General features: G+C 39.6%; 4 protein-coding genes across 16 annotated transcripts; 3 read left to right on the top strand and 1 right to left on the bottom strand.

The window, feature by feature from the left end:
- Window positions 1–14,837: 14,837 nt before the first annotated feature.
- On the top strand, window positions 14,838–23,051 carry bdh2 (3-hydroxybutyrate dehydrogenase, type 2). The gene is made up of 10 exons (XM_017413206.2): window positions 14,838–14,906; window positions 16,489–16,585; window positions 17,400–17,478; window positions 18,825–18,921; window positions 20,583–20,691; window positions 21,018–21,078; window positions 21,247–21,360; window positions 22,384–22,442; window positions 22,591–22,683; window positions 22,761–23,051. The coding sequence occupies exons 2-10, from the start codon at window positions 16,514–16,516 to the stop codon at window positions 22,812–22,814; spliced, it is 738 nt and encodes a 245-aa protein (XP_017268695.1). The 5' UTR covers window positions 14,838–14,906; window positions 16,489–16,513; the 3' UTR covers window positions 22,815–23,051.
- Window positions 23,052–24,449: 1,398 nt separating this feature from the next.
- si:dkey-162b23.4 (sodium/hydrogen exchanger 9B2) lies at window positions 24,450–34,720 on the top strand. 13 transcript variants are annotated; one of them, XM_025003949.2, is made up of 14 exons: window positions 24,450–24,694; window positions 26,043–26,054; window positions 26,231–26,480; window positions 26,978–27,179; window positions 27,387–27,557; window positions 28,355–28,497; window positions 28,977–29,104; window positions 29,222–29,397; window positions 29,811–29,917; window positions 30,292–30,441; window positions 30,668–30,776; window positions 31,163–31,299; window positions 33,249–33,471; window positions 33,743–34,720. In XM_025003949.2, the coding sequence occupies exons 3-14, from the start codon at window positions 26,343–26,345 to the stop codon at window positions 33,802–33,804; spliced, it is 1,746 nt and encodes a 581-aa protein (XP_024859717.1). In that variant the 5' UTR covers window positions 24,450–24,694; window positions 26,043–26,054; window positions 26,231–26,342; the 3' UTR covers window positions 33,805–34,720. The 13 variants fall into 13 exon arrangements, with proteins under 13 accessions (XP_024859717.1, XP_024859708.1, XP_017264454.1 ...); XM_025003940.2 differs by having other exon boundaries at window positions 26,043–26,091; XM_017408965.3 differs by having other exon boundaries at window positions 26,043–26,091; window positions 26,191–26,480.
- A 2-nt stretch (window positions 34,721–34,722) lies between these two features.
- On the bottom strand, window positions 34,723–42,041 carry cisd2 (CDGSH iron sulfur domain 2). Its single transcript, XM_017409027.3, has 3 exons — window positions 41,857–42,041; window positions 37,150–37,364; window positions 34,723–36,909 (listed from the first exon to the last, which is right to left on the bottom strand). Exons 1-3 carry the CDS (start codon window positions 41,957–41,959, stop codon window positions 36,820–36,822), a joined length of 408 nt encoding a protein of 135 aa, XP_017264516.1. The 5' UTR covers window positions 41,960–42,041; the 3' UTR covers window positions 34,723–36,819.
- A 975-nt stretch (window positions 42,042–43,016) lies between these two features.
- Window positions 43,017–65,599, top strand: suclg1 (succinate-CoA ligase GDP/ADP-forming subunit alph). Its single transcript, XM_017405668.3, has 9 exons — window positions 43,017–43,164; window positions 45,351–45,451; window positions 47,895–48,011; window positions 49,142–49,354; window positions 49,800–49,857; window positions 50,887–50,970; window positions 54,150–54,301; window positions 57,607–57,795; window positions 65,195–65,599. The coding sequence occupies exons 1-9, from the start codon at window positions 43,131–43,133 to the stop codon at window positions 65,219–65,221; spliced, it is 975 nt and encodes a 324-aa protein (XP_017261157.1). The 5' UTR covers window positions 43,017–43,130; the 3' UTR covers window positions 65,222–65,599.
- The last annotated feature ends 5,295 nt before the right edge of the window (window positions 65,600–70,894 follow it).

Below are 70,894 nucleotides of genomic sequence, written 5' to 3'. Positions count from 1 at the left end.
TTTATGTTCATATCGTTGCCATGCAGACGCACTTGACCTTTTCGACCTTATTCGTTTCGCTTCCCCGGACCAGGCCGAGTTATTCTCTCTCTTTGTCATCTTCATTATTAACAGAGGTGAAGGTGCTCATTGTGCTTGACATAGCAGGTGGAAGTCAGAAGGAGGGTGGATGGTGTGACACAGCTGAAGGAGGCGAAGATGAGAAGGAAATGTGGGTGGTGAGGTGTTAAGACTGAATGACACACCAAGGTTTGTGTGGTTATTTCAAGTGTTGAAGGACAGAAAGCAAGGTCTCAAATCAAACCCATGAGCTGGATATGAATCAGAGGAGGCTGGGATGCCAGAGATCCTGCAGAATGTGAGCAGAATGAAAGCAGGACTGCAGCGTTTATTCATTCAGAGTCCGTCCTCAGGACCAGCTGTCAGTCAGCAGCACAGAGATGAGATGGGGAAAGTGAAGGTCTTCACCAAGAGACAGACATTAGAAATGTTGTGGTTGAAAGTAGGTCTCATGGGGGCCCATATCAAGAAGAAATCTTCAAAGTGAGCATAGATTTAATGATTGTTTTAAAATTTTAAAAGAGGAAGCTTTCAGGAAAAAGAAAGCTTATGATGATACCGGCAGTCTGAACCCACTTAATGTGTTACAAAGCACCGCGTTTCAAGCAACTGAGCAAGAAAACACAAAAGGAATGAAATAATTTATCATAGATATAATTTATTCAGGTGAATATTTTATAGTTACGTACAGTACTGTTTATGATTTTATTAATACTTATTTTAATGCTTTCTTTATTATGGAATACATAAAGTAATTCATGCAGAAATACATTTCTGTTAAAATGGGTTCAGAGTATCTAATTTAAAAAGAAATACACCCTCACTGATACAACTACACAAACAACAGGTATATAAAAACAATGACAAAAAAAAAAGATATATTTCTTAACTTGTCTTATACTTATAAAACCAACAATGTAATTGATGTCAAATATAACTCATTCAGTAATTCACTGTAAACAGATATCCATGAACAGAAGAGAGGGAGACATAGAATAAATATCAAAGTTGTATGATATACTGTATAGTTTTGGAACAGTGCTCACCATTCAAATAAATAGCACTAACCTGCTATCCAGATCTGAATGAGTGCTCTTTAGACAACACTATCTCAAAAAGTGTAAAAGCCACAATATAGATATTTACACATCATGAATCTTGACAACCAGACAAGCATTCGGATGCATATTATGTCTGTGTAACTTACCAACTGAATGAGTGGCAATGATTAGAAAATATGTACAAAATGGGAAATGAGCAGCTTGAGCCAGATCGTTTACACCCATGAACTGGCTACTCAACCCTGTTTTCAGAGCAATCACAAATATATGTTTTGCAAACTTATTCCCTTTAACTAAAATATCTTAACTAACTAACTTTTTGAATTTGCATACTTAGCTATTTAAATATTTGAAATTCATTCCCATTACCATCTCTGATTTGTGATTTTTTTTGTCTCTTTATGCCACAGTGAAGAAATTATTTATTTTAAAAAGGAAATTAGGGTCATGTGATTGGGCAGTAGGTGTGCGCAGGCAGAAAGAATCACATCTAGTTACCTTGGAGTAATAAAACACATGCCTCAGGAGTTGATCCTGAATTACATCATTCATTTTGTTGCTCAGCAAGCTCACACTAAATGTCCAAGAAAGAGATTTACCCTTTTTCTTTAAGACTTACCATTCTAAATTATACTCCTCCTGTAGTAAAGCCCAACCAAGCTCTGAACTAACTGTGCTGTGTTTGTTACCTGATATAAATCTTATTTCAAAGATTTTAATGTACTCTTGAGTACAGAAATCATAGCCATCAAGCCTTCCATGTTGTATTACCATTTTCGAGAAATGTAGAAATGAGCCATGAGAAGCCGCAGGGAGATGCTCAGAGGCATCTCAGCTCTGAATAATGAAGCAGGACCCCAAACCCCCTACTGGTCATGAAAGGCAGTCATCGATCTTTTTGCTCCTTTAAACTTTAAACCAGAGCTGCATCGTCCCGCGGAGGTTTATTACAAGCTACAAAACTAGTACTCACCACCGGCACATTGTAAGCTGAAGTTCAAGGGACGTCTTTTCTCCTCTGCTGCTGGAATATTAATATTTGCAAAGCTAATATCAGTCTTCTCCCTTCGTGCATTCAAAAACATGCGGGAAGCTGTTGTCTTTACTCTTAAGACTTTCTTTTGTTTTAAATCTCTTTTCTTTGAATAAAGTGTAAACTTACTGAATCTCCAGGAGTTGGTCATACTAAAGGATTTGAATGAAATGCAACCGCTGACAAAATAAACCACAGATAACCGGTAAATCACTAAAGTAAACAGCTCAGGACTAATGAGTTGATCGATTCACTCTTTTTACTGAGGACAGTCACGTGTTTCTCGTTTTCATATAATTTACATCATTTTTCCACACAGGATTTAGGAAGAAAGCCCTTTCACGTCATTCTAATTCAGTTTAAGCAACAATGTTTTCTGACTAATTATATATCATCAAAAAGCCCAACCTTAGAAAAAAACCTTTTTAAAAAGCATAAACATTTGACGATTTCATTTCATCTTGGAAATGCTTTATGAGTAAGTTCGCATTTAACAAAGAAAGGCTTCTCATTCATTAAAAATAATAAAACTACAAAACATAAAAGCAAGAAGTTTTAGAGTGAAACAGGAATCTTAAATGACATCTGGCTGCAGATGTTTCCATTTGAAAAATGGCTGTCCCTTTTTCAAACCAGCATCTCCTGTTTTGTCTCCTAATTTACCTACATAATTTGATATTTCTTTAACATTCAGTATTTTAATCCGGGGATGACTATTTAATATATATAATGTAATTTAATATATATTAATTACTCACCACTTCTAAAGTATATTTTTAACTTAAACCAAGAGCTTTGTTATAGCATACTTAATTGAATTATTTCCACATCCTAAAATATTTATCTAAAAATATTTTTTAGTTAGGTTCCAAAACTGAGTCCCTTGATTTTTATGAATGTCTGATATGCCCCCTGATGTATAATCCCATTTGATTGCACCTCTTAACCTTTTCCCCTGCAGTATCCTGATTTATTATGTTATTGTTACACTGAAACATCTTCAGGTGGCTGTGTGAGTGCAGTCTGTTATGACTGAAGGGGATCCTATCACAGCAAATCACAATTAAGACCACTTAAAGTCATGTTAATTAGGATGTTTCATCCAAGGGCCTTTCGAGAATAGCTCTGACCTATTCAAATCCACAACCCTAACAAGTTGTGTTGTGTCATTGCCTCCCTAGGCACTTCTGGGACGAGGTGTACAATCCATTATCACATGTTACTGTGTGCACTTGTGCCATTTTCTCACAAAGTTATTTGGAAATAAGATCAGCCTTTCGTGAATTATCGCCCATGTAAAGCACAATTTTCTTCTCAGAGAAATGCTCAAACTGCACAGGTGAAAGTAAATTCACTGTGTCTTCTGTTGCAATTCCTCAGCACAAGGTTGCAAACAAGAACCCAGTCGGATAAGACAGAACATTAATACTCCCCGTGTTTTCTTTATCTACACTTTCACAACTGAAGCGCTCGTTTCTGCCACAAGTTCGACTGCAGCCAGCTTTTGGCTTGCGGCATTTCTCCAAACTTCAGACGTTTCTCCGGCCCACAGTCTGAACACTCAGACGACACTACAACCATCTGGCATGAGACTGAAAGCAATTACTATGCTTATAGCCAAGAACAAAGAGCCTCGTTGTAAATTTGAACAACACGGTGTGTTGTGATAAGAGCAAAGGGACTTGGGCGTTATCCAGAAGTTAGATGAAGCTGCTTTTGTTTGTGTGAAGTGTCAGAATACTTTCTGCAGCTACAGCTCAGGGATTTGAATGAAATGCAACTGCTGACACCAAAACAAAGACAACACAAACCAGTGTACATCTCAGCACTAATGAGCTGATTGATGCACTCTTTTACTGAGGACAGTCAAGTGTTTCTTGTTTTCATTTAATCACAAGGAAGTCTTTTGATATCATATCTGCAGTGTTTTGTGACCTTTTTCAGTCTACTAATTACACATCATTAAAAAGCCCAACATAAGATTGAAAAACCTCTTTTAAAAGATTAAATATTTGACTTTTTTCCATCTTGGAAATACTGATATATACTTTGAAATCATAAGTCAGTATTTATCAAACATACTTCTCAATCATTAACAGTTTTAACTACGTTTACTGCCAAAAGTCTACCATATAATTTGTCATAAATAAGCAAATTCAGCAGAGTCAGGTTTTGTTGCCAACAATTACTAGTCGTCTGTTTACATTTGAACACTGACGAGTTCACCTCGAACAGTCTGCAAATATCTAACCAGTAAAATAATCCCTGGATGTAAACAGAGTCAGAGGGAGAACAATGGAATCGGGCTTGCCAGAGGGAAATAAAAAGTAAAGATCTTCTCTCTTCCTCTGAAAGGAAACGACGACTAAAAGCTGTGCAGAGAAGAGACAACAGAAACCGAATCATTTGGGGGAGGAAATCAAGCAGTGGAGAGGATTAAAGCAAAAGCTGGAGCTAAGATCAGATGTAAATGGACTGTGCCGAGATATTCCGAACTCTAACAGGATAATTTCCATAACGGGTCCATAAATGATCACCAAATTTAGTTATAAACAAATGCGAGAATTATATTTGCTTCTTTCTCAGGCAATTTTTACAAAAACCCCGGTGACTCTGAGTTACATTAAACCCAAACAATCATTTAATAATGTAGAAATTGTGTTAGAAGCAAAAAATTAAAGCAAAAACATTGAAAAATTGTGTATTTTGACAGCTATTATAGCTTTAAATAATAGATATATATATATTATTCATATATATATATATATATATTACACGCTTACAGAAAGCATAAATCCATGTACTACTGTATATTATCTCAACTATCGTCATTTTGCATACAATGTATTCTGGGTGAGATTGTGTTATCTGCACAGTAAAACATAACACCTGACAAAGTTCTCAGGCAGACTTTTTGCTGTTTCTGGATGAATGTCTGCATGTTTTAAAATGCCGGTCTCACACCTGTGACTTAGAACTTTGACTTGGATGCTATGTTATTAGAACAGCTTGTTCTCAAACGTGCACTTGTCTGATTTCTTCAGCTCACACTGAGAAAAATGTGGAAATGGCAAAGTTCTGTTGCCAAGACAGTGTCTCCTGAGTAGGTTAGCAAAAACGCTGTGGGTTCATTTTATAGCTTTTAAAATTACAGCTTTAATTTTAGTAATATATCTTTTTTTTTTTCTTTGTGCCATCCGAGAAAACTAAAACATTTCACCCATATCTTTGGCAGATAACAAATTCTTATTAAGATTCCTTCATTAGGTTTTCATGTCACAAATTAAATATATGATTCTATTAATGTGGAAGCTCTGTCAGTTTATAAGCGTGGCACATTACAACTACAGCGCTATAAATTTAATAGTTCGTGCAGCTCCGACAGCTTAAATATATTATCAGTATAAAAGTAAAACATAATGATCCATTTTGTTCCCTTTTTACTGCATAATGCATTGTCTGATAAAGTGTGACAAAGCACACAAACACTTAATGATTTCTCACATTTGGAGCTACTTGAGCTTTGACAGGAACTTATAAATCATTGAAAGTATTCTTGGTGATTATGATCGCTCTGATAAATAGACTGTGGAAAAAGAACTAGCCATCCTTCAGGTATGGGCAGCCAGATCTTTCATTCTCACTTTAAATGTATATTTGCCATTCTTCGACGCTTGAAATGGAAATTGCTTTATGCTGAAGGATGCTCAGTGTTAAGGCCGAGCCTCATCCATGGCTGTTTGAAACTGATTCTTGTGTTCTGGGCTCTTCCTCAAAACCCTTGAGACTCTGCTGGAAACACATCAACGTCAACAAATCATCTCTCACAGGAAATGAAATTGGAATTTACTGATAAAAGCAACAAGGCTTATTTTTATGTGGCGATTCAATTAATTTAGCAAGTTTGCTGGTAACCTTTTAGCTGCTTGTTAAATTCACTCATAAAAACCAGCCTACTGACAAATAAAGATTTCATGGTCCGCCCAACATAATGTGCTCCAGTAGTGACACTAAATCCTCTCCAACATTTTCTTGACACATTGTAGTAGGGGATAAATCTCTATTTTCGTGTTAGAGCTGACATGTTTGCATCAGATTTGTCTCCAAACACACTATAACATGGTTTGTTCACCTCCATCAGAGTGTGATTTAACCTTTGACCTTTGCACTTTTCCCCTGGCATAGTGGTCGTAATAACTTATCTGAAAGTAGCCCCAATGTTTCGATTTGTTGTTGCACCAACTTTCTTTCAACTATGTGTTGAGGATCACCCTCAGCTACTACCACACCAAGTTTTCCCTAAGTATCTGTAAATTTAACTGAGTTAGTCATTTTTGTGTTAGCTAATGTCTATTAGGCGTGGTGGCCATCTTGAATTGGCCACTCCCAAAAAGTAAAACATGTTTTAATGAAACATTCAAAAATTGCTTTCTGAATGTTTCATTATAATTCATCTAGTGGCTCGAGAGATATTTTGCTAACAGACAGACAGACAGACGTTTAAGCCAGCAGTTAATAAAAGTTAATAAAGTTTTAAACAAAAAATATTTCACAGTGTGTTGCATTCTGAGCATGTACTGGATATATGCTCAGCTACTACTACACCAAATTTAACTCAGTATCTCTAAAGTTAACAGTTAGTTTTGTGTTGGCCCAAAGTTGATTAGTTGTGGTGACCATTCCAATTCCAGATCGTTTGCTAACAGACAGGCAGAATTGACTGTAATAGTTAATGAAAAAGTTTTAAAAACAGATCTCACAGGATCAGTAAGTCCTCAGAGTATGTGTTTGGTATCAGCCTGAGACACTACCACTCCAGATCTTAGCTCAGTGTTTGTATAATTGGCTGAGTTATGGCCATTTTTGCATTGGCTAATGTTGAATATCTGTGGCAGAGGTTGACAAGTTAATCAGTTGTAGATCATTATCTAATAATTATTTCTTTAAAATTTTATTAAAATATGTTCTGTGGTTCATGACATATTTTTCTAGAACTAGAAACAAACAGAGACAGACAAATGCAAAAACATCACCTTAGCCTTTGGTGGTGTACTGTAGTTCCAAATATAAAAAACTCCTCCTTCTGAAATTTCTTGTAAACTTAGAAAAAAGGTTTTGTTTTTCCAACTTGTCAAGAATTAGCATAAATGCCCCGGAATAACCCTCCTCTTTGTTTTCATCCTGCAACAGAACACTGCTGGTCTGAAGACAACCAGTCAGATGGCAGAGTGATTTTAAGACCTAGCCACAACAGGGAATATATACAAAATCTGGTGCTATATTTCTGTTTGGTCATCAAAGAACCAATTACAACAAAGATTTCTCGAGTCGCATTTTTCTTTCCCAGGCTGTGCTTTCAATATTTCCTCTGTAAACAGAAAATATGGACCAATTGTTTGGCTGTAGTGGAGAATATATATATATATATATATATTTTTTTTTTTACAGAACATTATGATTTATCTGCTCTTACAGTTCTGCCTCTGGGAGACTTTGTATTTTTAAGAGGAACTGTTCAGCAAATATGAGGCAGTAGGCTTTAAACTACAGTTGCTGCTGCTTTTCTTGACAAGTCATCAAATGTGTTGCCCTTAAAGACTGCAAATGATAGAATGCTAATTATGACATCCATAAAACAAGCAAAATATCCAGTATACAAGTTTGATTCTGTAATATTTTGTAACCCTATTGGCCTTTCTAATATCTCAATATATTGGACCTGGGATTATATGAAGTTGAAAAGGTAAAGAAAAGTTTCACACACACACGCACCCCCCCTCCCACACACACACACGCATATATATACATATTCATATGTTCATGTGTATATATATGTATATATGCCAATAACACAATAATTCAAGAAATTGCAGAAAGTCTGAACTGAACTTGGGAAGAAATCTTCTGTATCAGTATTCTGCTCCATCTTCTTGGAACCAGTTGCAGAAATATATGAACTTAAAGGTGCTGTTGTCACTAAATGTTTTTTTAAGGCTGTTCTTACTGATTTTGAGAAGGAAACATCTGTTTGTAAATGTCTTAACTGAGTAATTTTTAATTAGTTAATTCATGACGGCGTCAACTTTTTCTGTTTTTGCTGTGAATGTTCTGTAATCTCTGTGTGCTGCTACCAGTCTTGGCCAGGATTCTCTTGCAAAAGAGATTTTTAATCTCAGTGGGATTTTCCTGGTGAAATAAAGGTTAAGTAAATAAATAATAAACCAAAAAAGTACAAATCTGTAACTGATCATCCCCACATAAATAAATAAATAAATAAATCATAGACTACAATTTATAGTTTAATGATTTTTTTTATATCAATTGTCACTTTTAGTGTATTGGGCAGAGGCCAATTTATTTTAAACATTTTACTTATGCACATTTTGCCTATACTGTATATACTTTAATGTGGAGTCTTTAGCTCATTTTTTTGTGTATGTATTGCTGTTTAGTTGTCCAAACTGATAACCTCTCCTCAGCAAAATACTAGATTTAACGCTGATTATGTGCTGTTGTGACTCAACGTGTATCAAGTCAATTTGTCCAAACAAATATTGTCAGTCTTGTACAAGGTCATGACAGATTGCCTTGAATTTAATGCATATGCATCCCCAAGGAGGAAAGGTATTTATATTTCTTCTCATGTCTCAGTTTAATCAATAAACCATTACAGGTCTGCAACAAGTCACTTTTAATGCAGCTTTTTATACTACCGCATTGATTCTTCAAAGCGCACCTCAACAATTTAGTCTCACATTCCACAGGAAAGACAAAGATTGATCTAAATAAACTCTACAAAGGCCAAGATGTCCTTGTTGAAGCCTCAATTAGTCAAACCCCATACAGAGTCATTTCCTCATTTCTGCAGCAACGTGTGCCCAGTGTAAGACTTACTCAACACATGTTCAAAGTCATTTGAGGCCTGCTGGTATATGTGTTTGTGAACATAAGAAACACGAGATTTCCACTGGACATTGGAGATCTTATGTCTCTAAGCCTTCTAACCTTTAAGCTTCTTTCTTCAGTTCAGTGTTATTTGGGTTAGTTCTCGGAAAAGTTGTTAATTGTCTTAGGAACACAGCTTCAGGAGAATCAGCATAAGCAGTTTGGTTGGTGTAATTGTGTTGTCCTCCAGGTCACAGTATTCCTAAGTGCTTGACTTCATTTCCTTGGTTCTTGAGGACATTTCCTGTTATTTGAAAGCCTTCTTCCGTTCTGATTGATTGGGATTGTTAGCAGGGATAATCACACTTTGAGGACTGCTGAAGTCAAGTTGGCTTTAATTCATGGACCAACAGAAATAAAACAAAGCCAGAAGGCAGGAACTACAACTCTTGTGTAACATCACTCCTAATAGTATCAAATCCAATAACAAAATTACCGCCATTAAATCTGTATGAGTTCACTGGTTACCTGCAGAGGAACATAACTTGTTAAAGTAATATTTCATGAACAATAATCTGCAGGTCTTTAGGGACTTTTATAATGATTTCAACTGACTTCTTTTTTTTCTCTTTGAAAGCTCATTTTATGGTCTATACACTGAAACTTTACAGCACTTTATAAAAGATTACAAATAAAGAAAAAACATACGTGTGAGGTTGTGTAAAAATGGTGAGGAGGTGCATTGCTGGTCTGGTCCAGCTGGTTGGATTGGACTTTCTGACGTGAATAAATATAAGTGTTTTTTGGTGCACGGAAATGCCAAAACTATCCTATATTAGGCCTTTTTAAAAATTATTTTTTGTATATTGTATAGACCCTAAAACTATCACATAAATACAATAATTTTCATATATCTGGCAACACTAAGTCATGAAAGTGTGATAGTTTTCTTGTTCTTCTAACATCCCTATAATCCAAATTATTTGATTCACAATGTACAACATAAGTCCTCTACTATTTTGTTACCTATGGGAGCAACACACCCTGTGCTAAGTATAAGAGGAATACAATATGTTGGGGATGTTCTTATTTTGTTATTACTGTTTGAGAAAGTATCTAGCATCGTGTAATTTAAATTTTAAAATCGATATCTTGCATTATTCATAACACTCATCCATCTATCAGTTTGCTTCCCACTGTGTTCCTGTGTTCAGGCCCAGGAAACCCAGAGATCCCTTTCCCCAGCCACACTCTCAAGCTTCTCCCAGGTGATCCCAAGGAGTTCCCAGGATAGAGAGGATACATAATCATTGTACGTCTCCTATTTGGATGAGGCCATAAACCTTCAGAGGGAGGCACCCAGGAGGCCACTAATCAGGTGTTGAACAACCTCAGCTGACTCCTTTTGATGCGGAGGATCAGCAGGTCCCTCCAGATGATGGAGTTCCTCATTCTGTCTCGAAGGCCCTGTTTATATAAGATAAGTATCCTTTCAACGTTTATTGAGGCCAGTGAACAAGAAAAAATACATATTTGCATGAATATGGCTGTGCTCATTGATGCCAAACAGAAAACTATCAAACTTTTGCTTTATAACACCATCCAGGTAATGCAGGACAGGAGGGACAGGGCACAAACTCCAGGAGAAGCAAAGTAATGACATGCGATGGTGCACAAATGCAACAAGAGTGACAGCAAAGAAAGTAAAGGTCCCCCACCAACCCAGGTCTTTAACAGTACAATTCTTGGAATCACACCCACTATAAGATACTCTACTGCAGCACACCGAAATATGCAAAACGTCAAGGCATTTTGTCTATAAGGGCTTCATAAAGGAGGAATTAAACTTTATTTTAAACTTTTTAAACATTTTCATACGGAGGGAGTGAAACTGGAGTAACATGATACGCTGTTCCAGTTCCCATCAGAACTGTTGATGCTGCATGGCAGCTCGCCATTGACTTAATGGAACAAACTGATAATATAAAATGACAATAATCCAGCCTAAAAAAAATGTGGATGAACTAGTTTTCCACCATCACTCAGAAACACGATGTTCCTCATTTTGGCAATACTGGAAGAAAGAAGGCATTGGTGTTTTGTGCGTGACCTAAAATACATGTCCGGGTCAAATAATGGACGGTATTCTTCTTCACATTAGAGCTGGGGGCCAAAGTAATACTAAGAAGAGACACTAGACAGATGGTATTTTCCTAAAATGTAATGAAACAAAATCAATAACTCTTGTAATGTTTAATTTACAAACAAAAAAATACATGTAATACAAATATCTGCTGAATTATTTTCAGTTTCACTGACTGGCAAATCCCATCCTGATTCAACAGTTGCAGTTTTCATCAGGACCTTTCCTTTATATTGCCTAATAAATAAAAAGAAGACACAATTTCACTGGGAAGTAAAAAGGATGCTGGATAGAACAAACTGCAGGCAGCCCCTATTTGAGGCAAAGGAAAAAGGCTACAAACATTCATCAAAAGTAATATAAACATCTTATCTTTTATGATTTCTTGTTTGCCTCCTGTTATTTTATGTGTGGAGAGGAGAGAAGCCCTTCCTAGATATCCCTCTCTCCAGGGTCGCTTGGTAGAGGGATGTCTGGGCTTCTCTTCTTGACCTGCCAAAGCCTCAGATAAGCAGTAGAAAATGAATAGATGGATTACTTTATGTGTGTGTGTGTACTTGATTTTTGTTACCTTTTTAGAACCTTTTCTGGTACAAAAACCCTACCTTGAGAGGACAGGTAGTCCTTTTGGGACCAAAGCCCTATCCTACTACAATGGAATGCCATTTTTGAGTTATTTTTAAATTAGTTTTAGGTTTAAGGTGTAAATGGAGCTTAGGTCAGAGTTAAGCATGTACTAGTAATGGTTAGGTTTCGCATAAGAGTCAGTGTAAGGCTACAGAAATAATGGAAGTCAACACAAAGTCCTAATAAGGATAGAAATACAAGTCTGTGTGTGTGTGTGTGTGTGTGTGTGTGTGTGTGTATTTAAAAATCATAGTTTTATTTTCAGGCATTGGCTAAAAGGCCTTAATGCAAAGCATTATTTGATTGATGTATAACAATGTCTTTTTTCTCAGTGTTGGTCCTCTTCAAATAAAATCAAATACAATTTTGATATTATTTAAATTTGCACCAATTTAAACTTTTTAAAAAATTTATCAAATCACAATTCTTTTCATTTAAAATGATGAAAACAAATCTATTGTTTTCAAACTTTACATTACAGGAAATTAAACACAGAGGCAATTTAATTGTGTAATATATACAAAAACCTGAGATTAAAGCATAAGAAAATTATTGTCCACAATAACAAACAACATGAGGTCTTGAGCCTTCTATTTGCTTTATCATTTTGTTTGATTGTCCACTGATTGAAGTTTTAAGTGTGCAGCTGCCTGACAAGATAATCATGGCACTCTCAATTTGCTTTGCTTCATTCAAGAACAAAAGCAAAATTATTCATACATACTTAAGCATTCAACACACCCACGCAGACATAGCTTACAGGGTGTCTGACATCATGGTTCACTAAACACACTGTATGTTTTGGTTCATCTGGAGGTAACTTCCAGCAGGTGGTGAATTTAATCGAACTTCAGTATGCTCATATCTGTGTGGAGCTGAAATAAATTGGAGTGCCATGTGGAGTCACTTTAATTTCTCGTGCGAACAGTTTTTCCATAATAAATCTTATCTGTCAACACACGGTTTATAAAACCGTGTGACTCTTGTGTGTGATGAGAACTTTAAGATGTCAGGGAATAATAGAATACTCTTTTTTTATATCAAACCCCAGCTTTAATAAAAATAGACAAAGCATTCTGTCTTCAGTAACAACTGTGACTACTTTGTTTAGTTGAAAATAAAACTGATTCAATAATATGGCTCAGTGTTTTTTTTAATTAAATCATTCAGCTGGTGAACACTGTATAATTAGTTGAAGGTTGTACAGGTGTCATGGAGAAAAGACACTTTAACAAATTATAATTGTAAGGGCCTGCTGCAGAAGGTGAAAGGTCACATTTTCACCTGTGTGTGAGTGTGCCAATTAAAAAAAAAAAAGGTTAAAAACATAAACAACTGGACTTCTGTTTTGCAGTTGAAGATGTTTCGCTTCACACGCGAGGACTTTAATCAATTTAAAAAAGCAGAGAGTGTGGACAGGATATCCTGTTTTTTTTAGATTTTCTCCCTGACTTGACAAAAGGCCAGTTAGGATGTCCTAACTGGCCTTTTGTCTAGTCAGGGAGAAAATCCAAAAAAACACACGCCACTGAACAGAATAAGAAGAACAAATGCAAAAACAATGTCACCCCTCATGTTGCTGGAGTATCTGAGGAACTCAGAAGGATTTTCTTCAAACACAACATCCGGGTGCATTTCAAAATCAACAGGATCCTCAGACAGAGGGGCCATATACACCACTCTGTTTCTCAGTGAAGTAGTAGATTTTCTGCTGCGGTTCAGTCGTTCATCTACACGACAACAGCGCTCGTTTTTTCTGAAACTGAAGCTTTCTGGACTCAGGTCTCAGAGTGGAGATTTTTGTACACTGCCATTTGCATTTCAAAGGAAGACGCAAACGTGTGAAATCGCACATGCACGCCACAGACAGCTGCACTCAGTAGCGGTTCTGCACATGCACAGCAGTAATAATAGCAGACAGCAGAGGACTGTTTGTGCTGCTCATTCTTTTAACATGTAGCAGCAATCCAACCTCACGTCCGTGAATTCACAGTTTGGATGTTGCTGTTTACATATTCCAGACTGCATGCCCAGCATCAGTGTTGCCAGATCCCCAACATGCACTTTGAGATCTACACATTGCGCAAATACTCTGTGTAAAACTTTGTTAGAGTCAACCTGTCTGTTAGCAAAATATCCCATGAACCACAGGATAGATTTTAATGAAACTCTAAGAAAGTAAATCTTGGCTGTACATTTAAACTCATTAACATTTGGAGTCAACCCAAGTCAAGATGGTCCCCACAGCTAATCACCCTTAGCCACTATAAAAATGACTGTGACTCGGTCAATTTTACAGATATTGAGCTAAATTTGGTTTGCAGCTGAGAGCCATCCTCAACACCTTATCTGAGCGCTTTTATATCTTGCAAGATTTCACTGTATTGCATGAGCTGTGCATAATATAATTGACTAGATTTGACCAAAGTCGCTGCAATGTCATACCTTCTCAGCATGAAATGATTTTAGTTTAAAACTCTGGTATGAAAGGCGGCAGGTGGTATGTGTTCCTCCAAAGAATGCCAAGTATTTAATTTCTCTTTGTTTTGTGGCATTATAGGCTACTGAATGTTTACTCTTTAGTTCTGAGCTTTCATTCATTTTTTTAGACTATGAACCCTCAGTCATATCCAGGCCTGTGTAGAACTTTAACCAGATATAAAAGGTTACTAATCTTCACTGGTGACTTGAGGATTAAGACAGATCACAAAGACCGAATAAGAAGTAAAGACTACCCCACCCCATGTTGCACTATGCGTTATTAATTTGTCTCTTCTTAAACAATGTTAGATATTTCATAAAATTAATCTACAGTATATCAGAAAGTTCATACACTGTGAGTTGCAGTGGTACAAACAAGTTTTTATAATAGTAACAATGTAAAGAAAAACAGAAATTGACCAGATTATATACATTTAATTTACAGAATAGAAAAATAATAGTAATGTGACAAAATGTGGATCACTGGATCCGCGTTCTCTTTTCAGTGAGGACTGTTTCTTTAACAGACCACTTCCTGGTCTCCAGCCAATCCCCGTGCGAGTACGACGTCACGTGTCGGACTTCGCTCACCGTGGTGTGTAAGCTGCAAAGAGAGGTGAGTGTTTGAGTTCGACTTTATCTCTTAACTTTCTTGGCCGCCTTTAACTTGCAAAAATTCGCCGTTCCGTGCTCTTTGACGGCCTTCAACATGTTGTTTAGCTTGTTTTGCCTAAAATAAAGTTGGTGTTTAAGAGCTAACTTTCAGAAATGCATGCAGTCTAAAAATACATGCGAGCAGTTCCACTCTCTGTTAAAAACAACCATGGATCCATTTTTTTTTTAATTTGAGCAACGGTAGAGCCAGTTAAAGTACAACAAGACATGCTGCTCCTAAAATATAAAAATATGTATTTTGTTATGTTGTTTTGGTAAAGTGCCAGCAGAGAGAAGTATAATTTCCCAGCATTCAGCAGTTCAGATTGACTGCTGCACCTCAAGTATGACAATGGTAGCTGTAATTTGTTGTTCACCATTTTGCCAAAGTTTAAAAAAAAAATAAAAAAAAACTACCAAATATGAGCTAGAATAGAGTAGAATAGAATGTTTAGGAAGTGCTAATTTGTGCTTCAGAGTTTGATCACATAAAGGTTAAATGGAAATTCAGATCATTTAAAGTGGAGTTCTGTGGCGGGGTTATAAATAATATCTTACCTGTTGTAGATAGCTCTTTGGACAACCTCATTTGGAAGAAACAGAGTTTGATTCTGGCCTTAGTTGTAGTGGTTTGTTTTAGAAACTGATTGATGTGTTTCATCATTTTTTAGTAATCAGGGCAGCCAATGGCCAATATATGTAATCCATCCATCCACTTTCTTTGTTTTTTTTGTGCGGGGGATCTGGGGTCTATCCTCAGCAGTCATTGTGCAAGAATGTAACATATCTGCTTGACTTACATAAACGTACAGTACTCAAAGATACTTAAAAGAATTTGGACACTTAAATGATATACACAGAGACTAAACTAAATTGTGGGCTACAGTGAGCTGGTCTTCATCTTCCTACTTGGTAACCGGTTAAGTATGTGCAAGTATGACCGTTTGCCGATTTATAAAAAAAAAAAAAAAGTGGTAAATGTTGGCCGATTAAATTAATTACACAAACCTCTACTTTTTATAAACACAGTTTTATAAACCTTTACATGATACATATTAGGTTAGCATTTCATGCTTTTGTTCAACATAGAGACCTATGTTTGGCGGCAGCAGCTGTCTGTAGCACTTCTGGAGCAGCCTGGGGCACGTCCAGCTGGCACGTCATGATGCAGTGGTTTAACAAACGGTGTTCAATTCCTGTGGCTGGAGTTGTTTTAAGGCGTCAGCAATCCAGTTTGGTTTTGGCTCCACTTGCACTAGTCGCTACTTTGTCGATCTGATCAGAATTAAACACATTTCTTCAAACGGAAGGTGTTCAAAAAAAAAACTACCTGTAACTGTTCCCACGTCAAAAGATCTGAACTATCCCTTTAAACCTTTAACTGTGGGGCTGCTTCGCCTTTATTATCTGAATTCTTTAAACTATTGGTAACAAAAAGCTGACTGAATTGATTCCTATTCAGAGAGAGAGAGAGAGAGAGAGAGGAGTTATTGTCAGAATGAGCTTGTTTCTGATCAGTACGCTTGTTTTTCTGTCTGTCTCAGCCACAGGAGCGGTGAAAGGTGCACCATGGGACGACTGGATGGGAAAGTGATCGTGTTATCTGCTGCCGCGCAGGGGATTGGACGTGCTGCTGCTATCGTAAAAGGCTTTAATTAAAACCTTCTTGCTAGCGCGCGTCATTGGGAATCTCATGCTTGCGAACTTCTATGTGCAGAGTGTGCTCTCTTATACATCCCGTGATACGTTTATTTTTAATTCTTAAAAATAAACATATAATAAATGTGTAATTTTTTTTTTTGCAAGCGGTGAGCTTTTTCTTCCTGATGGCAACTCTCCAGAAGCAAAAAAACACCTTCGCTTTAGTGCTCAGTGATTTCAGGGTCGGTGAAAACACGCATTCGGGGCCAGTCTCACCATAAAGATAACAAAACACTCGAGTCTTCTATGCATTCTTGTCAAGGCTGAGTCACCTGTTTTAAATATTAAGCTCTGCTTCAGTAGTTTCAGCTCACTGGATCACATCACATAGTTCAAAAAACTGCAAACGGTACGAGAGGACATGGCTAACTGTATTTACACTTTTAAAAGCGACAAGTGATTGAAATTAAAACGAGCTCAGATTAAAAATTGACCGCCTGCATTTCCTCGAGTGTGACATCTTGACTGGTATTGGTAATCTTTAAAACATTTGCTTCACTCAAGCGGCGTTTCAGATTTGTTAGGGAACCAGACATAACAACCTGTCATTGCGCCTTATCCTTGTTTCCTCCACTGTCAAATGTTTTTTTTTTTTAAGTAAACCTTATTTGTTCGACTTACAGCCAGAGAACAAAATGTTTGTTCTTTCAAAGGTTACATTGGCAGTGTGAGTTGCGTACTTTGAACTTTGGGAGCTCACTCAAGTCCTTTTTCTTTTTTTCTTTCCTTTCTTTTTTTTTTTTTTTACCTGCAGGCTTTTGCGAAGGAAGGCGCCCGGGTCACAGCAACGGACATAAACGGAGAGAAGCTGAAGGAGCTGGATGGCGTCAAAGGTAGCGAGGTTGATCTGTTCGTCGGTCTGCAGCTGCCATCTGCTGGGAAACCAGGGGGATGCAAACTGGACACCTTGACTCTTTACGTCCTAATTATAATGGGCAAACATTTAAAATTCTAGAACAACATTAACAAGATTCGTTTCCGACTTGAACATTTCAGGAGTAAAAAAAAAAAATGGTAATGATACTCGTATAAACAAATCAGGCCTGAGTTATCTTTTCTTTGGGAGACAAAACCTACAGAACTGCTGCTGCTCGTCAGTTCCCTAAATTAATTAAAAGCAGCTATTTAACATTGGGCTACTTGTTATTTTATTACGCATTCCTCTTCTTTTACCGCTGAGGCACCTTGAGTTGTTGTTCAGGGAGAAAACGGCTCGCTGATGGATTTCCCAGCTGAGGTCCAAATAAAGGATCATTTTATTATCCCTTTCTGGACGACCTTCCTAATTTACTCACATCTTTTATACAACAGACAGAACTTGCTGTGCAGGAGCCACATAACTAGTTCCTGCTGTGTACATTAAGCCCAATTCTAAAACCACACTGTAACTTTTTCTTGTCCGTTTTCACACTCATTTCAATGCTTACTGCTTTTTCTGGCATAACCTCGTTTTATTTACAGATTTAGTCTCCGTTCACTCAGTTAATATAATAAATTAGCCAGAATAAATCAAAGGGAATGAACACACCTCCTTCTCTGAGCATCTTTTCAGGGTGAATTGTTTTGTGTTTATGTATGTTTATGATGCTGCATTCGAATCTCTGTAGGTTTAATTTAATGGATTAGTTTAGCCAATTAAAGGGGTCATGTCTTGAATAAATCATTACATCAAATAAAGGATGCTTTAGGGAAGATGGAGCTCTTTTGTTAAATACAAACCACATTATTTCACTTTTTAAGTTGAAATAATTTACCTCACCTCCATAGTTAATCATTTTAAACTGGTTTTCTTGACATTTATGTCTTGTTGAAGGTTTTCTAGTAAACATCATTTTTCTTACAATTACCAATTAGAGCGAGGAGAATATCTGTGGTTTTTCTCAGTAAGTTACAGCTTTTGGTGTTTTAAGTTTACTTTTTTTCACCAGAATACTATATTCCCTCTCTATCAACTTTATTCTTATGTATTTATTTGGCTAGGACTCCTCTTCTGTGCCGTCACAGATTTACCAACATAGTTTTGCAAGATTGTTAAATAGTGAGTAAAAATGTATGTGTGGAAGTGTTCTACGCTTAAAGGTATTTACTTTTATGTAGCAAAGTAATAAAAATAAATGTGCTTTCATTATAAAAGAATAAAAACTAACTAGTGCTTTTCAAAATGTTTTTTCATCCTCAGGAATCAGGACCAAAGTGGTGGATGTGACTAAAAAGGACCAAGTGGAAGCTCTGGCCAAAGAACACGACCATGTTGATGTGCTGTTCAACGTTGCAGGGTACTTATGTTTATTTGATTTTAATCACATAATATATGAGTACGAACATAAAGAACAGTCTAGTTTTTTTTTTTTGAACATGTGTATTCAACCCCAACTCTGCTACAATTCTAAAATCCCCATACCATACAGTTACCGTATTTTCAGCACTATAGGGGGCACTGGGTTATAAGGCGCATTAAGCGAAACAAAACAGCCCTGTCTTTTCAGAGAATACTGCCTCAACGTAAAGGCCCCCACATACTCGGGCGTACTTCACTCCGCAGAGGTCCACCCAAAGATCAATTTTTATGACCGCATATGTGTACTCTGTGTCGCACAAAAAGCTGCCTGGCGAGAAACGGTGTTCACATCAGACTGTTCCGTGTACGACACAAACCTCTCGGGTGAGAATCGGCGCCAGCGCACAGCGTGACCGCCGCTCTCTGTGTAGCGCTGGCAGGTGTGCGGTGGCTACCCTGGTGGTGAAGAAACAGGGCTTAAGGCACCTTCTTTTCTTTTGTTTTTTAAAGCTAAGAGGTAAGCGATCTCTTCCTCCTCGTCTGGTGATGCCATGACTGAAATTTGTCACGGGAGAATTTTAGGCAATCTGTACGCTCGAGTATGAAGTCTCAACCATCCTTGGACAGTCCGCGTGGAGTCTGCGCGGCTCACGGAGTACGCACAGTCCGCCCGAGTATGCGGGGGCCTAATGACTTTGGGCTCTGTGTGAGGGACAGACAGCTTTACAGTTTTTTTTTTTTCGTTTTTAAATCTCAGAGCAGCAGTGATTTCTAACCATAGAAGGTGAAAGGGCAATAATGCTTCTGTGAATGTATACATGTGTTCATTTGTCGCTTAATATCTCATGAACCACTGGATGGATTTTACTGAAACTCCAGGGCAGTAATCACTGGATGTACGTTTAAAACCGATTAACTTTTGGAATCAACTCAAATCTAATTGGCCACCACAACCTAGTGATTTTAGCAAACACAACCAAAGCTAAAACTCAGCCACTTTTACAGATACTGAGCTAAAATGTAGTGTTTTAGTAAATGAGCATCATCCCCAACAGATACTCCCGGGTGTTGTGCATGATCGTCGCTTAAAACCTTGGCATTTAACTGTGGGTGTCAACTCTGTTTGTCTGTTAGCAAATTGTCTCATGAACCACTGGACAAATTTTATTGAAGTTCCCATAAAGTAATCATTGAAGAGTCACCACACGTCAAGATAACTGCCACAGCTAATTGACATTAACCAACACAAAAGCAGCTCTAACTCAATCAGTTTTATGGAAATTGGGCTAAAATTTGTCATGGTGGTAGATGAGAGTCATCTTAAACACATCATCCGAATGCTAATGCATCTCACCAGATCTCGCAGTATCACATGAGATCGTGCATAACGTCATTCAGGTTTGACTGAAACGACTACAACTCTGACCCTTCACATCATAAGATAATTAGGTTAAAACTCTGGCATCAAAGACAGTGAGCGGGGTCATTTCTTCAAGCAATCGTAGGCCCTCAATACCTCTAATACTGTTTAACTTTATTTTTTATTTATCCGACGGATCAGGCGTTCTAACCCCCAGCCTGAGCCATTTGACCTGAAGGTGTTGTTGGAATGGAGTGAGTCTATTTCAGCTACTGTGTTCTTCTCCATGCTGCATACAGGTTTGTGCAACACGGCACCATCCTGGACTGTGAGGAGGCCGACTGGGACTTCACCATGAACGTGAACGTGCGCAGCATGTACCTCATGTGCAAGGCTTTCCTCCCTAAGGTGACCCTTCCCCACTTCATCGGTCAGTCAGCACAGACGGGGACGAAACGCGCGCCGCCGCAAACCGAGCGACATATGCCTTCAGTGTTGTGCTCGTTCTTTGTCTCCAAGGATTAGCTGTATTACTCTGAGCCCGTGACATGATGGGCTGTGACTGTCTGGCTGCTAATCCGGCTTTAGCCACAAACTGAGCAAACTGTCTGCTTGAAGGACTTGGAGCTCAAACCGAAACACAGTTATTTGCGTTTAAAAAAAATCAAAAACCTGACGCATTAAGATCGTTTTCTGATTTTATGTCACCATCCAGTTTTATTGTGTCTCTCTAGATGTTAGAGAAGAAGTCAGGAAACATTATCAACATGGCGTCTGTAGCTTCAAGCATAAAAGGTGACTAATCTTCCACTTTTTTATGTACGGTACTCTGAATGTTGGTATAATTAAAGACTCCATGTCGCTGAAGTTCGACCATTTATTCTAGTCTTTTTTTCTATCAGATAATTCTTTACGTCTGTGCGCGTGTCTACGTTGTGAGTGACGTGTGCTTCTTGGACACAGGTGTGGTGAACCGGTGTGTCTACAGTACCTCGAAGGCAGCTGTGATTGGGCTCACCAAATCGATAGCTGCAGACTTCCTTGAGCAAGGCATTCGCTGTAATTGTGTTTGTCCTGGTAAGTCTTAAACAATGAGCCAAATAACATATGCTCACACACCATTAGTCATCTTAGTATACTCTGAACTTACTGGAGACCACCTGTAGCATTGTTTTTAGAAAACGAGGGGGGGGGGGGTTCTGTGTTAGCAGACATTTTGTACTTATAGACACAAGCTGTCTGTTGCTTGAAGAGATAGTTCAGATCTTTGGAAGTGGGGTTCTTTAATAAAGTTTATGAACAGTTACTATCTTGCCTGTTGTAGATGGCTCTTGAACATCCTTGATTCGAAGGAAATGAATGGCAAGCTTTTTACACCAGAGTTTTAAACGGAAATCATCTTCTGACGAGGGACAAAGGGACACCTTTGCCTTTGGCAGCAGGCGATAAAGAGTTTAATTCTGAGGTTAGCTCATGCAAAACCAAAGTGGACTGCTGCAGTCCTAAAACAACTTTAGCCTCAAAAAGCTTCACAGTAGAAAAATTTTTACACTGCCACTGCTTTCACGTTACACGGGTTTTCCAGCAGAAACATCATGATATTCCTGCTGAATGCACACAGACTGCACCAGAAGAGTTACAGCTAGCTGCTGCTGTTATTTTTATGTAATTGCTGCGTAAGAAAAACTGATGGCAGTGCATGGTGTTCCCATGAACTGCTCTGAAGTTGTTGGGATTCGGCTTGTTTTAAGATGGCAGCGATCCACTTCTGTCTTGGCCTTGCTCTGACTAGCCATTAGTGCATCATTCAGCTCAGATTTTAAAGCTAGTTCTTCAAACTGAGGTAAAAAAAAACTGGTTCAAAGAGCTATTTACAACTGTTTACAAGCTTTCGACAGATCCCTAAATCAAAAGATCGGAACTATGACTTGTAAAGACAATTTAGATAAGTGCCTTTGAGGGCTGCCCAATCTTGTGCGTATCTAGAGTTATTTTTGCAGCAGACTTGACCTTGTTATCGAGTTTACCCCTTTTAAGTGCAAAGTTGATCCTGCACTCAACGTTCTGTTAAAACACGCCTGCTGGTTTCTGTTTCCTCAGGGACTGTTGATACTCCGTCACTGAGGGGTAGGATCCAGGCACAACCGGACCCGGAACAAGTACCGTAGACTCCCGATTTACCTTATCTCGGGCCTAATCCGATAGTAACTCCTGCACGTGCAATCTAACACGTTATCTCGGGCAAAAGGAAATCTTAATGGCTGGCTGTTAAAGTTAATAAACGCTACAGCTTTGATTTGCTTCCAGGCTTACAAGGATATCATGGCGAGACAGAAAACTGGCAGAATGTGCACAGCCGAGGAGGTGGCGCACCTCTGTGTGTACCTGGCCTCGGATGAGGTGAGTGCTCACAAAGGTGTGTTAGGATTTACTGAGCGTGTTTATTTTCTAAGATTTATTGTTGTTGTGCTCCACAGTCAGCCTATGTGACTGGAAACGAGCACATCATTGATGGAGGATGGCGTCTTTGAAGAACCAGTGACATTCTCCTTATAATCCTTCAGAACAAGAGGAACAACCCATAATCAAAATGACGGCTAGATAATCTGATGGCCGTTCTTTAGATTTTGCACATTATTTTGCATGTTTGTCGAAAATGTGCATTCTTTCCGTATTAGGCGTTTATGTTGGAACTGATAACAAATGTCATTGGATCTTGTGTCATACGCTTCCAACAAAATAAACATTAATTTTTAGTTCTTCACAAATCAGTCTACTTTTGGATTTCTTTGTACAGAGTGGTGAAACTGTTACTGAAACATCTTAAACTCGCTGTGCATATAAGCAAACAAGTATAATTTAAATGCATTTATAATACAATTTCAAAAAATCGGATTCTGTAAACTATAAATGAGTACGAAGCTGTGTACTCAAAGAAAGCAAGCAGATTGCATTGATTGGTGGATTTGATTCAGTCCTCCTTCTTGAGCAAGCAGAGTGGCAGGCAACAGTGGAGAGAAAAAACTCCCCTTCAACGGGAAGAAACTTTCAGCCAGAACCAGAACCAGGCTTAGGACGGGCGGCCATCTGCCTCAACCGGCTGGGGTTAGAGAGGACAGGAAAGAGACGCAAGGTGTCGTCACAAAAACGTTTTCTGCTAAGCCTGCAGAGGCGAGCCGCTCTGTGGCTGTTCGTAAATCCCCAATCAAGCCGGCCACGTCCTGCTACAATGTAATCTAATATCAAGTAAGATGGCACTGCAGAACCACAAACCGTTTTCTGTATTTGTTACAGGTTTGTCAGGACTTCCCGTTGCGGCTCAGAAAGAATGACGTCATCGTCTAAGGCCCAGATTGAAAATACTTTATGGAGGAGGCTATAGTCAGAGGCAACTGGCTACAAATACCAATGAGGAAAAAGAAGAGAACACACAAAAGTTATCGATAATAATAACAGAGCTGCACAGTATAATTAATAAAAATCTATCCTTACTGCAATATTAGTGTTTGCAATATCAAGATTGCAAAGAATTGCAATGAATTGCTGACAAAAACAAAGCAAAACAAACAAAAAAAAGCCGCATGGCAGTAATTAATTTGACGACTGAATAAACTTAAATGTTCACAGCCGATTTAAATGATAGTGCCCATAACAGTAAAGCACACAGAGAGTATTTTCAGTGTTTTGATGACAAAAGAAACAGTTAAGAGGGGGGAAATTGTGGCCATGGATATGGTTGTTGCAATATTCAACGATGAGATTGTAATTGCGTGTTAAGGTCAAGCAGTTTTTGACAATGTTGGTCTATTTCGACATTAAGAGTAATGAAGTTCCCCATCAGTTTGCAGCATGGTTCACTCAAGCCTGAACTAACAAAAATGACTTTTTTTTTTTTTTTTGCTGAATCAAAGTTGGTTTAACAAGAAAAGACTGATGGCTCATAATGCTTTTGGGAACTCTAGGAACAACAAGTAAACCTGCCTTTTGAGAGCAAAGTGCTCTGTTGGAAAAGTAAATAATATCTTTATCATAAGCTGGAGTTTGAGAAGTTTATTACAAAGGATTGCAACAGGCTCTATTGTTACCCTGGGTCATATTTTATCTCAATGGTCCTTCACACAGTCAGGTGTTATCGAAATACAAAACATGTTGAAAATGTGCATTCAGTTCTTCAGATAAGAGCACCCAATATAAAGCAAGGTTCAACGTTCTTGCTTGCCAAAGCAAACGAGCCAAACAAACCTGGAGGAACCCTTAAAAAAAAAGTGTTGGTGCCTCCACTCCTCCCTCCATACCTGCCCGTCCATCACTAATCCGCCTCATTTCCCATTTCACCCGGCTGCTGTTCGGGCTGCAGGACTACCAGAGAGCGTCTGCAAAAAAAAAGCCATGCTCGTGCTGACGATATGAGGTGAGCAGCCTTTCCCCTCTCTGATGCACATATAGAGGGTCCGGATGGGAGGAGAGGGGGGGGGGTCTCCGCTCAGAGCTGCCGTGTTTTCTGAACGGGAGCAGTTCACTCCGGAACAAGCTACTTCACAAGGCATCCAATATCGGACAAGAACCCGTTGAACTGTCTTAAATTTGCGCTGCGGACTCGCGTGTTCGTAGGTCGGCTTTTGGTTTTGTTTTTTCTTGGGATAGCGCTTTGACAGCTGAAAGGGAGGGTATTAAATTGACTCCATTTTCAGTGTCACCGGTAGCTTTCGCTTCACGGACGTCGGCCAACGCCGTGTCGCTGCCCAGAAAAGGATCGAGGTCGCCGCATCAGTCACAGAGAGCGAGGCTAAGGTGCGTCCGATCATGGACCCACGGCCACGCTCCATCGCGAGGGTGTCAACTGAGCGCTTTTTTTTTTTACTGTAGCCGTGTGCTAACACCGCGCCACACGCCGGGTTTAAATTAGTTCCCTGTTTTTCTTGGTTGTCCCCTCGTAACCCCACTAACCTACTTGAGCTAACGCTAGCTAGGTGCGCCATATGGCCGAGCTGTAAGCATTGATCAGAGCGGTTTATTCGCAATTGGATTAGCCAGCGTCTGTTGCTTTAAGCAGCTATCACAACATTGTAGTAGCCCGCAGTAGCTGTGCGTTCAGCTAAAATGTGACTTAAAACAACAGTTTTATTTTAGTATCCTACCTTAAGAAGCTTGCCGGTTCTCCTTTGGATTTAATAAAGTTTCTTTACTAGTGTGTCATAGATTTGATTTGGATTATTAAGCTAAATGTGCAAATAAATGAACACCTAATGTTAAATGTCATGTAGGATATTTTAATCAATCGCCAAATAAACTGACAAAGCTTCTTATTTGAGCTGTGCAGTTGTAGCATATGCAGTAGTTACATAAAGTGGAAAAAGCTAAGTGCAAATTACTTAAAAACTACAAAAAAGTCAAATAAATGTACCTAATATTGATTAGAAATGGACACTGACCAATCAGTTTGGTTCAGATTTCTATTTTTTACTTTTTTTATTATTATTTCTCTTTTAAAATGTCCTTAAGAGCAAACTAAATGTCTTCCGATAAGCTTTGGTTGAATTGGAAACGTTGTTATGTATTCATAATATAGTCCTACAGTAAAAAAAAGACTGTTTTCTTCAAAACAGCACAAGCTTCCTCATTGGAAATCAACAAATCGTTTCCTCTGGGTTATTAAACTGAGGCGTTTTTACAAATGAGAACCATTTAAAGCAGAATTACTGTACAGCTCAGATTATAGCGCCTTAACGTTCTTATTTTTTGGATTTTTCTATCACCAGCCAAGCTGAAAGGTACTCGATGCAAACTTTAAAATCGAACACAGAAAAGGTAACCTTTATTTTTGCTGCAATAGTTTTACAGATTTGTTGATATGCAATTCTGAAATGAGGGTACACACTCAATGTAAACACTTGGCTGAATTCACAGAAAAGCACGTGGAAGTTTATCTGCATACATCTGCGAACAGGAGCCTGAGGAGGGAGCTGCACGTTCAGAAGTGACGGATTCCTCAGCTCGATGGACAAACCCGACTCGACCTACTGTGAACGAGAAGTGCAGAAATACGGCACCCGGCTGTGATGGAGGACACCCTGCAGAAACCTTCCAATCCAGAGCCCAGCCCCGCGCCCAGTCCAGCGCCGCCTAGTCCGGCACCCAGCCCAGCACCCAGCCCACTGCTGGACAGAATCGCTCTGCCTGCAGCCAACCATGTGGAGGTAACGGCTCGGGCCGAAGTCCAGAGCTTTGAACCGACGTACTCACCTGAGTATGACGTATGAGATAAATGATGGCGTTCTTAGAGACAGAAAACTGATGCTTTCACGTTTAATATACAGGAAATAAATAAATATGATGAGCCAGGGGTCTCCAATCCTGGTCCTCGAGGGCCACTATCCTGCATGTTTTACTTGTTTCTCTGCTCCAACACACCTGGTTTGAATCAATGGGTGATTAACAGGCTTCTGCAGAACATGAAGAGGTAATTTAACCACTGAATCAGGTGTGTTGGAGCGGAGAAACCAGTAAAACATGCAGGATAGTGGCCCTGAGGACCAGGATTGCCCACCCCTGTTGTAGACAATGAACATTACTACCGGAGAGCTCACACTTAGAGGAATATTTCTTTATAGTTAAGTTAAAATGAGGTTAATATTGTGTACATTTGGCATCTTATCAACACGCTTTAAACTGTGTCCTGATTGTTCCTTTAAAGCACCTGAATGTGAACCAGATCCAAGTGGTGGTACGACGCTGCTCGACTCCAAACGTCACAGAGGAGACCACCTATTTTATTCCTCGCAACCCTGTGGTGGATGCGGGCACCAACACAGAACCACCGGTGGTCTGCTGCCCGTTGCTGCACAGATTCTGCCCGTGTCCACCGAGAGGCCTCTTCGCCTCTTTGATTACCAAAGGTGAGCAACGGACAAAGTCATTTTCAGCTTTGGAGGCAAAAAAAAAGTTTAACAGAGCTAAACTTTGAACTTCTCATCTAAGAGACGCAATGTTTGATTTTCTGTGTCTTTCTACGTGAAACACACAGTAAAGTCACGCCAACGATGCCTGGTGGTAGATGTTATGGCAGAAGAGCTGATTTTTCTGTTGTCCCCTTCCCTCCTCAGTCCTTTTGGCAGCTGTGCTCTTTGGGGTGGTTTGGTCCATCACGGAGAAAGAATGTCTCCCAGGAGGGAACCTGTTTGGAATCACGATACTCTTCATCTGTGCACTCATCGGTGGCAAACTGGTCGCGCTCATTCGACTGCCCAAACTCCCACCGTTCCCACCCCTCCTCGGTAAGGTTGAATAAACGGCATCGAGGCCTGAACTTCTTATTTCCATTTCCATTCACAGAATGACTCCTCTGTGTGTTTAGTAGGAATAAATCACTGCACTGATAAGGTGGGGGTCAAGATTTATTTTATGGGACAACACCCCTAATATTATCAGATTCTTTTGCTCCAGACAGAGGAATGTCCCACTTATTTTTTGTCCTTTGGAACACCACTTTCCTGACCTTTTTTTTAAATCTCAGCTTTAATCAAGCCCTTCAAAACAGTGCACTTGTTATTCAGTTCAGATCATTTTTTTCTATAACAGATCGCCAAATTTAGTTGTAAACAAAAGCGAGGAATATTTGCTGCCTAAAAACTCAAACAAAAACATATTTTGACAGCTATTGTGGTTTTAAGTGCTTTAAGTATTTTTCTCTTGTTATGCTTAATCAGTTTCCTGTACATCTCCAGTCATAAATGAAGTCAATTTCATACCAATTAACTTGATTGTTCCCTATAATGTTTCAGTTTCTATTACTGTAACACATAAAGACGTGCTGTGTTTCGTTTCGCTGCATGATTTAAGCCTGGACACCGCTAAGCTTTAGAGCAAGGGTGGATTGATGAGGCGTGAGTTATTAGCCTGGTCGTATTCGAGCTCTGGATCAACATTCGCCCTTCTCCATTTCTTCGAGACGGAACAGATGGGTGTTATTCTTGCGCTGTTAGTGTGTGGGAAACAGCCCCGAAGAATAAACATGTCCTCAGGTTGAAAAGGCTCACATGTCCTCTCTCCCCCACCCTCTGCTGGGCTGCAGGCATGCTGCTGATGGGCTTCCTGCTGAGGAACATCCCGGCTGTGACGGATGCGGTGGTCATCAACTTCAAATGGTCGGCTTCTCTGAGGAACATCGCTCTGGCCATCATCCTGGTCAGAGCTGGCCTGGGACTGGATCCCAAGGTACGGTTGCCTCCCTTTGTGTTAGAACCCAAAAATGACTTTGAAAAATGACAGAGACAGAACGACGCTCAGCTACAACTACGTCACATTTTAGCTCAACATCTGTAAAATTGACTGAGTTAGAGCCGGCTTTGTGTTGCCCTGTGACGATTAGCTGTGGTGGCTGTCTTCAATTGGATTGACTCCAAAACTGAGTCAGCTGTAGATGCACATCCAGTTATTCCTTTCTGAAAGTTTCATTAAAATCTGTCCAGTGTTTCATGTGATATTTTGCTAACAGACAAACGGGGTTGACTCCAGCCGTTGATGCTAAAGTTTTAGGCAACGCTCTTGTGCGACAAGTGGCACTTGGAGTATGTTTTGTGAAGGACTCTCAGCTACAAAACGGAATTAATTGTAGCCATTTTTGTCTTTTCTAAGCTCATTTGTCTGTGTCGGCCATCTTGAATTGGATTGATGTTTTACATTTTTCCTGTCAGGCTCTGAGGAAACTCAAAGCTGTGTGTGTACGTGTTGCAGCTGGGCCCTGCCTGATGGAGGCCTGCACCGCAGCTCTGATCTCTCACTTCCTCCTGGGCTTACCCTGGGTGTGGGCCTTCATCCTCGGGTGGGTATAATGCTTCAGAGTTTCCTTTTTTTTGTGTGTGTGATATGTTATGTTTGTAACGATTAATACAGTTATTTAAGAAAGTAAAGCAAACATTTCATCCTCTCTCCATCCCAGCTTCGTGCTGTGCGCCGTGTCCCCAGCGGTGGTGGTTCCCTCCATGCTGCTGCTGCAGAAGGAGGGATACGGCGTGGAGCAGGGCATCCCCACCCTGCTGATGGCTGCTGGAAGCTTCGACGACGTTCTTGCTATCACGGGGTTCACCACATGCTTGGGCATGGCCTTCGCCACAGGTAATGTGTGTGTGTGTGTGAACAGAATAGAATAATGCAAGCTTGTGCTTTTTTGAAATATAACACCAGCTTCTCTCCATTGCAGAAGCAGCAGGTGGGTCTAAGATTAGATTAAAAGAAAAATAAGTAGTTACTGTTTGTAGGTTGTCAGGAGACCAGCAGAGGGTGCAAGTGTGCGGATTACTCTCCTTAAAAAGCGTGAACCAGTTTTTACCAAATCTGGATGAAACAATAAATGTCTTTGAAAGGAACTATTTACAGTGTATTTGTATTCAAATTCCTACCTTTTATTAAGGTTTTAATGTTGAGTATTTGCAAAGACAGTGTTGTAATTCTATTTTTCTAATTATATATTTGAACAAACTTGCCACTTGTTGTATCTTACCGCTGCATTTCTTTTTTTTTCCCCCCAGGCTCCACCTGGTATAACCTCCTGCGAGGTGTGCTGGAGGTCGCAGGCGGGATGGTTGCGGGGATCCTCCTCGGCTTCCTCATTCAGTACTTTCCGAGTGTCGATCAGGTACGTGATCTCATGTCGCGGCGCTTTGACGCAAGCGTGTTTTATTGTCTCCCGATCGTTCTCGCGCCAGTGAGCTCCGCAGTCTCAGAGAGCGTGTTGACGCTCAGCTACTGCTAGTTTTAGCTTGACGTATGTACAATTGGCCAAAAAAAGCTACAGACAAATGAACACAGACGCAGATAAAACCATTATGGCCCCTTCAGCGGTGGGTGATAATAAACAGGGTTCTTTTTGTACAACCTCATTCACTGAACGGTTCATAATCTTTCACACACACACACACCATGATTAATGTTTTCATCTCCCTGTTTGCAGGTAAATCCAGCGGTTTGTATCACTGAATTTCAGGTTCTAAAAATGTTTTTCCCCTGTAGAAACACATTGTGATGAAGCGTTCCTTCTTGGTACTGGGCCTGTCCGTCTTCGCCGTGTTTGGCAGCGGCGTGGCAGGCTTCCCCGGCTCTGGAGGCCTCTGCACCTTGGTGTTGGCGTTCCTGGCTGGCCTGGGCTGGAGAGCAGAAAAGGTACTGACGCATACAAACCGCGTTTGAAACGTTATAAAGCACCTTGTCCAGATTCAGCATTGGCTTGTTAGTTTATTAGATCCCAAGTTTAGACGAGAGTTTTGATAATGTGAACGCAACATCGGTCCTCTGAAGTTGTTCAGATGGCGCCTCATCGGTGTAGTTGTAGTTAAACATCTGTGCTAACGACACGTCACACTTCGTTTTGTTTTGTGTTTGACTGAAGGCGCGAGTGGAGGAAGTGGTGGGGTGGGCGTGGGACGTGTTTCAGCCTCTGCTGTTCGGCCTGATCGGAGCTGAGATTCGAGTGTCTGAGCTGGAGGGACGCACCGTTGGTAAGACGACCACACAAAGCCTTCAGAGATAACACTGTTGTCATTGTCCAGAATTCAAATGTGACTGTATGAGTGTATGTAAAATATTTGCATAAGCAAAAAAGACATGGTTGAGGCGCTGCTCTGTCCCGTCCTGTAAATACTGAACGACCTGTCTGTGCCGGCACTCCTGTAATTCACTTTCATATTAGTTAAACCAGTTAGGCTTCCTAAGAAAACAGACCTTACATGTCGAAAAGCTCAGCCTGTTTCATGTCAACACAAGTGTAAAAATGACTTTTGTTTTTTTTTTCATGTGTAACTGTACTTGAATATATCATGTTGGTAAATCTCCCAGTGGCGGTGGTGCAGTGTCCATGTTGACCTTCGTCCTCACGTTGTTCCAGGTCTGGGTATAGCCTCTCTGCTCATTGCTCTGCTGGTTCGAATCCTCGTCACCTTTGTGTGCGTGCTGCGTGCGGGCTTCAGCAGGAGGGAGAAGGTGTTCATAGCCCTCGCATGGATGCCCAAAGCAACAGTGCAGGTATGAAATATGCTGTAGGTCAGGAAGCTTCTCTCTCTGGAAATAACCTTTTCTTTATCTCAACAAAATAGTTCTTTTAAAGTGGTGTTGTGAGGAGTACTTAGGACCAGTCAGTATAATAGTAATAGTAATAGTATCCTGCCAAGGATGTCCCATGACTTGCAGATTACCAGTCTAACCCTCAAGCAAGAACTACAGAGAGTAAAACTACTACTCAGCTGATCAGCTACAGTGCACACGGTCACCATAGCAACACAAATGTTTGATTGAGAAAAGAGCAACAATGTGAACAACTGGCGTGCAAAAATGATGAAGTACAAGTAGTGTTCACTCAAAGTTCTTGGGAAGTTTTGAGTTTGAAATTATTTAAATAAAGTTGGCTCTTGATTTGTGAGAATCTCCTTGATTCCCCAAACTGAGATCGCTCTGACTGCTGTCTGCTCCTGAATGACTCACTCCACACAACCTCACTTAAAGAGTTTTTTTTTTCTAATAATACATTTCTGTAGTGCACTTTTGCAGATGTATTTCTTTGTAAAAATAAGAATTAAGCCTCCCCTCTCTACCCCTCCCTAAGCTCGAGGACATCCAATGGCTGAAACAAAAACAAATATGTGAACATTGATGCTCTGATATGCATTTTCTTGTATATCTTGTTAAAAGTTACAGTAATTTAGCGTATGTGTGTGTGGGTGTGTTAATTCTAATTTTGCTGTCTTTTAAAGAAAGGTCCAACCAAGAACTGGGTCTGCAAGGCTAGAAAACCTTTGGACAATTCAACGGCTGCATTGTTTTTATCATGGAACATTGTTAATTGTGCTGTCCTTGATTGAATAAACTTGAATGAATGAATGAATCCACTCAGCCTGTTTACAAAAATGTGTAAACGGCATCATCAGAACCCACCCATCCCTCAGGCAGACTAAAGGCCTTTTTATACTCCACGAGAAATCACAGTCGGTTCTCATTCACGTGGTTGCGTGACAAAAATTGCATCACTTTGTTCTCGTAGCAGCTTCGTCCACCACTTCTCACAGGGGTTTGGCGCCATGTCTTGCATGATTGGTCAGAAGTTGTAGTGGGTGTATTTATGCAGAAAAGCCGGTGAGCTTTAATGGAGTCATTTTGCTTCTACTGCTCTGCTGAGAAGCAGCTGGAGGCTGGTAGAAAATACAGCCGCCTTTACAACTGTTCCAACTGAACTTAAAAAGACTGCAGAGAGACACAGGCTGCTCTTCATAGCTGTGATTGTCTCAGAAGGTTTAATGAACACGTCTGGTCGGAGTAAGGGAAGAAAAAATGTGTACAAGGACAAGAGAGTTGAGAAGCTGGCTGGAAGAAAATCGTTGTAACACTGTAGGAGGAGGGAGGAGCTTTCTGGGAGTTCTGATCCGAATGTCTCATGGTCTGTAAAAAGGCGTGTGCGAAAACGAACATCTATAGAGCATGCCGGAGCCTTCAGGCCCAGTTTACACGTGAGCGATCTCCTGGAAACGTCATAGTTTCTGATTCTGTTGTCAGGTAGACGAACAGCCGAAATGCAACAGAATTGTTCTGATTCCACTTAAAACCAGCATTGTGTAAACTGGGCCTAAGAACCATCCGAACACAGACAAACAGACTGAGGAACAGTATCTCTTAAACCGCAGGTGCAAGCACAAAGCATCTTGAAACTTTTTTGATTTATCAATGCTTTGATGTTTAGTTTAGCAACCGCCACTACTCAGGATCTTTATCATCTGTTCTCAGACTCATTCATCCTGGTGACTACAGGACATTTTAGGATATTTATTAATAACCTCAAGTAATTTTATGATGCCGCTACGTATGTACACAGTATTGGTCTATTTTCTTCTATCTGTGCAATAACAACAAAGTATCAATCTTCTACACATGGATTAAAGTTGTGAGTTCAGAAGAATCACTGGTTTTGTTCTTGTCTTCATCAGGCAGCAATAGGTTCCACGGCTTTAGACATGGCCAGAGCAAAGGGCGACCAGGACCTAGAGAAGTACGGTATGGACGTGCTTACAGTGGCTGTGCTCGCCATTCTTCTCACAGCCCCCGTAGGAGCTCTGATCATTGGTCTCTGTGGGCCTCGTCTGCTGCAGAGACCGAAGACCTCAGCCAGCGGTGAGCGAGTCAAACCCAATTTATCGACATTTTTCCTGGGTACGTAAAGGTTTTACATTCAAAGAGTTCAGCTTGGCCCCCCTGCTTCGTAGTCACGTCCCCGTGGTGGATATCTCTCTCCTGCAGTGTTTTACCCGCCTCACCTCTGTGATAGCTTTGTTCATAGCTTTAGATCCGCTTGTTTTCTATTTGAGTCAGTAGGTTTAAAATAGCAACTTGTAAGCTTTTATTTACATTTTATTCATCATCTGAGCAGTTTTCACTGAATCACATCCATTTTTTGCACGCCCTGTCTTTATTTTCTACCTAGGCACTGCAGCAGAAGCTGAAGAGGACAATGAGACTCCCGTCACCTTTGAGAGTACGCTCTGACCTCTGCACTCAGGGAAACAGGACATTCGATGAGACGCCTCAAACCTCAGTTCAAACTTATCTTTAGCCACCGAGTGGCTCTCCGATGGTCTGGATCAGTGTATTTATGACCCTAGGTGGTTTCCAGCCCCCCCCCCCCGAGTTGTAAACAGATCACCCATGCTCCACTATCTGCACTGTCAGGCTGAGTGAACTTTATTTATACCACAGATAAGTCTTGTTTCTGGCTCGAACTGAACATTTAATCACATACGCTGTTAGTACGAACCACCTGAATGGTTTACATTTTTTTGTAAAAGGTTGAATATTTCTCCCGTTGCATTCAATGAATCCAGTATTTCCTCATTTTTGTTACCAAGTTTATATAAACTAACGTGGATTGAAAAGGCAGTGCTTATTTTATTAAAAGCACTGGGTTTTATGAAGTTTGGGATTGAATGTACTGATAGCAATATTTTGTTATTAGGCTACTCAGAGAGCAGATGTTGTAGGCGTTCCACACTTCTTGGAATGCTTTGTGTTTGTGTTTTGTATATTTTTACTTATGTATTGTATTAGTAGTATCTGTTGGTGACAAGAAATCTATCATTTTCAAAACCTCAGGGTCAAAACGTCACTTTACTTTGGTGGAAACCTAATGCTGCTTTAAGATAGAGAGTCAACTACTACATGCACTACGTGGCTTACGGTCTCTCGAGTGTCCACATCCGTCTGAAAGGAACTTTTTTTTTTTTAGGGTTTATGAACAGATTTTTTAACAGCTGTTAAATATTAGTTTTTTTTCTTACTGCAGAAATGTGCAGTGTGACTTAATTTGTTTACATTTTAAAGCCTAAATGAAAAGATCGTGTATTAGAGATTATTTATGATGAATTTTACAATAGTTTTTTACCAAACAATAAATAATCAAAACACACAAAAGATGTCTTGCTCTTTTAATAGCCAAAGTCGTCCTAAATTACATTCTTAGATTAAGATTTAACCGTGTTTACTTTCTGATTTGTCTGGCTCCTTTTTGTCACTTGGATTTCTTATGACTAGCTTGTGATGCAGAAAGAGATTGTCTGATTTTAGTATAAATACCACCAGCAGGCTACGTTTTAATTTATTCAAACCAGTGCTCTCAAAGTTTAACAAATGGCCCAAATTCAACATCTCATTAATGTCGATTAACCCTTTTCTTGTTTGGGTAAATTTGGCCTGTTTCAGAATGAAACATTTACTAAATTGTACTTGTTCTGACATCTTTATCCAAGACACATGTCCAAACAACATACCTTCTGATTTATACTATTTATAATCTTAAAGTGGCTCTGTACTTTGACACTCAGAAGACAAACACAAAATGGCAGTAGCCTAACCTATCATTTACTGTATTTGTCAGGATGAAATTTGTACATCAGACTGGAAAAGCTTGACTACAGAATCCTGCAGTATACTGGCAAAGATACTCTCATCCAGGACATGGCAAACCCAAAGCAATGTGAAAACTAAAATAAAATTAAAACAACAGGACTTTCGTTCCGTAGCTGAAAGTGTTTCGCTTCCCATTCAGGGAGCTTTGTCGGTTCAACACTAAAGTGTGTGGAGCTGTAAGCTTTAACACTGCATGAGATGGCTCGTTATGAAAGCTAAACTCACATGCAGGGAGGGGAGTACGAGTAATCTGCAGGTGAGTTTCGCTTGCATAACGGAGCATCTCAGGCAATTATAAAGCTTGAAACTGCACACTCTCCAGTTTTGAACTGATCATGCTCCCCGGATGGGAAGCAAAATATCCTTACTATAGAATAAAAGTCCAGTTGTTTCATTTTTTAATTATTCATCTCCTTGGGTTTGGAGAATCCTGCAGCGTCATTACATCTGATCGAGGCCATCGTGTCGATATAAACTGGGAAAATGATGGAATCCTTTTTTTTTTTTTTTTCTTCAATGTAGCTGCCTTCAGTTGATTCTGTTCTTTGGATAGAAACTCCTGATCGAAATGTTAAAATGAAACAAAAAAAGCAAACAATTAGGACATAATAATGTACTCATTTTCAGTATCTTTCATTCAAACCTCTTTGAACTGCGTTACACAAGTTCCCCAAACATAACAGTAAAAGAAAACAACTGAAATAAACATGACGACCACTTCTTCACATTTAGTATGAATAAAGTCAAGCAATAATCTAACAAAAAAAAATCTATTTATATTCAAAATATTCAGAAACATTCAGAAACTGCAGACATGATAAACTATGTATGAAATATTGCTGAGTTATGAAGTAAATACTTAAAAAAAAAAGCTATATACAGTAATTAAAGCTATGAAGAATTTCAAAAAGAAAATCTCAAGTTGCAGGAGTTTTTAAACCTCCAACGGTTTGTGAGGTTAAAACCGCAGAATATTAGTCAAAATGCAGCGGTTTTAAATGTTTAAAGACAACAGAGCAATATGTAGACCCACACATATACATTTAATTCAGAGAATGTCTCACATGCCTAAAGTGTGTGTTTGTTCAAATTTGGCACATAGATTGGCTTATGCACATGAAACAGGATTAACAACAACAACAACAAAAAAGATGACTTTTAAATAAAGAGTGGTCCAAAATAAAAAGGCATACAAGACAAAGTGTTAAGTACAGGTTGGACTACTAAACAGGAAGTTGCATTTAATTAGGAAGAAAACTCCTCCCCCAATGAGTTGAGACCAGGGGAAGTCATAAACTCAGAAACTTTACCTCAGCTTGTCTTGCTGAAGTGGTCCCCCTTTGATTTGTATCTGCCAAACAGACACTGGTTTTTAGATTTACAGGGCCATTATGTTTACAGCATAATGAATGAAGAACATTAGGCCACAAAAAAACAACAACAACAAAAGAAAAATTCTCCCAACTTCAAAATTCAAGATAGCATAGCTAATACACACTCAGTAGTTCATATTAATATTATTAACAATATTGAGAAATATGACATCAAGCAAAGACCAAGAAACTGAAAAGTTAGAAGTAAACTCCTGTTGGCGCTCAATTAAAGTATCTTCTTTTTGAGTATGAGTGGTCCCACGTTGTCTCCAGTTAGTTCATTGTGCTTTAAGTGTGACTTGTCACAAACAGGAAACTGAAAAACAGGAAACAATTTTATGTTAAGATGATCAGCGAGCTGCAAAAATTCACATCACTCCCTTTTTCTAAAAATACCCAAATTAAAGAACTTTAACATTCAAAAGAAGCGGTTTTCAGCAGCTAGTGTGACAAATATAAATGAATAAGGCCTTCAGACTCTGTAACTTTCACCACACCTCAGTCAAAGTGGGGTTCACACACAAATGAAGGTTAGAAAATGAACAAGTCCACTCACAGTTTTGGACCGCCAGCAGCGACAGTAACACACATTTGCGTAGTTCAGGTCCTCGATGTCCACCTCGTTGACCACTTTAGGGTTCTCTTTCTGGATCTTCAAGTTGATCAGGCTGTCTTTCTGTTTCTTCTTCTTAGGCAGAAACGGGCGGATGGTCAGGTAGCCCAGCAAGGCCAGGATACCGAGGAGAGGCAGCAACCGCAGCCACTCGGACACTACGGACATGAAACACACATCAGCATAAAGTCACAGCATGCGCCTGAAATATGAGCTTTATCGCACCGGGTCACTTTATCAGACGCCACGTTGATAAACACTGCATTCACTTTAAAGAGATGATTCATATCTCTTGAAGCAGAGTTCTGTGGAAAAGATATGACCCAAATAGCTCTTCTGGCAGAAATAAAGCTCAGTTTTGACTGAATTGACGCGCTAACAGCTGGTCAGAGCGGGGCCAAAGCTGATTGCTGTCATCATAAAGAAACTGGCCAGAGGAGTGTTTCTTTTCACTAGCTGTTCTATGATAAAAACAGCTGACTAATGAAGCATGTATTGAATTGCGGGATTCCACAAAAATACAAAGTTTTTAAAGCGCGCACAAACCAAAGTGGATAATGTGCATTGTGTGCGTTTAGGCTGCTGACAACACACTAGGTCTCCGTAACAAGTAGTACACTGTACGAGCAGTCGAGTAGATATCAACAGGTTCAAATGAAGATTCTGAAAGTTTTTCATCAAGTCTGTTGATTTTTTTTTCTCTGAGGAAGAACATGACGACCCAGAATGCAAGTTGGAGTTGTGTGCAGTTTGACCCCATTTGTTTGAGCTGGGGTATGGCTCTGATGATGGCTGCTGCACAAGAGAAACCAGACTGATCAAAATAAGGATAGCCTTCAGATCTTAAAGTGGCACAAATGCATTTCAAATTCTGTTTCAATTTTGCAATTTACCAGTAATAAGTTTCTGTGGGGAGCTGGTTAAGTCTTACTTCTGCTAAGTCATACCCCCTGCCTCATCCTTTGCACTTGCAATTTGCACAACCCAGCAGTTTTGGATTTTGTGCCAATAGAGGACAAAACAACTCATTTGCACACGTGCAGTTTTCATGCATGCTTAAGACCCTTGCATGTATTAGTCAAGGCTCTCTGTGACCATGACCATGTAAGCGGGTATAGAAAAGGAATGGATGACTATTGCAATGATTATGCATTTTTATTTGCTTTACTACATTTTATTTGAAGTTGCTGACAGGACAGATAAATATAGAGCCTTTTTCGTAAGCAGCCTTAATATGTCGGTGAAACAACAGCTCTGCTGCTGAGGCAGAGAGAAAGGTCCTGTGATCACTGAGCCGGGGAGCTTAAAATGCACACACCAGCCAACTGATGGACGGATATAGCTATGGTAATGAGTATGAATTTGCAATAATACATTTTGCCTATTGTTGCTGATGTGCCCTCCTCCTGCATCAAACAAAGAGACTTCTCCACCTCCTGCAAACATCCAGCTGTGCCCAGACACATGACAGAACAGGTGTTTTGAAGCAGATGCAGATTTATGAAATGCAGATAAAGCCCAACCTATTCTGCTTGTGTTTTCAGGCAAACATAATAAATTATCAGATTATTTTAGTAGCTTAATGTCTGATTTTGATCAAACTCCACCTTTAAATTAATTCTGTCTTGAAATCTGGGGTGTGTGTGAAGATAAATTCCATGCATTTATCGTTGCCAAATTGCCCAGAAATTTATGCAGTGTTCTCACAAACAGTTTAGTGGTTTTTGCTGCCGCCATACAGACCACAAGTAAACACCACTGTAAGCAAAGATATAAATGTAGGTGTTCGCTTGGTCTTCTGTGCTTTATGGGGGTGAGATTTTAATCAAGGCTAAATAATGACTTACAACCAAATAACAAAACAAACAGGAAAAACCCTGACTGCTATACAGGTGAAAAAAACTATGTCAGAACTTAGTTTGATCATATTTTACAGAAGAGTTTGAAATAACTCTAATCTCTAAAATTTCACAACAGTTTATGTGAACACTAATTTATATGCCTTCACAACACCATCAGTTTTATGTTACTGTTATTTACATAGACTTATAGGATCATTTGCAAGTGCAAACAGCAGGAGCAGCTAGCTGTAGCTCTACCGCTGAAGCCCAGGGCACTTCCTGCAGAAATATGTTATCATATTCCTGCTGGAATAATCATGTAATGTGAAACTGACAGCGGTGTAAAGGTCTATAACAGTGTCCACATGAACTGTTAGAAGTTTATTTTAAAGATGTCAGTAATCCACTTTGCTATTGGCCATAAATCGAGTCAGAAATAAACTCTTTCTCAGGACTGAGGCTGTTAAAAGAGCCATCTACGACAGGTAAGCTATTAATTGTTCATAACCTTTCCACAGAATTCTGCTGCAAAAGATCTGAAGTATCCACACAGTTAGCCACAGTTATGCTACAGTTAGCTTTTAGGTAGTGTTTTTGAACTTCTGGCTTCATGCGTTTTTGGCTTTTAGCTAGTGTTCTACTTCTTTTAGCTTTAAGGTTCTGCAAATTTCAGCTCTCACCGTTCACACTGCATTTTCACAGAAGTACACAACTTTAAGAAGAAGTGAAAACGAGCAGTTATTGCCGCAGCAATCACCATAGTTCATCCATGAGTCAGCCATACTGGATTCTGAAGTTGGGGTTTGGCAGGAATCTCCAGGAATCTCCAGGAATCTCCGACTTTCCAAATCGGAATTCAAACTAGAAAATTCCAAAATGAAACCCACCAGGTCGGTGTTTCTGTGCTGTCACCTTCCCCATAGGCTGAACCTTTTAAAAACTTACCATCACTTAACCCTAATCACATCATATAATGTTGTACTGAGACATCTGGAAGATTTAAAAGGTGACCTGTGGTGTAAAATGTTAATCATCTAGACAATAATAACAATCAGAATCTTGTTTGGAGCTGGCGCAGAGAACAGGCTCAGATCTGATCCTATGTTGTCTTCCACCTGACAGTTTTTCCAGCATCATCTCACAGCAGCAAAAACCAGGAAGGCCTGGAAACTCCACAGGAAAGTTCCCCAGTCAATGTGAGGGGGAAAGTGAGGATTTAACTGCAAGTGTAAAATTTTACTGCTATTCATATAATGCAAAGTTATACAGCAAAACAAAGGTGTCACACTTTGAGGTCATCTGCACACATGCTCCAACAGTGCCTCCACTGTAATTCTCCAATAGTTAGCGGCCAGGCCAAAGGCAAAAGGGTGATAATGTTTGTTTGTCTGTAAAGGAGTAAAGACATCTCATGAACTGATGGGATAGATTTTAACGAAACTCTCCAGGGAATCATTGCACGTGCATCTGCAACTGGTTAACTTTTGGAGTCAACCCCATTCACGCTGCCACAGCTAAGCAACCTTAGCGAACACAAAAATAGCTGCAACTTCACTCCTAAAATTTGGTGTGGTAGTGGCTGAAAGTCACGTACTCATCTCACAACGCTGCATGAGGTTACACAGAAAGTAATCGCCAAAGTCTGACCAAAACGGCTACCTCTGTCATTTCTCAACTTCAGATGATCTTAGTCTAAAACTCGGGCACGAAAGGTGTCAGGCGATATGCAGTCCTTTAAAGAATACTAGGCCTTTTCTCGGTAACAGGAGTTTTGTTCTCATCTTTTTCTTTTCGTGGGTCGTTTGAATTTCAGAAGACGGTATAATAACGTCAAGGAGTCCATGCTTGCATGAATAGGTACGGAGCATCCAAAAAGTCCCAACTCTTGAACGAGTCTTCAGATGAATTGTAAAGCAACGTGGTAAAATGTGACCTTTACTTAGCCCCGAGGAGGTTCAGCTGTGTTTGACCTACAGAGTTTGGACAACAGGTAGAGTGTGTTGGTATGCAAACTGTGATATATAGTCTGAGTTTTGCAGCTTCCCCCCCCCGTAAGTATTGCAGCTTCTTTAATGTTGACTTGCAGGAGAAATTCCTCATCTGCATGCATTTTCCCACAAAGAAACCACAGAAGCAAATGTACACGGTGGGACACTAGGAAAACGTCTAACCAGCACCCTACCATGAAACTCTTATTTCTGCAGGTCCTACTCTGTTCGTATCACGCTGCTCCATTCCTCTGTTCCTGCCTGCTTTGGTTGTTGATTTCAGGAAGACCGAACAACAACTGCTGGTCAAACCATATCATCTGAGGCGGTGGTGCCCAATCCTGGTCCCGGAGGGCCACTATCCTGCATGTTTTAGGCATTCCTCTGCTTTGAATTACTGAGTGATTAACAGGATTCTGCAGAACTTGAAGTCCTGCTTAGGAGCAGGGAAACAACTAAAGCATGCAGGATAGTGGCCCTCAAAGACCTGGATCTAAGCAGACCTCAAATTGCAGTACCCTTTCCACACTGGGTTATCTTATCTTCTTAATTATTGCTCTATTTAATGTAAAATGTGATTTATGTTTTAGCTACTTAGCCACAAGACAAAAGTAGGAACTTGTGCGCTATACATTTAGGTTTGTAGATGCAAAGTCTCTCCGGTCTTGGTTTTAGGTTCACGTACTGAAAATGCTTAAACAACGTTGTTAGTAAAAGTTTAATTCTGATGCTAGCTAAAAGTAAAGACCCCTCTGTGCTAGCAGGTGAGAACTCTGTCCGATGAGTTTACAAGTCGTCTTTACACAGGTGTTTTTAATTACCTGTCAGCCTTGCGAATCCGCCGATGGTCTCCGGAAGCGGCAGCCTCTTCAGGTAAGCCGGAAGCTGAACTTTAATTATCTTCGAGATAGTTTCGAAAACCATCTTGAGTTGCTCGGCAGGGCCGGGGGGGTTTCTGCTGTTTGACTTGGATAGTTCCTGTGGTTCGTTTGTGTCACTGCGCTCTTTTCTGAACGCAGCTTGGCGCCGGTGCGTAAACTCCTCCCGCAAAACGTGAGAACCAAACGAATCTGAGCGTAAATGGCTCTGTGAATGGGCGTAAGGATGACACGTGACAGTAGCGGCGACCAATCAGCGTCAGAGGAGTTGGTGCTTCCTGATTGGACAACTCGAACCCAATCCTTTTGACAGGACTCGTTCAAAAAGGGCAGCCCTGTCATTACGTAACATACAGCTGCATTAAAAACAGCATCTTTAGTCTGGTTTTGACACACTGTTCGGTGGGGAATAAAAGGCAGAAACTACACCTGACAATAAAATCATTTTGTTTAGTGTTTTTGACAAAGACACAAAATCATATTAACCGGAAAATAAACGTTTATTATAGATAAAATAATAGACATTTGACAAACAAACAAGACAAATTTGATTCAAAACATTTATAAATATTCACTGGTAAAATATATGATGTGGAATCAAAGTGTTTATTGCTACTGTTTTGCTGTTTTTAAAGTACAGATTATTAATGTACATTTATTTAAAAATGCTCTTTATTAAACTGCTTCAGTGGAAATAGTCACAAGTCAGTAATGTATGCAATGTTTGAGTTTCAGTAAATCTAGAAATGGTAGGAGAACAGCTGATATAAACTTTCATTATTTTTAAAATAGTTTGTTTTTTTATTTTTTTTATTACTCTGTTTCTGGAAATAAACGTATATTGTGTCTGTATTATTCAGAGACAATTACTGAACCCTCCTAACCCTATCAATGAGACTGTGGCGCCCTCTAGTGTGTAAGTATGTCTATGGTGCTGACTGGGTTTCTTAAAATAAATTTCTAACAAACTTCAACACCCAGAATGCATTCCTGTTGAAGACGCCAACTGCACTGCCTTGAAAAAAATAATAAGAAGAAAAAAATCCGTATCCTAAAAATAACACAAGTACAAAATTTATAAATAAATTATGTTTTTCTAAAAGAAGGACCTGTTTCGAGGTTAATTTGCAAGTCGATATTCTACAGGAGTATCCATAGCCAGCTAAATTTGACGTGTGAGGCCCTCTGCCTCTGGTGTCATTGGTGAATGACCGAAGATGTCTCACAGCAGGTTGTTTGCCAGGCTGCTTTGTAAGTATTTAACGCAATATGATTTAAATGTTAAATAACAGAGCATGTAAGTTTAGTTTCGGCGACATAAGAATGATCTTTGACTCTGTGCTGGTAATGATTAACTCATTTTATTAGACAGGTTGCACTGAGGAGCAAAACTCCTGGCTGTCCTACTAGCACGTTAGCTGCAGCTGTATAGATTCACTATGATAAAGCTCACTGACTGTTAGCCGCTAGCTGGCTAACTTTTCACGAAGGTCCCGCAGAAACCCAACTTCGCCTCCTTTTTAGGTTTTCTTTTTTGAGAAATTGAGCGTTTGTTAAAAAGTGTAAGAACAATGCTTTGTCAGTGTAGCTAGCTAATTCTTAAAATAAAATAAATTGGCATGTCATGCAGTCTTGTTTACAATCAGGGTTCATAAAGTCCTGATCTTGAAAATGTTAGCTTGAATTTGTTGTGGGTATGTATGAAATACGCTTAGATTACGCTGCACTTTGTAATTGCCACTCAAATGATTTTTTTCTCGTATGGAGCGATTGAACTTTGCACAGAGATAATGTTCAGCTATATGTGAGACACTGAAGAGCAAAGTTCAACCACTGAGGAGCAGCAGGTGTTTTCTGCGGCTGTTTATCAAACGAGTCGCTTCTCACTTACCTACTGTTATACTAAACGTTGTTGTTTTGTAAAATGATTTAAATCAATGACAAAAAACAAACAAACAGCTTTTGCAACACCAAGACTGTAGGTAAGGGTTATTACCAGTCATTACCCTTTATCCCCACTTCACTTTAGATGTTAGCAATTTTTTATTCCCTTGTTACATAATTTGGGCTTGCACATATTTGATAAAACAAATGCTGAGTTTGGACAACAGGCAAACCCTAACCCTAAATGCTAAGTATCTCTGGTACAACAACTTAATAAACAATCAGACTTAGTTCTTCTTTTCTTGACTGCAACACTGAACAACTGGCATCACACACAAAATTTAATGATAAAAGTTATAATTCAGTCATAACTCTGTTACTGTCAAACATTTTTTTTTGTTGTTATTAGTGAAATCCTCTTATAGTTTCAGCTTCGGTAATATGTCTTAATTTGTTCTGCTACAGAAACCTGTGGGGTTGCAGCCATTACCACCACCTTTGTTGTGAGTCATGGTTGAGATCAGTGTTGTGTGTTTTACCTGCAAACCTGAATGAGAAGTTTCAGGCTGCAGCCAAATCTTTATTCGTTGCTTTATTTATTTCTGGTATTGCTTAGCAAATTGGTTTACAAAATGTCAGAATGCAGTGGGAAACAAAAGCCACCTCGCGTTCCCAGAGGTTAACTTGACATTTCCTGAAGGTGAAAAAGTTTCTGCTCGATAATTAGCTGGCACGATTAACAGGTCCTATGTCCCAGTGTTCATTTAATTTCTGTTGACTGACAATTGGATCAATCGAGAGGCATTAAAGTCATATTTTAGTTGGAATTATTAAGACATTGTTCTGTATTTGTGTTAGCTTCAGTAATTATTATTATTTTTTTTTTCATTTTGAACAGTTGAAACATTTGGCTAATTAGTTATTATCCTTGCAGGAAATTGATGGAATTAGTTTTACTGTCTCAGTTGTTGTCGCGTCAGTTGTCCCTCCAGTAGTTATTTTACTTCTTAGGCTTAACATGTCTAAGCCTGGGATTTGGGAAATACTTTTTACATCTGCTGGAAACAAAATCCGAAACAGTTGTGATACTGAACGGAACCAGAGTGAATGTGTGTGCTGGAGGCGAATGTGCTGATTGTTAGATGCATATTTTTGAGATCTGTAGAGCACTTAGAGCTTAAGGAACCATTTACATGTGCTCATAGTACGTTTTCAAATCGCAGGAGTGTTTTTGGTCACATTTTCTGTGAAAGGTAGTGAACAAGTCTGGGGGACAGCTAACAGTGTTGCTCAGGAATAGAGCAAGAATCTGCTGCCAAAACACTGCAGAGCTGTTAAGCTGACAGACGGTAATGTCCTCAAAGACAAGTGAAAAATGTTTTACTTTTCAGTGTTACATTTTGATCTTTTTCAGCTATTTTAGTACAGGAGTTTTGTTATTAGTTCTATACACAACACATAAATGGTGTCAGGTTTAGATGACTGAAATCAGCCTGTGTGTTTGTCTAACGACGGATTGTTTTTATTGCTTCTCTTCTTTTTCAATCCCTCAGTGCAGCACAGTGGAGTCAGACACTGTTATACAGGAACAAGACAGAACCTCTACATCAATAAGAACACAAAGGTCATCTGCCAGGGTTTCACAGGGAAGCAGGTTCGTTCTGGCAACTTGAGTGTTATCTTTCTTCACACCAGTTTGGCTTACTGTAATCCTGTTGTGAAACCTCAGTTTTTCCTTACTTCTTCAAAATCTCTGTTTGTGACACTTTCTTTATGACCAAGAGAACTTGAGATGGGGTGGATATGTGCTTTATTTATATATATATATATATATATATATATATATACACACACACACACACACACACACACACACACACACTTAAGTTGATAAGAAACTCAGTAACCATGTATGACCCATTGTTGCAGGGATAGTTCAGCTCTTTTGAAGTGGGGTTCTGTGGAAATAAGTCAATATCTTACCTGTTGTAGAAAGCTTTATGTTTAACCTCAGCTTGTAGAAGTAGCTTATTTCTGATTAGATTGACGAGCTAACTGTTAGTCCAAGCAGGACTGAGATCTAAATGGATCACTGCTGTCTTAAATAAGTCCTATCTCAAAACCTTCACAGTGGTTCATGTAAATGCAATCTTGTAAACCTTTGCTTTGTGTAATTTTACATTACGCAATTACATGCACTTCTCTGGTTATTTCCAAGCTCAAATGGCAATGTCAGCAGCCAGCTGTAGCACTTCCAGCAGGAAAATCCTAACATTTCTGCCAGGTCTACCATATAATATAAAATTTACAGCACTGTAAAAGTTTGTAAAATAGGATTCACAAACTGTTGTGACGTTTTTGAGACTGGAGTCTTTCTAGGATGGCAGCAATCTGTTTCGGTCCTGGGTTTACTTGGACTTGCTGTTAGCTCTTAGCACATCAATGCAGTCAGAATTAAACTCTATTTCTTCAAATATGTTATTTATAGACCTATCTGCAACAAGTAAGATATTACTAATTCGGAACATTTACACATAACACAGCCTCAAACGATTAGAACTACTGCTTTAAGCAAAGTTAACCAGCCTGTTGGAAAAAAACCACACTCAGAGGTAGTATTAGCAAAATATTCAGAAACACAATTACATTCTCAAGTAGAATTTGTAGTTATGTTTTAAAAGACTGAAGCAAAGTTTACTTACAGTACAGACTGGAGCTGCTTTCATATTTAGTTCATTATTATTAATTATTCATAGTGATGCACATGTCAGTACAAATTACAAAAAGGGTTGTGTAAATGTCAAACATGTTTCACGAAAGTAAACATTTAAATTCAATTTCTCTTTGATTCGAGGTGGTATTTTAAAAACAACTAAAACTATCTAAACTTTGGGGTCAGTTTTTCCACGGACAACCCCCAGCCATTAAATTAATAGGCAAAAATCATTGGTGATAAATGGCAGCTTGTTGATCCTTGGAGTTATTATTTTAAGCATGAAAAATCCCAGTTGTCCGTTCAAACCAGGCAAGGAAGATAAACTTTCTTGCGGTGTGTTCAATAAGCCAGAAACATGGATTTCCCAGCTCCATGCCCCACCTTTGGTCCTCTCGCGCATTTGTTTCTCCAGCTTTATATAGAAAGTTGTTAAATATGGTTCCGGTGAACACTCGGGGTAATGAAAAGAAGATGAGAAATGAAACAAGTGCTACTGAGTGCACATGCCGTGTCCTCCTGGCCTGATAAGACAGCCATTTTTCAAAATGATTGTCCCAACATTTGTGGCGATAATGAGAGGTAAAAACAGCAAAGTTAGCAGGGTGAAGGAGTTTATTACAAGTGGAGGGGAAAATGCTGATGCATAACTTCAAATTCCTCTTAATAGGCTAGTTTGCAGTTTTACATGAGGTCATTTATTAGCACATGTAGTTTCTGCTCTTGCTTCTTCATCTACAAAGTTTTATCCTCACCTATAATTACTACCTTCTCATAGCCACAGAAAAGAATCAGCCTTGCCCGAATTAAATTTTACTGTTCAAATCAATTCTTCTCTCGTTTAAGATGATATTTCTTGTTCAAGTTTATTGTTATTTCCAAACGGGCCCTGAAGGTGATATTTACTTGACGAGCAAGTACTGACATTTACCTAAACCGTGCCTCTGCAAATTTTAATAAATAATTCCCAAAGTGCCACAAATAAAACCACCCAGCTGGAGCAAAACGCGGCGGTGAGTTTTCTTCCGAGCCGTGCGTGGAAGTGACAGCGCGTGAAATATCCTTGTGAAGTCTCTTGCTTTGAAGATGTTTTACAGTCAGCGTCGCTGAGGAATGTCCAAAAGTGCCGCGAGGAGATTAAAGTAACGTTGCGCCGTTATTTATTTGTGAAGGACAAGTCAATTCCTTCTTATCGAAAACATTTACTGGCAGCTTCGTCCTGATTTAAAATTCAGCCTTTACCCCTAAGACCCAGGTGATTAATCCAGGACGGAGGCGTATTTCCTCTTGAGCTCTGTTTGCAGTGTAGATGCATTACAAGTGGCTGTGTCTTACCTCATTAAACGCACACACTCACCGATTCCCCTTTCCTCTTCCTTTATAGGGAACGTTTCACAGTCAGCAGTCCCTCGACTACGGCTCCCAGTTAGTCGGAGGCGTTTCTCCCGGTAAGGGGGGGAAGACGCACCTCGGCCTGCCAGTCTTCAACTCTGTCAAGGAGGTTTGTGTGGCTTTCATTTTTTTTATCGCCCGCCGCCAAAAGGCAAGGGTGTTTTCCCACATCTGTGTGTGTTTGTGTGTCTGTTTGTTGCCAAATTACCTTAAGAACCACTGGGCAAATTTTAATTAAACTCTCAGAAAGTAATCATTTGATAAACGTCTACAACGGATTACCTTTAGAGAGGCTATGGTAGCTAGTTCAAGATGGCTGCCATAGCCAGCTGACCTTAAGAAAACACAGAAATGAATCTAAGATTTGTTGTGGTAGTTTCTGAGACTGATCCCCAACACATACTCTGAGCATTAACTGATCCTTGTTTAGAACATGGCCACTAACTATTTGGAGTCAACTATGACTCTCTGTTAGCAAAATATCTGACGAACCATTAGACTTATTTTAATGAGCCCTTCAGGAAATAATCATTGGATATACATCTACAACTGATTAACTTTTGGAGTCAACCTAATTCAAGATGGCCACCACAGCCAGATGATCTTGGTAAACACAAAAATGGCCATAATTCAGCCAGTTTTACAGATACTGACCTAAAATGTGGTGTGGTAGTAGCTGAGGAGTTCTACTCATTGTATGAGATCTTTGCTTGAAACTCTGACATTAACTGTTGGAGTCAACCCTGTTTGATAGGAAAATATTTTTTGAATCAATGGATGAATTTTAAAAGCGAGAGAGAGAGAGACACTTTATTGATCCCAGTGAGAAGTTCAAACTTGAATTTAGAACGGAACTTTCAAAAAGTAATCATTGAATGTTCACCTATAAATTATTAAACTGTCCAATTTTCCATGTTTGCTAATCATCAGTAGCCAACTAAAAATGGCGATTATTCAGTCAAATGTACATGTGGTAATAGCTGAGAATCATTTACAACACATAGTCAGAGCGTGGCATCTCATGATACAATGTTAAAAACTCTGACATTCCTTCAAGGAATGCTAACCCTTTAATTTTGTACATAATTTAAAGAATTAAAAAGTAGTGGGTCACAATTTGCATTGAATATCTTGTGAATCTTACTTTTATTTTTTAAGTAACATTAGGTGGCACTGTTTCATAACTTCAGGATTTTCGTCTCGTCTGCGCCCGTCAAATCGTCTTGTTTATCATTTCAGGCAAAGGAGGGCACAGGGGCAGATGCCACCGTGATTTATGTTCCTCCGCCGTTTGCGGCGGCGGCCATCATCGAGGCCATAGATGCAGAGATACCTCTGGCGGTGTGCATCACTGAGGGCATCCCTCAGCAGGACATGGTGCGGGTCAAGCACAAGCTCCTGCGCCAGGGCGCCACCCGCCTCATAGGCCCCAACTGCCCCGGGGTCATCAACGTAAGCCCACACACACACACACACACACACACACAGACACGAATACACAGCCATGCATCAGAGAGCTGAAGTAAAAATGTCTCTTCATGGATGCAAAAGCATTTTCTATTTAACATCTTAAGATGCAATAAAGTAAATCTAGGACCTTACAGAAGCATCATTTTTGGTTTAGGGACCAATGTTTATTTTGTAGTATATGAAAAAAGCTATATAAAGGAAAACGTATGAATACATTTTGTGCAATAAGTAGTTTTCACAGCAGAAAAATTTACAGCCAGTTTGTAGAGGGAAAAGTTGTGATTGGTATAAAACAATGCCTGAGGTTGAGCTCAAGTTTGAAAGTATTCAAGCAACTTTTCCAGCAGTTTAGAATATTTCACTTTTACCTTTTTTTTATTTATGCCATGGAAATTCATTTTTTTCCCCAAAATGTGTCTCTTTGCAGCCTGGAGAATGCAAGATTGGCATTATGCCCGGGCACATTCACAAAAAAGGCAGAATTGGTGAGAGTCTTCACTGTTTCTATAAAACTTGTGTGGAAAAGCACCTGTTAGGCTCTTTAAATGTTAAGTTTGTTTATGGATATTTTATAATTTAAAGGCTAAGAAGTAATTAAGTTTGTAAAGTTAAAGCTGAATAACTGCTTGTCTTTAGCCAAAATTTCTGTCTGCAGATTCAGTCTTCAAGGTAGTTTTCTTGTCCAATTTCAGCCAAAACAGACAGTTTTTACAGATTTTTATGCTCGGCTTGATGTTGCCTCTGCTGTAATTTCCAGAGAAAATGTGCCCCCCTCCCCTCCTCCGCCCCATCCGGTTGTTAGAACCCCCCGTGTCTGCGTACCTGTGATGCCAGACTTTTAGGAATGAAGTAGCAGATATCAGCTCGGCGTTTGTTGTTTGTTAACCACGCTGACAGAAGTGGCCCATTAAAATGTCCCTGTCGCCGCGCACCGCTTGATGACACTTAACAGCAGCTCGACAGCAGCTTTACTTCCTCCCATGCCAGTGATCAGCTAATTGTTAACAGTCCTGTGGCTTTCACAGAAGCGTTTCTTTTTTTTTTAGGGTTGATGTCGCAGCGCTATTCCAATCAGTCAAGTCAGTGAAGTGAACGGATTAAAAGGTCTTTGCTCATAATTGTATTCTCTCGCTGCAGCCTGTTTTAAACAGCAGAAATGTGATGGAATGCAAATGGAAATAAAAGCCCACCAGATAAACTTTTCCTGTGCTTGTTTCCTAAACCCATGAAGGAGCTGTTTCTGCTGACAGCTGCTGGCCGGTGAACCTTTACAGGGTGTCTGTTTCATTATAAATCCACTTCCTTCATTTTCCAAAGTGTAGAACAGCTGTTCCAGAGCTCTGTTATTACACTGATCTGTTTTCGCTCTTGCTGTCCCGATGAAGTGATTTGGTTAAAACGAGACGGAACATGACAGCTGCGTTGTCGCAGTCGTTTTATCAACCTTGACTTCGGTTATTTTCTTAATGCCTTTGTGTACGTTTCTGAAATGATTTTTAAACTCTGTCCTGCAGGCATTGTTTCCAGATCGGGAACCCTGACATACGAAGCGGTGCACCAAACCACACAAGTAGGCCTGGGCCAGTCGCTCTGCGTGGGTGAGCCAGCGGTGACTTGTGACACGTGTTCAAATTTAGATCCAACATTCTCACAGCCTTTCGTTGTTCTACTCCGAGACCTCTGAAGCTTTTAACTTGAACTTCATTTTACAGCACGACATGACAGGCTCCTGGGAGAAGCTTTTAGGAGAATGTTACGTTAGTTAGTGCTTCATTTGGTTTAAAGACGTGTCATTTATTACCACGCACTCAACATCACATCCATGTGTTTTATTTAAGCCTCACTGTGAGTGTTACAAGACCTGATATGACATTCGACTTAAATCTTTAAAGTTTTCTCCAGATGGAAGAAAATGTCCCCAGGACCAGTAAAACATCAATACACATGCATTGTAACTATATATGGAAGGGTTTCCAATTGTAAAACCAGAAGGGGGTTATGTTGTACTGATGCACATCTAATAAATATATATATATATATATATATATATATATATATATATATAATATATTTCAACCAATAGCAAGCCTTAGCTTAATTAAAAAAAAACTAACTTATGAGAACCAAAGTGAGCAATAAAGTTGCTCCTCACGTGAAGAGCACCACTGAGATCGTTGAGAACCATCCATCCATCCATCCATCCATCCATCCATCCATTCTCACAATAAATAAACACATTGAACTCATTTAATTAAATTGTCAAAACTCCTGAAAATAATCAGGATACTGGTTGTTGTCTTTTTATTATTATGTCTTAAAATGCGATATTTAGTATTTAAAGCCTTAAACAAGATTACTTAAAAGGAGCCGTGACTTATCTAACTGAACATCCTCCTTGATTATGTTCTGTAGATGTAATTTTTCAAAGACTAAAGGTGTTTTTTTTTTAAAATATAATAGTAATAAGAAGTAACTCATTGTCATTGGCAGTCATTGTTTGAGGTATGGTGCGTTATGGTTAGTGGCGTAAACTGAGAATTCCCAGAACTTTTTCTGTACGCTCGAGTGCCATAAAACGAGGCTTCTGTTTAGCCTCTTTAATTTGGAGCAGAGCACAGGGTCAACGTACGGCACTGGAGATAACACTCGAAATGTACTCCAAAATGGAAGGAGGTCAGACATGCGAAGGCGAGGGCAGAGCGGAGCTGATGGTGTTTAAGTGGCAGCTGAGAGTCCCACCTTCTCACATCAACGTGGTCATCAGCTGTTCAGCAGATCGTAGACAGGAGGCGGTCTTTACTTTGACTAAAGACAGCGCAAAGGCTTTACTGCAGCTCCTTTGCTCTTTCTGCAAAAAAGACCATCACAAAAAGCATTTAAATGGTTTAAGACCTGGTACAATCTATGGACTAACAAAGATTTTTTATTACACACAGTTTAGCTCCTGATTTACTTCTGAATGCAGCTACATGTGCAAAGAACATCAGACATATTTATTTACATGTTAACATTTATGCATCTTTTAATGACAGAATTAGACACAATTTTATGACCTCATGCCAAAGCATTGAGAATAAAAAGGTGCTTTTGTTTTTATTTCCTTTTTTACTTTTTGGCCAATTTATGTGCCACTGGAAAGTCTTTTATTAGAGAGCAGCTCGTACATATTAATTTAATAAATTACAGCGTGGCGTCATCATTATTTAACCATTTTAATTATGGAGTATCCTCCAGTCAGACTTCATAAAGCCAGTGCTGCAACTGTATTAAATATTGTAAAGTTCATTAAGAGGGTTTATTGGTGGGTCTGCTTGAGATTTCGTAGCATCTTTGAACGTCCTCTGGGCTGCAAATTAGTCAGTGAAAATTTAATCTCTCTCATCTGTGTTACTGGCAATAAGAGTCTCTTTGATTATTATTTTAAAATTTATTTTCTTGGCATTGCTGTACTTTTTAAAAAATTTTTATTTTTTATATATGAACATAAATTTAGCTGGCATTGTTTCCCTAACGTAATGTTCTGTAAAGTTTGCCCTTGCTCTTCTAGACGAGGTAAATTATTTTCGAAAATCATCCCTGCACCGTTGTTTGGGAAAGGCTTTTTTAAGTTCAGCATTTTGGATGGGAACATAAGTGCATCTTTGAAGTACGGAGCTGAGATGAAAGTTGTAGGCAAAAGTCAAAGGATAATAAGAGGAAATTGTGTCGAGCGGTGCTTCAGCAAACCTCAGTCCGGCTTAGCTTTGTTTGTGACAAAATGACTCAAAATGCTGCTGTTCTTTCTCTAAGCCGTGTGGGGGTTTTCACAGCTTCCTAAGGCTCATTGTTGTGTGCGCTGCCTGTCCAGAGCTCCGACCAGGAGACACACAAAGTGCTGCTCTCTGAGATGGATGGTTACTGTCAGGAGCTGGTAAAGACCAAAAAAAAGGGCTCTACATTGGCTTTTTGGAAACATGATTCTGAAGCAATGCTTTTACTTTATGCAGAAATCTTTTTTCTTACAATACTGCCATAGTTTGGGGGGGGGCAAGCCTGCAGGGACAAGGGAACAGCTGCATTTCCATGGATCCAGCGGAGCATGGAGGCCTATTGAAAGTTTTCCGTTTTTTTATTATTTTTCTTTTTCTTACGTAAATAAAAGTCCTACTGCAGGAGTTCTGGGATTATATTTACATGGTGGTAACTAGGGCTTACGTATGCGAACCACAGAAAGAATCAGATATGTCCACCTATAGGGGGCGCTATCATTGGGATCCTTGAATGATTTCCAGACGATAATTGTTTGCAGTTCTAGCTCCTATTGAATCTCTCAGCACAGTTATCCCTATTTTCTGGACTGTAAGGCGCACTTAAAAGCCTTAAATTTTCTCAAAAAACGACAGTGCGCCTTATAATCCAGAGCACCCTATATATGTAAGGAGTCGAAATGTTTTAGTACGACTTTGGTAAACTACACAGCTGCACCGCTTGCAGCATTAAGGCTCAGTTCTAGTCGCTCTTATTAGCGTTGCGCACGGACCTGAGTGAGCGCTGTAGGCGTTTATACTTGACGCTTAAGTCAGTGCAGTATTCTCAGAAAAGACAGGGCTGTTTTGTTTCGCTTAATGCGCCTAACCTATAGTGCGGAAAATACAGTGGTAGGAAAAAAAAAATCCCAAATCCTTTATTTTGTCTGGTTCTTTTGTCTTTTTTCAATGTCAGATTCTCTGGTATTTACACAACTTATACTTTAGGAGTTCTGAGTAAAAAACAGTGTTTGTTTTTTTTCTCCTCTAAGGCATCGGCGGCGATCCATTTAATGGTACAAACTTCATAGACTGCCTGGAGGTGTTCCTGCAGGACCCAAAGACAGAAGGCATCATCCTTATCGGAGAGATCGGAGGGAATGCCGAGGAGAATGCGGCTGAGTATCTGAAAGAACACAACTCTGTAAGCAAATGGCATTCCCGACAACCTTTTCCTTCACCTTCCTTGCCTGGTGATAGTTTCTCCCACGTGATTTCATGACTGCACACATAATAGTTTGCATGAACGCTGTGTGATTTTGAGAATTAGCACATTAAAAGCTGACATCTTTCGAACCTGTCAGCTCATGTGAACCCAGGACACCTTCACACGGTGAGAACACGGCAGAGCTGTGAGCATGTTGTGCTTCTTTGATCACGGCCTCAGGCTCTCTCTTTCATTTATCTGCACGATTTGTGTGATCGAGGGGGGGAAAAAAGCGGACAGATGGGACGAAGGTGCGACTCGCAGGTCAGGTCCGAGAAATCAGCGGAACCTTTTTCTGACGCCCCGCGTGTGATAAAGAGCAGCGGGGACGACGATTAGCTTCCGGAGCCGAGCAACTGTGAACTTCTTATTGACATTTATAAGCTCGCCAGGTCTGAACCCAGTGTTTCCCGTCTTGCAGATTGCTTTTACCGCGCTAATTCTTCGGAGTGCGTGTGTTCGTGGCCGTGTACGCGTGCGCATGCCGCTCCTGAGCTGAGAAATGGATTTGATTTGCCCTACGGCTGCTCTAATGCATGCAAATCTCCTGCTGGCGTCTCGAGAGAATAACTTCTCCCTCCGAACAAATAAAGTACAAACACTCCCCCTCCACTCACCCACCCAGTCACCCGGAGTGTTGACAGTGAGGGACAGTTCAAATGAAACACAAGCGTAGTAAAGCTCAGCAAAGTGTGTGAGTAAGCCGCAGATTCCCCTTTGAAAGTCAGCTGTGTAGAAAATTGTTGATAAAGCGCTGCTCTTAGACCTTATTTTTAATAGTTCGAGAGCCGTGCAAAGATATCGAAACACGTTGTTTTCACTTCAAACCAAACTTGCCTTTCCATCCGTTTGAAATCAAGTCACAGGAGCCTCTCGTGTCATCTGGGCCGAGTCATCTCCACAGCTGTGTGTCAGCGTTGGTGAATAATCTGGCTACCTGTTAACTCTTTATAATAAAAAATGAAGGGCAAAAAAAATCAGATTGTTTCAGTGGTTTTTAGATGAGCCCGATCTTGTCCATTTTTTTAAACTGTTGAAGGAGCAACTAAAACTCAAGTTGCATGAAAAAAGACGTTTAAAAGAAGATTAGTTTTTTTTTTTAACTGGTTGAAGATTAATGCAGCAGCTTTGCATCAACATATTTTTATTTTTTTATTTTTTGTTAAACATGTCAATGTCAGGTTTATTTAGTTTAGTGTAGATTTGAAGCACACCATCATTACATGTCTAACTGCATTGAGTTGCTGCCATGTGATCAGCAGATTAGTTTTTTTGTGTGTTAAGTAATTGAACTGATGGACCTAATAAAGTGGATGGTGAGTGTTCTATCTGTTGCTTTAATTCTGGCAAAATGAGATTCAAACTAGTCTGATTATGTGTTTTTTTTTTAATTTAGCTCATAACCTCTTCTCAGCAAGGAGTGAGAAAAATATGACCTTATAAACTAAATGATACTTTTGCTTCATTTACTATTAAATTACTTTATTTGAGATACTTTACAGACCATCTACTGATCACTTAGTGAATCTATTCAGTCTAATGGTATCTGACTCCATCTTGCTTTTGGATTAAAATAGTTCGAGGGTTCATTTAAAGTTCTCATCAGAGGTCCTAATGGTCTAAAAACAGTCACCTGTCTTGAAGCTGCGCCTTTTTATAGTTTGGTTTCCTCATTTTTCGCTCAGCCTGTCTTTTGTTGACTTTTACCAAACTGACTGTAATTCTGTGAAAATGACACTGAAAGTTAAGTGAAGTTGCAGTCCTGTTTATGAGCAACAACCTATATTAGTTTGAGTTTCACATGTTAGTTTCGTGAATATGATTCCTCACTTTGGAGCCGGCCAGTTTGCATTGATGACCCAAAGCACTCCCCTTGTCATGTTAGCACTCAGACACAGTGAAACTCTCCTCTCAGTCCTATAATTAGGGTAATAAATCTGAACTGCTAACAGTGAAAGACAAAAAAAAAAAGAAAGAATAAAAGAACAGGTAAAGTGAATAGCTGGATGAATCCCCTCCCTCCATGCATTGTTACTTAGTGCCAAGAGAGGCAGGAATTAATAGAGTAATTAAACCTGTTTTGCTCGAGGTAGATTTAAGGCTCGATTCACACAAGGGCGGTTTGTGTATTCAGAACGTGCTTGGATTTCTGAGTAGCCTGTTTTCTGCTAATTTGTTTTGTGCTCACAATTTTTCCGAAGGATAGAGCAGATGTTTCGGAGCACTTTAAAATCATATTCTCGCGCTCTCTCTCTCTCCCTCTCCCCTCATTTTCCTCCCTAACTCTGCAAGTGTTGATGTTCTCGTCAGTGGTGTTTTTTGATCCAAGGTCCTCAACGGTCTCCTGGCTGATATACTTCCTGCTGGTTTCAGTTATCAGGGGGGAAAAAAAAAAAAAAAGTAATCTCCAGTCTATATTAGGGGCTGCCATCTTGTTCCTGCTAGTGTCATCTTTAAACGTGGTGCTGAAACGGTAGCAGAAGTGTGCGTGTCGTTGAAGGACCTCGCCGTGTTGCTTTGGCTGTTAAACATGCCACATTCGCTCTCTGAACGCTGTCTGCCAGATGAGCTGCAGCCTGTACACTCTCACCCCCTCCCACACACACACACACAGCCGTCTTCTGCAATTATGGTGTTATTTCTAAGTATGAAATATTAGCCGGCGTACGTGCGTGCGCACACGCATCGCCTTCGTCCTCCTTGCTGGGTCTGATGTTATTGCTGAAGATGAAATATTAGCTCTCTTCACCTTGGAGATGATCTTAACTGCTGAATGTAACATCCATCAATAAGGAGGCAGCATAGACAAGCACTGAGCTAATCACTGGCTGCATGACTAATTACCATTTCAGAAATGAGATGATATGAAATGGCAGGAGCCTGAGCCCCCTATCTGGTCACACACCCGCCCATGCAATTAAATGGCTTGATTGACCCTTTGTTTTAATAATGCAGCCTTCGACAGAGATGGCTGGTTAGACTTGCCTGTTATCATTCAATTCTCTAATGGGAGGGCCCAAAGTGCTTTGTGTCTAATGAATGAATAAAATGCAGGTGCAGAAAACTACTGCTTTCCATTTTTGTCCACCACTCCTCCCCTTATTCCTCCTTACTGTGTTGTTTGGCAAAAAAAATACTCTGCTCACACCTTCCCTTTTTAGCTCATCTATATTTTTTGCTAATTTTTACTCTCAGGTTGTTTGATTTCTTTTTTTCACCCCCTCTGTATATGTGTCGTTCAGGGAGCTAACGCGAAGCCCGTGGTGTCCTTCATCGCGGGGCTGACGGCTCCTCCCGGCCGCAGGATGGGTCACGCTGGGGCCATTATTGCTGGTGGAAAAGGTGGCGCCAAAGAGAAGATTGCAGCCCTGCAGTCAGCTGGAGTTGTAGTCAGCATGTCCCCCGCGCAGCTGGGAAGTACAATGTTCAAGGTGAGCCTCTCCACGTGCAGGTGGTAATCTTAAACAGCTGGACATGCTTCAGCTATCTACCAACTAGAGTTAGTTCTTACTTTGCAGATTAATGTTTACATTAACATGCTGCAAACAATGTATTTTGTATAATTATAGTCGTTAAAATAAGTTCTGCTTCCACCGCATACAGTCACAAAGCTGTCAGATCGTTTTATGCTTTATTCCTGTACAATTTACTCTAAAGGATCTTAGTGTTTGAATCTGTTAAAGTGGTGTTCTGCAAAGTTTTCTCAGGGGAGTCAAGCTAACGGCTACTCAGTCAGATTTTATAGTGATCAAGGCCAATGCTGTTTTCTAAACTTTTACATTCATGTCACGTTTGGATTTGATGGTTGTTTAAATACAAGACTATAGTTATTTATACTGAAGTCCAAGTCTGCCTGTGGTCCTTTTCTAGTCATGGTCTGTGTACAACCAAATGGATTGAATGCATTCAGACAGAGAAATTATACAATAGAAAATAAATGTGGTGTAACTCAAGTTTCACACGGACCTTTACTGCTCAGTCGAGTCTGTCTTTAGTGACAACACCAACTGATCGAATAACCTTTATAAAATAACTTTTGCATGAATGAACTGGTTTAGGGCTCCTCAATTATATAGACAAATAATCATCATAAGCACAATTATTTTGGTCAGTATTGTAATTGTGTTTGTTGAAAACAATCATTAATTGAGTTTTAGAAACGTTTCACTTACATTTAAAAAAACAGACAATTGCTTTGAGCGTGAACTTTTCTTTGATACCTTCCTGATGAACCTTTCCTTAAAATGACAAAGGATTTATTCAAGTGTAGGCTGCCGTACACTCCCCGTATGTTGTAGAACCCTATAAAATCTGTTTTTCCTCCAAATGAAATTCCGTTTTTTATGATTTTTTTTTCACCTGAAAGTGTCAGTGGTGTATGGTGGATTAATAAACTTTCAATAATAAAATGGGAAAATGTCAAACATTTTATGAATATTGACATATTTTAACAAACGGACTGCACGATGTGTTTCAGTTCAACAAAATATTCAATAGTTTAGTAGAAAAGTGCTTAAAAATCAGCCTGTATAGCATTTATAAAACCTTCAGCTTTTTTTAAAAGTAAAAATTCCTCACATTTATTTTTATATAAATAATTCTTCCTCTTGTGAATTAAAATTACTTCACACGAGCTTAAAATTAACTCTATAGTTTCCAAATATCACTATAAATATAGCTTAAAATGAATGTGTTGTATTTGTGTTCTCTTTAACTCACTGAAGATGATGATGATGATGATGATGATGATGGTGGTGGTGGTGGTGGTGGCTCTCTGCTGCAGCCTCTCTTATCTGTTGTTTGTTGAAAGCAGCTTATTTATCCTCTAAAGTTCAGCTGGTCAGCCTTAGCTGCTGCAGCACCGGGTTACCAGGCTTTAACTGAGGCCGTAATTGTGCTTTGGAAACATTTCACCTAAACAGATGCATTTTTTATTATTATATTTTTTGACAGCAGAATATCTTGATTCCGCAGCTCTTCTGTGTTTTAATCCGGTTGTTTGCGTCGTCGCATATTTCAACTCGTGAGGTCTCAGGTACGCACCACCGAGACTGACAGGAAACTTGTTCTCCCAAATCATTCACATCACTTAGACAGTGATTGTTCTGGTGTAAACTTCATGCTTGGTGTTTTAATGGTATATTTTCTGATATACCCCCCCCCACACACACACACACACCTACACACACACACATACAACAGGCAGCAGCAGCATTAATCATTCAGGAGGCAAGACAAAATGAGAGGACGCTTGTAAACTGGAAAACGGCAAAAATACTTTTAATAATAGTAATTGGTGTTTTTTTTTTTTTTTCTGTTTTTTGAACACTTTGAGACAAAATTGAAATGAAAACTTCAAATTTTTAATTGAACAGTCATACATAAGAGATACTTTAAGATGTCAGCAGTCCACTTTGGACCTGATTCCCACGATGACTTGCTGTTATCTCGACTCCCCTGAGAGAGCTTAGATTTCAATCTGATTTCTACTGCAGGTAAGATATTGATCACTGAGAACAACTCCACAGAACACCACTTCAAAACAAAAGGGGGAACTCTCCTTTTAACCTGTACTTCAGTAATCTGTTGAAGGAAGTCTTTTAGATGTTCTTAGTATTTTAGTATTACCACAAGACATAAGTATGTTGGACATTTTAGCTTAATTTACACCGAAGACCCAGCAGGTCTGTGGTGTTAAGGTTAAATGTTGTTTATATATATATATATATATATATATATATATATATATATACATATATTAACAGGTAAAAGCCTAATTAAAAACATAATTGCTAAACGGACAGCTCCACACCTTTTCGCAGTAAATATGCAAGTTTTTTGTCTTGTTATCTTTGGGTGTTGGGGAACTGGCAACCATCAGACTAAGTTACATTTGTCGAACTCTTACATAAAAGTTTTGTCTGACATTTCCAAAATCATCACCTACTGCATATCTGAATGATAATCAGCTCACAGTTGGGAGCCAGCAGTGTTGCCTATTCCTGTTTTCGAGATGTTTATTTATCTCTTCGCTTTAACTCAAAACCTCTACATTCCCCTCACGTCCGTGGCTCGACGTTCCATCATTACATAAAAGCAATTTAAAAATGCTCAGTCACCAAGTGGCATTTTGCAAATAGCGTCTTACCCATGGCGAAAGCATAATTCAGAATGTATTGGACTCAAATGTTTCCCTTGTTGTTGTTTCCCTGCGTTTTTTTTTTTTTTTTTCTTTTTCATCAGCCCGATCTCTCGCAGTGTCGCCTCTGTTGACTCTGGTTTCAATTTGAAGCTCAAGGTTCTGCCTCTGTTGCTGCTGTCACATTTGAAATGAGAGAAAGCGCTCGCTTGATAATTAGATATTCAGGTGAGAAATAATAAAAAAAACGCGCCGGCAAAGTTTGTCATTGCTTAACAGCAAACAGCCAAGCAGGAATTTCTCAGACTAAAACACAAATTTAAAAAAAAACCCACACAGGTGAGGCATTTTCTTTTATTCAGAAAATACAAACAAACAAAAAAAAGCCTAGATCACATTTTAGTTGCCGGTTTGAGCTCAGTCACATTGGAGTAACTCTTTCAGCTCCAGATGTGAACTTTGTCTTGAATCGCAGAGCTCTCACAGATGTGGTGAGCTGTTCCCCAAACTTATATCAGGTTCAGGATCAGGTTTTTATTGTGCCACTAAAAAAAAAAAAAACAGGTGCAGAATGGAGGGGCAGAAATGAACATGGACGTGTTGACAGTGGCGGAGTTGGCACCGCTGCCTCTTTATTTAACTTTCTCTCAAGGGAGGCAGCGTTAACAAGATGTATAAAAAGCGAAAGCGTGTATTACGCCCATTCATCATCCTACGCTTTCATTACCACTGCTGGCACTACTGCGCGCCGATATAGATCTACACTGCGTTTTTTTTCCCCACCCCACAGTTTAATTCATAATCATTGTGCATAATGATGAAAAACTTGCCGTGTTGGGTTGCTCATTTCGCCACGCATTGTACTCATACATCTCTTTTAATCTCATTGAGCGGCGGCGTCATCAAAGCGACAGTAGACACGATGCGGCTAAGAACGGCGGCGGCCCCGCACTCTCAGCCGCTCGGACAGGTGGGCGTGATCGTCCACGTCCACCAACCTGGACGATCCCGACAAAGAGATCCGCTTCTGGATTCGCCTGTCGTCATGTTTAATCAGCTCCAAATACTATGAAAAGGCTGCCGCGGCTGCAGCGGAGCCAGCATTAAGCGAACAAGATGACCTCCTTGTCTCGACTGTATTTTCTGTCGTGGTAGGGGAATACGAAACTAATAAACAAGTGATTAAATTCCTGCAAACTGGCAGCAGCGCGTTGATTAAAAATGCCTCTCAGCCTTGGACTCCGGAGCCACTGGGAGATGCAAAGCGAGCGCTTGTTATCAGCATGAGAAGTTCAAATTGGGGATAAGAGAGAGAAGATCAGACGGGAGCGAGTTCATGTCTCGTATTTCGCCAAGAATTAAAAAAAAAAAATCTTCATGGCCTAAAAAGGTCGGAAGTTTAACCCATTTAGACTACATGGTTTATTTGCACAGAACAGAAAGGGATTTTTTATCTTATTTTTGATTTGTAGCAAGATGAGCTTTTTTTTGTTAGAATTTTTTACTTGTGTGTCCTTTTAAGTTAAGCGGTCGTGCTCTCAAATAAAAATTATTTTATGTGCAGTTTTTTTTTGTCTTTGAAAACTTTATAGTAGCCTTGTTGTTTAGAAGGCTTTTATAGGGCAGTGAAGGGTTTACTGAAAGGTAATTGAGTTTACATTTTCTCCTTGTAATCTTTTATTCTGGTGAACATTTCTTTTTAATATATTTTTGCCCTGCACTGTTTGTCTTTTCCTCTTAGTTATTATTTGCTGCAGTCTGTGATTTGAATATTTTATGATGGCATTATGGACAAATATATCTATTTTGTTTTATCAGTTTCACTTAATAGTAATTGTTTGGTTTTGTTTTGTTTAGGCACATTTTTACAGACTCTTTTAAAGAAAGAAACTAAGAAATTATTAATCAGCAAAGTTTGTCTTACAAACATTTCTGTGAAAACTCTTCAAAAGCAACACTTTTTTTTGTATCAGTACTGTTTGAGTTTGCTTTTATTTTGTTGCATTTTTAATTTGAGTTGAACAAAAAGAAAGAAAGAAAACAGATCTTTGTTCCATTGTTGCTGCGACTGCAGACCTGGGTCGAAGGAAGGAGGAAAATAAACTGGCAGTAAATATTTTAGTCCAACTGCTGCAAGAAAGATGTGTTTAAAGAAATTAATTTAAATGCTTATGTAAAACAGTTAACGTTTGCATCAGAAAGTGAGTCTTTCGTGCATTTGCTGTCCATCATAGTTTGGTTTTTAAGATTTCGAACAATAATATTTTCAGCTGTCTAACATATTGCCTCGCTATTAACCCTAACACTTTATGTAAACATAAGATTTCATGGTCAACCCAATCACTTTAAGGCACTTAAGGTTTGTTGCTGCAAAACAAGCCCAGATCATCAGCCCTCTGCCACCGTGCTTGATGGTTGGTATGAGATGTTTTATGTTGGTCTTTTTTTTTTACTAAATGTGACATTTTGGAAAAATGACCAAACGTCTCAACATAAAGGACACTTTCCAGATGTTTTGTAGTTTGTTCAGATGCAGTGGAATGGAACAGTATTTATATACAGTAGGTCCTTTCTATCCAATCAGGTGACTCAAAGCTCTTTACAACACAATCTGTGCCCTCATTTACCCATCCGCATGTTCATATAGCACTCTGCTACACAAAACTACACTGAATAAATAATTCTACAGTCGAATCAGTGCTTTAAACTCCATTTATACATCGATGGGGAACACATCAAAGGCAATGAGGGGTTCAGTGTCTCGCCCAGGGACACGTCGACATGTGGCATACTGGTGGGATCAAACCTCCAGCTGTCTCCATGGAGGACAACTGCTCTAACCACTGATCCACAGCCACCCAAATGTGCTGTCGTGATATTTTATTAGCAAAAAATGAGTTTTCTTTTGGCAGTTCTTCCAATCCAGACTTGTTCAGCATCTTTCGCTGGACTGTAATGAAAGTAAACTTTAACTCTTGAGGCTTTTGTCATTAAATGGACTGAGCTCAGGGTGAACTTGTTCTCAGTGTTAACTGAAAAATTGTGAACTTTCTTGAACATTTTTTTCAATTGTGCATCATCTTCTTAGCGTAGAGTGCGGGACTCCATATTGCAAATAGCAACATAATGATTCCCAGATTGGTGAGCAGCAAGAGTGGCTTGTTTTAGAGACTTCCCGATGTCTCTCCTTTTTGACGTTGTGCTGACACACATTTGAATGCTCGCGACCGGCAAACTGCCAAAACTTCTGGTTTTATAGAGAGCGCCTCACAGTCGTATTGTCTTAGTTATTTACTTTTAGGACCCGGTAAGAACCAGATGATTTTTTTAATGATGTCCCAATACATTGCAAGCAAACAAGTAAAAGAAGCTGTAATTTATTTTTACCCCGACTGTGCAGACGTGTAGACAAACCGAAGCCTTTAGATTGCGTCTGTGTAATAAATTCAAAAGTTGAAGGAGGTTCACAGACCATGTTTACGATGCCTGTCAGCCTCATATATCTGAGCCCAGGTGTGTCAAAGCTGTTGTCACTGCTAGCTTGTAAATGTCTTGTTTTTCTTTCATGTCGCGTTTCCCTCTGCTCTCTCCCCTTTCAGTCCAGGTTTTTTTTTTTTTTTTTTTTTTTCTACTTGTCGCTTTTGAGTGGCAACCCCTACTTTCCTTTTTTTTTTTTTTTACTCCTCCTCTTGCTTTTGACGTGTCAAGCCTCTGACTGACAAAAAGTTTTTTTCTTTTCCCTCCCCTGTCCATCACAACGAGCTCTGCTATCTTACCTTGAAGCAATGATTCCTGCTGTGCCACCTATTCACAAACGATGCCTCCTTTTTTTTTTTTTTCATCCCATTAACCTTTCTTTGTTTGTCCTAATTTACGATGTTCTTCCTGAACTCTGGTCCTTTCTCTCCTAACTCAGAAATCTCCTGAACCAGGCCCTAAACACTTGAGATTTACTGTAAATGTATCCAAATTAATGTTGCCCTTGAAGAAAGTCAGGCTAAGATGATGAGGCTGCATCACAAGTACTTTGGCGTCAAACCTGTTCCCGCCTCAGGGTGGCAGTAGAGCTTCACGCAAACGCACCCGAACCGCAGAGGACCGGGCCAACATGTGCTCGTGTGTGTTCTCCAGACCTGATAAATGACATTTGCATTAAGTTACTCTCCCGCGCGGAATGGAAAATTCTCAGGGAACGATGTATTCTATCATCCTGCGATTTGTGTGATATTCTGCAAATTGAATATGTAAATAGCAACATCCTTTTTAATGGCCAACATAATGCCTTCTCATTTATAGTCACATGGTTGGAGTGCGCAGATAAACACAGCAACCCTAACCTCACATAAATCAGGGTGCTTTTTTTTTTTTTTCTTTATAAACAGATGTACTGTATCACCCCTATCAATCACAGGAAGTGAGCTGTTTTAATGTTGGAACTCACTGACAAGTATGTGCGACATGATTTGCACTCTCCAGGACCAAAAGAAAAAAAAAAAAACACTTAAAAAAAAAAAGACACTTCAGAGCTACTCAACAAACCCCCCCTCACCCTCCGAACAGCAGATCTGATGCACGGGATCAAAACAAGTCTGTGTGAATTCTACATGAATAAATCATTCATGTCTGTCTCACTCCATCTCATGCTGGTTCTTTTCTCTTTTTTTTCCCCCTGTTGTTGTCTGTCTTTGCAGGAGTTTGAGAAGAGGAAAATGTTGTAATTTTGTGCTCCGAGACAGCCGACCTTTAACCCCCTCCCCCCCTCTACCACTGCCTGGAAAACGAGGCGATTCTGGAGGTGGACCTGTCCCCTACAGTGTCTGCAAACCCCGGTCATCATCAACGAAGCGCACATCCAGTGTTCCTATTGTAATTTCTGCCATGAACTTGTTGTACCTTGCACATAAGTAAAGAATAAAACAATGGTATCCATGGAGCTCATGGTTGCACGCGGCGTAAAAGCGTTTCTTTCCCCACACAGTGTCACCAGCTGAGAGAGACATGCCACGGTTCCATTTCGTTCTGTAATACTGTAAGATGTGTTTCATCACCCGCTTTACTGGCTGTCCACTTGAATAAGAAATATTTCTCATATCGTTTTCCAGCTGCGTCGTCTCTGTACTTTCACACAACGAGCTCGTCTGTCTTCAGATATTACTTCACTTATTTATTTTTGATGTGAACATTTCGCGCAGATAAGGGTGCAAAAAGGTGTCAGATCTACCAACAACACCTTGGATGTGCAGAATGAATTAGTTAAGCACTTACGATGAAGCTGCTTTTCTCTCTATATGTAATGTATTGTTAAAGTGACCAGCATATTATTTTCCCTCTTTGGGAAGCTGTTGGTGTGAAATTAAAGCATTTGGTTGTTGTCCAAACCCACTCATCCTTTCAGCTTCTTGCCAGTACTCCCAACAATTTAAAAAGTTCCCAGAATATAGGGTAGAATAGCTTATACATGTTCACTGACAGAAGCGTTCAGCCCCCACATGAAGTGGTGGAATTAAAATGAAACTTCATGTGTTGAAAGGTCACATGTCTTCGTAATAGACAGACAAGCTGGACAACATCTTGGAGGTTGAAGCCGGAAGAGGAACAGCATCACCACTGGATGGTTCGAGTACAAGTTTTATCTCCTGCTCCTTCCATGTAAACAAATAGGTGTCTTATTTATAAAAAAAAAAAACCTTCACCTCAGACGATTTCTTTTTTTTTTTCAAGGAATTGATTCTTGATTTTCATAGTTCTTACCTTACTGTTATATGTTCAAATATTAATTTTTCTAATATGTTTAGCTGTAATAAGTTAATAGCAGCGTGGTGGTACAGTGGTTAGAGCTGTGGTTTCACAGTTTGCATCCCATCCTTTCTGCGTCAAGTTTGCGTGTTTTCCCCGTGCGTGTGTGGGTTTTCTCCAAGTACTTTAGTTTCTTACCAAAACACACAAAATTTGCAAAATTTGAGATTTACTGGCAACTCTAAACTGTCCCAAGGCATGAGTGACATTTATTAATGGTCGTTTGTCTCTGTGATGGACGTAAGGCATGTCCAGGGTGTCCCCCCGCCTCTCTCACAATGACTGCTGGAGATGGGCACAAGCTCCTATACTACTCGAAAAGGAAAAAGCGAGTAAAAAAAGATGTATAGATCGATGTAATTGGTTATTTCCAACTTGAAAGGAAAGTCATGCAATACTGTGATTGTGTACGGGAAAGTTGGCAGAACTTAAAACCTCACATTGCTAGTGCATACACTCAGGTCTCAAAAATTACAACAAGACAGCATCTTAAACTGGGTCCTTCTGTCTTCAGTTCCTAACGACGAGAGATGTTCGGGATGTTTGGTGTAGAATAATACATACAGATTATTGTATTGCAATGATTACAATATTAGATGAAATTGATAATGGAGTACGCACTTCTGGCAAACTGATACTCCCATGTCAGTATGCTGTGGCTTGCCCTTGGGCCTGGATATAATGGGAAACTGAAGCAAAACTGGCAGAGATGGTTGATTTGGGGTAACAATTTGGTACCTGGATCGGAACAGGAAAACCTCCAATTGGCGCAGACAGTCCACAGACACAAGTGCCATACATAGATGAGCCTTGTTGTTGAAAGTGTAACATGATTTATGATTTACTTTTATTTAACCAGGCAAATCCCATTGAGATCACAGATCTCTTTTTCAAGGGAGGCCTGGGCCTAAAGGCAGCCTTACATGCATGTTGGTGCTGTCTCAGGAGGGGCAAGATATGCAGATGCAGGATGTCGCTGATATACTGCTGTACCCGTCAGGGTCCTCCAGAGATGACCTGAAGTCCCACACTGGCTCTCCACACCATGATGCCAGGAGGAACGCGGGTGTGTCTTTTCACAACATCGGCAGGACTGGTCCTTCCCCTTCAAATATGTCAAATATGCACGGACGATTGTCATCTGTGATGATGCAGAATCAAGATTAATTACAGAACACCTGATGTAATGCTATGCCTCCCAGTTACAGCTCAAGCCCAAATGAAGCCATTTCTGTTCTGGTGCAAATGGTAACCATGAACCTTAGCCTTGCTGATTCCAGTCATGGGACTTGGATGACACAGGGTGCTGTGCCACGATGGTAGACCCAGGTGTTCTAGGGTTCTGTGATGCTTTGTGCACAATACAGTCCTTCCTTGATGTGGTCTGTCTTGGTCAATCAGAACCTTTACAACATTTTGTGAGTGAGTTCAGATTCCCATTTCAGTGTCTATGCCTCACATGGCAGGCAGCTGCACCATACCTCCTGCAAACCCCATAATGAGATCCCTATCAAACTTTGTCAAACGCCAGTGAGGGACATCCTCTCTGTTTAGTGACCTTCACCTAGTTCTAGCTGTCTAGTTCACCTTCGTTCTCTGTAGAATAATGCCAACACGGCCTTTACATCACTCAACTCTCAAATTCAATGAAGGGGTCTATTCTGTATTCCTACCAGGCGATCCCTTTTTATGTAATCCTTCACAGCTTGTTCTCTCTGACAGGTCCTACTCTGACATACTCCGTCACCTGTGAAAGAACTGCTCTTCAAATGTCATCAAATGTTCGCAGTCAGAAACACAACCGTTAATTGATGTCCTTTCCGTAGATACCACTGCTCCTTTTTGAAACGTGCACCCTTTGAGCAATCGAATATGCTGCTGTCTGAGCTTTAACCATGACTCCCCTTTCAAAATCTTTACGATTCCCCCCCTCTCTCTACATGATGCAAAATTAGAAGCAACTAATTATTTCCCAACATGCCACATAGTGCGACCTGATGGTAATTGCTTAATCGAACCGTGAGGAACACCTGTTTGGAAGCGTTTGCATTTGTTGTGCTACCTCGCTCGTTTATTTTGATTTGTCACACGTTTGTGTTGCACCTCTCACATAGGTGCGCAGTCGTTTCACATTTACCTTTGCCGCTGACGCCAAAAAGCCTGTGAACGGTGTGAGCGCTCCAAGCCATGTTTCAGGTTAACCTTTAATCAAGACGACCCGAGTTCAACAGAAGCTAAATTCTCACCTTATTACTGTACACAGGGTGAAATTAAACCGAGAGGAAGGAAAAATGGAAACGGGAGATAAGGTTACAGTTGGATCTGCTCCCACACAACCTGTTTAAATGAACTCACTAGGAACAAAAGTGTGTAATGAACCATATAATTCTCTGCACTGGACATCTTTCCAGTATTTTTTTTTATCTTCTCCGCAGCCGTCAGCCAAGGCAGATTATTCTGTGTACACACTGTTAACAATTACTTTTTAATCCGCATTTGTGAATTAACATATTTACTGACTGGAACAGAGACCTTATTTGTTTATGAGCCCAGAGGTTCCCGCTTGCATTGAAGTTCTCAGTCTGGCCTCTGCTTCAGCTTGACTCGACTTATAAAGGGAAACAAATCTGGCTTTTCGTGGTGTTCATTTAAATTTAGTTTTCTTTTCTTTTAATCAATTCCCTTTAATTTCCTTAATTTCAAAAAAAAAAAAAAGGCAGGTTGTTGTGTAAATGTAAATAAAAACAGAATGCAATGATTTGCAATTCTCATGAACTCATATATTACTCAGAATGGAAACATATCAAATATTCAAATTAAGAAATTGTGCCATTTTTTTGGGTGGAAAAGGTCATTTTGATTTTTATGGCAGCAACACATCTCCCAAAAAAGATGGGCCAGAGCCAGGTTTACTGCTGTGAAACACCACCTCTTCTTTTAACAACAGTCTGTAAATGTCAAGGACCTGAGAAGAGCAGCTGCTGGAGGTTTTAAAAGGAAATATTGTCCCATTTTTGTTTAATGTAGGATTCTACCTGTTCAACAGTCCTGGATCTTCTTTGCTGGATTTTGTGCTAGATTGGAGCATATGTTGTATTAAAACTTATTTTTTTGCATTTTCTGAATGTGAAAGCTGCCCATGCCAGAGGCACTAATGCACCCCCATACCATCAGAGAGGCAGACTTTTGGACTGTGCACTGAACAGGCTGGATGGTCCCTCTCCTCTTTAGTACGGAGGATGTGGCGTCTGTGTTTTCCAAAAACAATTTCAGATTCAAAAACTGTAAATGGTGGGTTATTCAAGGTTTTCCAATTTTTTAGTTGAGGAACTTTATTCTGAAATTCTTCCACCATTTTTAGACACAAGTTTTCACAGACTGGTGAACCTCTGCCCATCTTTACTTCTGAGAGATTCAGCCTCTCTATAAAGCCCTTTTTATATACCCAGTCCTCTTTCTGGTCTGTTGCCAATTAACTAAATTTGTTACAAAATGCTCTTCCAGTTATAACTTATTCCTATGAGTGGCTTTTACAGCCTTTTGTTAACCCTGTCATGAGACTTGCAAATCATTGCATTCAGTTTGTATTTACATTTTACGCCACGTTCCCAATTTTTCAAATTGGGCTGTACCTACCTGATGACTAGTGTAGCTCACAAGCGTCAAAAACTGTGTATCATTCAGGTGCTTTGGATGACATTATGTGTGACTTACCCTGCTGTTGGCTAGTTTCAGTGGTTGCCATGGACACAGAGAAAGTCACGATAGGTGTAAGTTAAAAAAGGTCATCTGCTGTAAACATTAAAAGAAGCAGCCGCTGTCTCTCTGCCAGTCCAGCCTGCTGGAACTGCCTGTCTTGAACTAAGCTGCAGTTTGTATGCTAAATCTGCTCTGGAGGTGGTACTTACCTCTGCACTGATGGTGGCTTTTAATGGCTGCAAAATGACATTCGGTGGCAGACCTTTTGTATCACACCTTGAAATTACATAAATGACATCAGATTCTTTCTCTACAAAGACTATATAATAGGAAAGGTATTCACTTCCTTTAGAAAATTGGGGACGCTGTGTAAAATTTTCATAAAAAGAATAAAAGATGTTTGAAAATAATCTAAGCTTAGTAATTCAATGAAAACAAGAACATGTTGAAGATTTAAGTACAAATTAAAAAGAAACTGAATGGAGTAGTCTGGAAAAGAAAATGAAAGCTGACCCTATTTTTTTTTTTTTTTTGTGAAAAACTGCATTGTCTGAAGTCTGCAACTTTTTTTAGAGACCACAGTGTCTTTTAGTCTGCTTTGTTTTGTTTTTTCTTTAGTTTATGAAACTGCAGTCTCCACGGCAAAAAAAAAAAGTTTTTGTTTTGTTTTGTTTTTTAAATAGCCAGTTCCTAAGCCAGCATTTGTGATACTGCTCCAGTCCAGAACTTTATCTGACATTGGTAAGTTGCATTGATCTTTAAAGTAATCTTCTATTTTGTTGTTATGAAGTCCTGCAAGTGCCAGATTTGAAAATAGAAATAGTTTTATTTAAAAGTAATAATAGAAAAATAAATAGTTTTATTTAAAAGTAATAATAGAAAAATAAATTCCCTCA

This window comes from Kryptolebias marmoratus, linkage group LG3, assembly GCF_001649575.2.
Source record: "Kryptolebias marmoratus isolate JLee-2015 linkage group LG3, ASM164957v2, whole genome shotgun sequence".
Taxonomy (NCBI): Eukaryota; Metazoa; Chordata; class Actinopteri; order Cyprinodontiformes; family Rivulidae; genus Kryptolebias; species Kryptolebias marmoratus.
Note: the sequence above shows the minus strand (reverse complement) of the source record. Positions and strands in the feature narration are given on the sequence as shown.

Bases quoted from the DNA above. Each gene is read 5' to 3' on its own strand.
- bdh2 (XM_017413206.2), top strand. From the start codon at position 16,514: ATGGGACGACTGGATGGGAAAGTGATCGTGTTATCTGCTGCCGCGCAG. The intron at 18,922-20,582 runs GTACTTATGTTT...TGCTGCATACAG, and splicing joins GTGCTGTTCAACGTTGCAGG to GTTTGTGCAACACGGCACCA. The intron at 22,684-22,760 runs GTGAGTGCTCAC...TGTGCTCCACAG, and splicing joins TGTACCTGGCCTCGGATGAG to TCAGCCTATGTGACTGGAAA.
- si:dkey-162b23.4 (XM_017408981.3), top strand. From the start codon at position 26,343: ATGGAGGACACCCTGCAGAAACCTTCCAATCCAGAGCCCAGCCCCGCG. The intron at 27,180-27,386 runs GTGAGCAACGGA...TTCCCTCCTCAG, and splicing joins CGCCTCTTTGATTACCAAAG to TCCTTTTGGCAGCTGTGCTC. The intron at 31,300-33,248 runs GTATGAAATATG...TGTCTTCATCAG, and splicing joins TGCCCAAAGCAACAGTGCAG to GCAGCAATAGGTTCCACGGC.
- suclg1 (XM_017405668.3), top strand. From the start codon at position 43,131: ATGTCTCACAGCAGGTTGTTTGCCAGGCTGCTTT. The intron at 49,858-50,886 runs GTGAGAGTCTTC...TCTGTCCTGCAG, and splicing joins TCACAAAAAAGGCAGAATTG to GCATTGTTTCCAGATCGGGA. The intron at 50,971-54,149 runs GTGAGCCAGCGG...TTCTCCTCTAAG, and splicing joins GGGCCAGTCGCTCTGCGTGG to GCATCGGCGGCGATCCATTT.
- cisd2 (XM_017409027.3), bottom strand. From the start codon at position 41,959: ATGGTTTTCGAAACTATCTCGAAGATAATTAAAGTTCAGCTTCCGGCT. The intron at 37,365-41,856 runs GTAATTAAAAAC...TCATGTCCGTAG, and splicing joins CGGATTCGCAAGGCTGACAG to TGTCCGAGTGGCTGCGGTTG. The intron at 36,910-37,149 runs GTGAGTGGACTT...CCTGTTTTTCAG, and splicing joins GCTGCTGGCGGTCCAAAACT to TTTCCTGTTTGTGACAAGTC.